Consider the following 71,406-nt stretch of genomic DNA (forward strand, 5'->3'; position numbering starts at 1 on the left):
GTAATGACAATGATCTCCAATTCTAACAGATAGCATAGGATCACTAGCTTTCCTAGACTTATTAGGATGTGAAACAATATTAGAAGCATCTTCACAGAAAATAATATGACCATCTTCCACATTTTCAGTCACAAGATCTTTAACTATTGCAGCAATGAGGTTCAACCTTTATTTGTTCTTCAGGTTCTATAGGTTTCTTTTCACTTTTATGAACCGCACTATTTATAACAGAGTACTCCTTCATTTTAGCAGGGAAATGAGTTTTTTCAATATAAGCTTCAGGAATAACATGATCAACAGTTTCAACTACAACACATTTATTTATAGATGAATCAATTTTATCTTTATACGGTTCATGATACTTATCAAAGTTCTTCTTAGGCAATTCATAATGAGAGGCAAAAGCTTTATAAAGATTTGCAGCAACTTGAGAATCAAGACCATAAGTAGCACTCATATTACGAAATTTATCAGTATCCATAAAAGCTTCAATGCATTTATAATCATAATTTATACCTGATTCTCTATCCTTGTCGTTCTCCCATCCTTCAGTATTTTCCTGGATCCGATTAAGAAGGTCCCTTTTAAACTCTTCTTTGTTGCGTGTGAATGATCTAGAACAAGAAGTATCCAACAAGGTCTTGTCTTGAAAAGAAAGTCTTGCATAGAAATTATCAATAATAATATTACCAGGAAGCTCATGAATGGGGCATTTGAGCATTAAAGACTTCAATCTCCCCCACGCTTGGGCAATACTCTCTCCATCATGAGGCCAAAAGTTATATATGCGGTTCCGATCTTTGTGAATTTCACTTGGAGGATAGAACTTAGAATAAAACCGGGGCACAATATCATTCCATTCAAGAGAACCCCCATTATCCAGTAATTTATACCAATGCGCCGCTTTACCAGACAGCGATATAGAGAATAGTTTCTTCCTCACCTCATCCATAGCAATACCTGCACACTTGAATAAACCGCATAATTCATGTAAGAATAGTAAATGATCTCCAGGATGGACAGTTCCATCCCCTGTATAACGGTTATCCACAACACGTTCAATAATTTTCATAGGTATTTTGTATGGTATTTCTTCCTCACCTAGCGCCTCATCCACTACCTTTGCAGTAGTAGTAGATTTTGCAAATAAAAATTCAAGAGAAGATCTCTCCATAATGAATTATAGCAGCAGGTAGAAATAAAATCAGCACAAACAGTAAAAGTTTCCCTTACCAATTCCACTTACCAATAGCGCTTCACTCCCCGGCAACGGCGCCAGAAAATATTCTTGATGACCCACAAGTATAGGGGGTGTATCATAGTATTTTTGATAAGTAAGAATGTCGATCCCAACGAGGAGCAGAAGGTGTTGACAAGTAGTTTCGATGAAGGATTCACTGTAAATGCTCACAGACAAGTATTCAGGGGGTTTTGATGTAGCAGATGAATAAAGTGCGAGTAAGTAAAGTGCGAGAGTAATAATTGCAGTGAGTGGCCCAATCCTTTTTAGCACAAAGGACAAGCCGGTTTGTTTACTTATAATGACCAAATGTTCTCGAGGACACACGGGATTTTAGTCTAGTGCTTTCGCTACATATGGCTAATTAATCTTCATTGTTTTGATAAGTGTTGTGTGGGTGAACCTATGCTAATGTACCGCCCTTCCTAGGACTAATACATACTTGTGATTATACCCCTTGCAAGCATCCGCAACTACAAGAAAGTAATTAAGATAAATCTAACCACAACCTTAAACTCTGAGATCCTGCTATCCCTCCTGCATCGATATACCAGCGGGGGTTCAGGTTTCTGTCACTCCGACAACCCCGCAATTGGCAAACGAGTACAAGATGCATTCCCCTAGGCCCATAAAGGTGAAGTGTCATGTAGTCGACGTTCACATGACACCACTAGAAGAATAACACCACAACTTAAATATCATAACATTGAATATTACTCAACCATAATTCACTACTAACATTTAGACTTCACCCATGTCCTCAAGAACTAAACGAACTACTCACGAGACATCATATGGAACATGATCAGAGGTGATATGATGATGAATAACAATCTGAACATAAACCTTGGTTCAATGGTTTCACTCAATAGCATCAATAACAAGTAGAAATCAACACCGGGAGAGTTTCCCCTATCAAACAATCAAGATCCAACCCGAATTGTTACAGCGGTGACGATGTGCAGCGGTGGAGACGGCGGTGATGATGATGTAGATGATGACGATGGTGATGGAGATGATGTCCAGCTCGATGACGGTGACGATGGCGTCGATTTCCCCTCCGGGAGGGAATTTCCCCGGTGGATCTCAGCCTGCCGGAGAGCTCTTTTCTCTCTGGTGTTCTCCGCCCCGCAGAGGCAGCTGTGACTCTTCGCGACTATTCCCCTGGAGCTTAGGTTTTCGGGACGAAGAAATACGCGAAGGAGAGGAGGCCAGAGGGGGCTGTGGGCCCCCTCCTCACAGGGCGGCGCGGCCAGGGCAGGGCCCGCGCCGGCCTATCAGGGGGGCCCATGGTGGCCGTCCTCGGCTCCTCCTTCTGGCTCTCGTCATCCTCTGGAAAAATAGGATTTTTCATATAAATTCCGTCAATTGTTGATCTTCCGAAATATTGCATTCTGACGGCGCTTTTTCCAGCAGAATCCTGACTCCGGTGCGCGATCCTCCAATAATCATGAAACATGCAAAATAGATGAAATAACATAAGTATCATCTCCAAATACGAAATATATCAATGAATAACAGCAAATTATGATATAAAATAGTGATGCAAAATGGACGTATCAATGGGTACTTCGTCGGTTGTTGTGAGCGTGGTCAGTCGGGGAACCGTATTCTTCACCTCATCTTCAGCAACATCATCTCTGAAAACACGGGTTGCATCGGTTGAACCCGCGTAATTCCACATCTTATATGCTCTAACTTGCAGAGGCTAGATGCGCATTCGCATCAAGAAAACCATGAGTTGGAGGCCTGAGAGCTCCTTACCCACCGTGGTCTGAAGGTCTTGGATCTTCTGCATCATCGGCTATGTTTCCTCTAGCTCAACAGCAGTCAAAGGAATGTCCCAGGACTTCAGCTTCTTCACTTCAGCAGCGGCAGCCAGAGGAGCAAGCCCGTACCTCTATCCATCGATGGGCTCATCCTTGACATAGAACCACTTCTTGCGCCAATCATGGACAGAGTCTCGCTGGCGAAGGTCGAAGTATCCGGCTGGGCCTTTCGTCGAGATAATGGTGCCCCCGACGTCATGGACGGCGGTCCAGGAGACACTGTGCTGGATGCAAATGATGTGGCGCCAAAGCCCCCAGTGGGGGTCAATGCCAAGAAAGCATTCACAGAGAATGACAAAACACGCAATGTGAAGAATGGAATTTGGTGTGAGTTGGTGAAGCTGCACACCGTAAACAAAAAGAAGTCCACGAATAAATTCATGGACAGGAAGAGAGAGGCCGCGGATGAGACATTGGGAGAACATTACTTGGTAGCCATGTTGAGGGTGGGGCACTATCTCCTCAACGGGCATCATCACCTCTGTGGCGGCAGCGAGTGTTGGAGATATGCCCAAGAGGCAATAATAAAAAGGTTATTAAAATACATCTTTGTGTTTATGATAATGTTTACATACCATGCTATAATTGTATTAACCGAAACATTGATACATGTGTGTTATGTAAACAACAAAGAGTCCCTAGTATGCCTCTTAACTAGCTTGTTGATTAATAGATGATCATGGTTTTGTGATCATGAACATTGAATGTTATTAATAACAAGGTTATGTCATTGTATGAATGATGTAATGGACACACCCTATTAAGCGTAGCATACGATCACGTCATTAAGTTATTTGCTATAAGCTTTCGACACATAGTTACCTAGTCCTTATGACCATGAGATCATATAAATCACTTATACCGGAAAGGTACTTTGATTACATCAAACGCCACTGCGTAAATGGGTGGTTATAAAGATGGGATTAAGTATCCGGAAAGTATGAGTTGAGGCATATGGATCAACAGTGGGATTTGTCCATCCCGATGACAGATAGATATACTCTGGGCCCTCTCGGTGGAATGTCGTCTAATGTCTTGCAAGCATATGAATAAGTTCATAAGAGACCACATACCACGGTACGAGTAAAGAGTACTTGTCAGGAGACGAGGTTGAACAAGGTATAGAGTGATACCGATGATCAAACCTCGGACAAGTAAAATATCGCGTGACAAAGGGAATTGGTATCGTATGTGAATGGTTCATTTGATCACTGAAGTCATCGTTGAATATGTGGGAGCCATTATGGATCTCCAGATCCCGCTATTGGTTATTGGTCGGAGAGAGTACTCAACCATGTCCGCATAGTTCGCGAACCGTAGGGTGACACACTTAAGGTTTGATGTTGAAATGGTAGAACTTGAATATGGAATGGAGTTCGAAGTTTTGTTCGAAGTCCCGGATGAGATCCCGGACATCACGAGGAGTTCCGGAATGGTCCGGAGAATAAGATTCATATATAGGAAGTCATATTCCAAGTTTGGAAATGATCCGATGCATTTATGGCAGGTTCTAGAAGGTTCTAGAAAAGTCCGGAAGAAAGGCACTATGGAAGGTGGAGTCCCGGAGGGACTCCACAAGCTTGGCCGGCCAAACCCTAAGGGAAGAGTCACAGGTGGGCTCCACCTGAGGTGGCCGGCCACCCCACCTAAGGAAAAGGTGGGAGTCCCACCTTGGGTAGGACTCCCTCCTTGAGTAGGTTTCCCACCTTTGGGAAGTTTTGGTGTTGGGGTCTTATTCGAAGACTTGGACTACAACTCTTGGGGCTTCCACCTATATAATGAGGGGCATAGGGGAGGGGGCCGGCCACCACAGAGCTATAGCTTGGCCGCACCCCTTGAGGCCGGCCACCCCCTCTCCCAAACCCTAGCCGCCGCCTCTCTCCTCCACCTCTCCCGCACGCTTAGCGAAGCTCCGCCGGAGTTCTCCATCGCCACCGCCACCACGCCGTCGTGCTGCCGGATTCAAGGAGGAGCTACTACTTCCGCTGCCCGCTGGAACGGGGAGAAGGACGTCGTCTTCGTCAACACCGAACGTGTGACCGAGTACGGAGGTGCTGCCCGATCGTGGCACCGTGATCAAGATCTTCTACGCGCTTTTGCAAGCGGCAAGTGATCGTCTACCGCAGCAATAAGAGCCTACTCTTATAGGCTTTGGAAATCTTCAAGGGTTAGTCTTGATCATCCCCTCGTTGCTCCCGTCTTCTAGATTGCATCTTGGCTTGGATTGCGTTCTCGCGGTAGGAAAATTTTTGTTTTCTATGCAACGAATCCCTACAGTGGTATCAGAGCCGTGTCTATGCATAGATGGTTGCACGAGTAGAACACAATGGTTTTGTGGGCGTTGATGCTCTTGTTATCTTTAGTTTGAGTACTTTGCATCTTTGTGGCATAGTGGGATGAAGCGGCTCGGACTAACTTTACATGACCGCGTTCATGAGACTTGTTCCTCGTTCAACATGCAACTTGTATTGCATAAGAGGCTTTGCGGGTGTCTGTCTCTCCTACTATAGTGAAGATTCAATTTACTCTTCTATTGACAACATTAGTATCACCGTTGTGGTTCATGTTCGTAGGTAGATTAGATCTCTCTCGAAAACCCTAAACCACGTAAAATATGCAAACCAAATTAGAGACGTCTAACTTGTTTTTGCAGGGTTTGGTGATGTGATATGGCCATAATGTGATGATGAATATGTATGAGATGATCATTATTGTATTGTGGCAACCGGCAGGAGCTTTATGGTTGTCTTTAAATTTCATGTTGAGTAGTATTTCAAAGTAGTTGTAATAGTTGCTACATGAGGTGAACAACCATGAAGACGGCGCCATGGACCTTGACGCTACGCCGACGATGATGGAGATCATGCCCGTTGATGATGGAGATCATGTCCGTGCTTTGGAGATGAAGATCGAAGGCGCAAAGACTAAAGGGCCATATCATATCACATATGAATTGCATGTGATGTTAATCCTTTATGCATCTTATTTTGCTTAGAACGCGACGGTAGCATTATAAGATGATCCCTCACATTAATATCAAGATAATAAAGTGTTCTCCCCTCGTATGCACCGTTGCCAAAGTTCGTCGTTTCAAAGCATCTCGTGATGATCGGATGTGATAGATTCAACGTTCATATACAACAGGTGTAAGCCATGTTGCACACGTGGAATACTTGGGTTTGCTTGACGAGCCTAGCATGTACAGACATGGCCTCGGGACAACGGAAACCGAAAGGTTGAACACGAGTCATATGGATGATATGATCAACATGTTGACGTTCACCATTGAAGCTACATCATCTCACGTGATGATCGGTTTTGGTGTAGTGGATTTGGATCGTGTACCACTTAACAACTATGAGGGATGTTGTATTAAGTGGGAGTTCATTAGTAATTAGATTAAAACATGAACTAATTATCATAAACATAGTCTGAGTAGTATTTTGAATTAATTTTGTAGTATTGGCATCCGTTTTCTACCATGCGCTAGTCTTGTTATTGAGATAGAAATACTGTTAAAATCTGACAAGAAACTTTACGGATTGGTACCGTATTGTTAAAGAATCAAGAATTGATTAAGTCATATTGCAAACTTTTAGTAAACCTCACATTGTTGATTCAAAGAGCTATGGTTTCAATTAGTACCTAAAGTTATCTTGTCTCCGTGAAACTTGAAGTTCAAATCTGTTTGAAAAGTAAGGAGCTGAAAATTTAGTTTTCAGAAATAATCAAGGTATGAGATATATGTGATATCTAAGACCTTATTGCAAGATGATAGAATATAAATTTGGTGAGACTACATAAAATCATAAGTTTTATGGGAATGTATGAAGGTTGAAGACGCCAGGCGTCACAATCCTCCAACTATTGGGGCACTAATAATATTCGCGTATCCATGAAGTTATCATCCTTAGTATGCACCGTTGCTAAGACTCGTCATTTCGAAGCATCACGTGATGATCGGGTGTGATAGATTCTACGTGTGCATACAACGGGTGCAAGCCAGATTTGCACATGCGAATACCAAGATTAAAACTTTACGAGCCTAGCATGTACAGACATGGTCTCGGAAAGTCATCATGATACAATGGATAAAATTATGAGTGAAATTGTTCATCATATTACAAAGTTACTAACAGTGAAATCTGAAACACTTGTCATATGATGATCAACTTAAAGTAAGAACCTCAAGGTTATTGGTATTTGACCAACAAACCTAGAAGTTAATAATGTTAAAGTGTTTTTCTGAATAATGAGGAAAGCTAAAAGAGAAACTGCAAAAGATATTTTGGCAAAAAGAAGAGAAAAGACTAGAAAGTCTAGCTCAGGTGTATATAAATGATATACATGTTATGGTTGTATTCCTAGTTAAGTCACACTATGAAATTCGTGGGTATTAGTACTATATTGGTTGGTATGAAGTGTCATACAAAACAACGCAATACAAGAATACAATGGCCTAAGTGACTGACAAGGAATATGATAAGAATGCACGTCTGGAACAAAATAAAGTGTTATTATGTTCGTCATTAGCATTCTATCTAGCCCTTAGAATTTATAATAAAGAACTTAATAATTGTTATTTTGCTCTGGTCAAATGAAAACAATGAGTTGTTCAAATTATGACATTACTCCATGTACGATGGATAAGTTATTATAAATCTTAATGGTGAAACACACATACATAACACTGACGCTAAAATGCCATAAGGCAAATGATTTGAATTCCACTTATTTGTGGAACCGCCATTTAGGTCATGTTAGAAAGGAACGCATGAAGGAACTCCATGCAAATGGATTTTTGGAGTCATTTGATTTTTTGAATCATTTGGCGCTTGCAAATCTTTTCTAAAGAGAATGATTAAAATACCGTTCATAGGCCAAGAGTTGAACGGGCAACAAACTTAGTGGAAAAATACATGATGATGTATGTGGTTCACTGGGCATAGTTGTGTGCGGGAGATTCTTCTACTTCATGAAAACTTTCAACAATGAATTGAGTATATATGTGGATATATTCAATAAGGAAGAAGTTTGAAACATTTAAATGGATTCAAATAAATTTCAGCATGAAGTGGAAATCATCGTAATAGAAAAGTCAAATATCTATGATTGGATCATGGTGAAAATATTTGAATTACGAATTTTAGCGAACATCTAAAAGAGTCATGAAATTGTTCTACAACTCACATTTCTTGGAGCATCATAATGATGATATAGTATCCGAGAGATGTATCCAAACCTTGTTGGATTAATGATGAGATAAAATATTATGACGCCATTATATTTTTGTGGATTATGCTTTAGTGACTACCGCTTTTACACTGAATAGAGCATCATCATGATCCGTTGAAATGACACCATACAAGTTATGGTATGGGTATAAACCCTAATAGTCCTTTCTTTAAATTTTGGTCTAAGAGTTTACAACCAAAATCGGATGAATGTCTTTGTTGGTTATCCCAGAGATTTAATTGGGAATTCTTCCCACGAGACAAAGACAAAAGTGTTTGTCAATGTTTCTTATTTCCGAGAAATTGTTTCTAGTGAAGTATTTGAGTGGGAGGACAATATAATTTGATAAGGTTTATGAACCTGAGCATAATGATCAGAGTAGCGCAGCATCGGAATTGGTTTCGGAAGCGGCCACGACGATCATGGCTCCCATGACTACAAAGTGTTTTAGCCATGGAGATCGAAGTACATATTGAACCTTGTAGGTATGGTTTACTTTGTGATCAAATAAATGATTTGTGGACAAAGGATTGATTTTGAACAATGATAAACCAACTACAAACAAAGAAGTTATGATGGGCCCTGACTCCGTTAAAATAGCTATACGCCATGAAATCCAAGATAGATGGATACTTTTTGAAAGTAAATGGATCTATAAAATTGATGGACTTGGATGAAATATCCTTGAAGAAGCTTGACTTGTCGAAAAGTTGTTTACGACAAAGTTCAAAGAGTTGACTACGACAAGATTAGATCTTCCGTAGCAGTGCTTATAGTTTATATGGATTATTCTAGTAATCACTACATATTTCTTTTATGAGATATGTTAGTAGGATGGCAAAATACATTACTTATCAGAAGTGTGTATTAAAGGTGTATACAAGATACAACCAAGAGTTTTGCTGGTCCGTGGAATACTAGATAGGTATACGAACTTCAATTGGATGAAGTAAGTATCGCGGAGTTGGAATCTTCACCACATGAAATAGTCAAAGAGTTTTTGATTTCATCAGAGACGATGAAGAGGCTTGCATTTGCAAGAAATTAAGTGGGAGCGCTAAGACATATTTATAATACTTTATGTAGGTGACATATAGTTGATTATAAATGATGTAATTATATACTTGATTAAAAGGTTTCATTGAGAAATTAATTTCAATGAAAGGATATGGACTGAAACATATCTAGTGTCAAGATCTATGAAGATAGATTGAAACACAAAATAAGTTTAAGTCAAAGTACATAGAATGGATATTGAAATAGTTCAATATAGAAATATTAAGAAAATATTCTTGTCATGTGAAGTTTTAATAAGACTTGAGTGTATCTGATACTCAATGAGTAAAAACACATCAGTGATTATGGATCACGATTAATATGTACACAATCAGATGTCCTATGCTCTAAAATGTTATGAGCATATACCAGAATGATTCATGAGATGATCATTGGACGACAGTAAGAGTATCCTTGAGTACTTTAGAAGAACCAAGGATATATATATAGTTTTGTATGGAGAAATGACAAACAAATCGCTGTAAGGTGATTACACCGATATTTGTTTTGTCACATATAAAAATAGAATTTCAATCTCAAATTAGACTAAGTGTTGTTTTTAAAGGTAGCACAATGAGCTAGAAGTTGTCTATGTTAGATTTAGAAGAGTTCTAAATATTGTGACGGATTCTACAAACGAAGGCAGAGTATGTCATTGTTTTGACAAATGACTAAGGATGTTGAGTCAAGAAGTTCTTTGAGAACTTGGTGTAGTTCCGATAGTGTCAGAATTTTGAAGCTATATTGTATGTGACAATATTAGTGACTTATTTCAGACCACGGAATTAAGGTTCCACCAGAAGATCAAACATATTTAATGCCAACTCATTTGGAAATGAGTGATGCGTTGAGACGCAAATGAATTACAAAATACATACGTTTCTGAGCGTGTCAGATCCGTTGACTAAAACCTCTCCCGTGAGCAAAACATGATAAAGCACCGGAAGGCCAAGGTGTTATATCTTTACAAATGTAAACTAGATTATTGACTCTAGTGCAAGTGGGAGACTGTTGGAGATATGCCCAAGAGGCAATAATAAAAAGGTTATTAAAATACATCTTTGTGTTTATGATAATGTTTACATACCATGCTATAATTGTATTAACCGAAACATTGATACATGTGTGTTATGTAAACAACAAAGAGATCCTAGTATGCCTCTTAACTAGCTTGTTGATTAATAGATGATCATGGTTTCGTGATCATGAACATTGAATGTTATTAATAACAAGGTTATGTCATTGTATGAATGATGTAATGGACACACCCAATTAAGCGTAGCATCAGATCACGTCATTAAGTTATTTGCTATAAGCTTTCGACACATAGTTACCTAGTCCTTATGACCATGAGATCATATAAATCACTTATACCGGAAAGGTACTTTGATTACATCAAACGCCACTGCGTAAATGGGTGGTTATAAAGATGGGATTAAGTATCCGGAAAGTATGAGTTGAGGCATATGGATCAACAGTGGGATTTGTCCATCCCGATGACGGATAGATATACTCTGGGCCCTCTCGGTGGAATGTCGTCTAATGTCTTGCAAGCATATGAATAAGTTCATAAGAGACCACATACCACGGTACGAGTAAAGAGTACTTGTCAGGAGACGAGGTTGAACAAGGTATAGAGTGATACCGATGATCAAACCTCGGACAAGTAAAATATCGCGTGACAAAGGGAATTGGTATCGTATGTGAATGGTTCATTCGATCACTGAAGTCATCGTTGAATATGTGGGAGCCATTATGGATCTCCAGATCCCGCTATTGGTTATTGGTCGGAGAGAGTACTCAACCATGTCCGCATAGTTCGCGAACCGTAGGGTGACACACTTAAGGTTTGATGTTGAAATGGTAGAACTTGAATATGGAATGGAGTTCGAAGTTTTGTTCGAAGTCCCGGATGAGATCCCGGACATCACGAGGAGTTCCGGAATGGTCCGGAGAATAAGATTCATATATAGGAAGTCATATTCCAAGTTTGGAAATGATCCGATGCATTTATGGCAGGTTCTAGAAGGTTCTAGAAAAGTCCGGAAGAAAGGCACTATGGAAGGTGGAGTCCCGGAGGGACTCCACAAGCTTGGCCGGCCAAACCCTAAGGGAAGAGTCACAGGTGGGCTCCACCTGAGGTGGCCGGCCACCCCACCTAAGGAAAAGGTGGGAGTCCCACCTTGGGTAGGACTCCCTCCTTGAGTAGGTTTCCCACCTTTGGGAAGTTTTGGTGTTGGGGTCTTATTCGAAGACTTGGACTACAACTCTTGGGGCTTCCACCTATATAATGAGGGGCATAGGGGAGGGGGCCGGCCACCACAGAGCCATAGCTTGGCCGCACCCCTTGAGGCCGGCCACCCCCTCTCCCAAACCCTAGCCGCCCCCTCTCTCCTCCACCTCTCCCGCACGCTTAGCGAAGCTCCGCCGGAGTTCTCCATCGCCACCGCCACCACGCCGTCGTGCTGCCGGATTCAAGGAGGAGCTACTACTTCCGCTGCCCGCTGGAACGGGGAGAAGGACGTCGTCTTCATCAACACCGAACGTGTGACCGAGTACGGAGGTGCTGCCCGATCGTGGCACCGTGATCAAGATCTTCTACGCGCTTTTGCAAGCGGCAAGTGATCGTCTACCGCAGCAATAAGAGCCTACTCTTATAGGCTTTGGAAATCTTCAAGGGTTAGTCTTGATCATCCCCTCGTTGCTCCCGTCTTCTAGATTGCATCTTGGCTTGGATTGCGTTCTCGCGGTAGGAAATTTTTTGTTTTCTATGCAACGAATCCCTACAGCGAGGAGCCCGGCGGCGCGAAGCTTGTTCAGGTCGGTCTTGGAGAAGGTGGATGCCACCCACCCGGTGGCCTTCTCCTTCTTTGACACTGCTGCACCGCTGCTACCCGCGTGCCTTCCCTTTGGCTTGCCAATGGAGGCGGCAGCGGTGCAATGAAGGACATTGAAGATGAACTGCGCAAAGGAAACAAGAGCAGTGGCGCGAGGAGAATGAAGATGAAAAGAGATTTGTGTTGTGCAGCCCTTTATATGTCAAAGGATGCGAAGCGGCCACCGTTCGATCTCAGGAAACGGTTTGCATGAAGAAAATCTAGGGCACCACGTCTCCTTCAATTAACGGAAGTTACCGCAGTAACTCCACACGCCACGGGAAACGAGGAAGTTACTGCATCGTGTGCCAGTCGTTTCGTTTCTCGTGCGATCGTGGGCATCAAATCAAGCGACATGGCGCACGCCACCGTTTGTCATCATGAGGCGGGCCCACGAATGACCAGTCATATCAAGCATCTTGTGAGGACGCAGTCGAGCACACCATCTTCATCAGCAATGACGTCATGGTTTGTTCCAATTTCAATGAAAGCAAGGAAAATCATCGAGTGAACATCCTAAAAGATTACTCCCATCGGCAACACTGAACGCGCACTTGGCGGAAAGAATTTTTTCGAAGAAGCTTCTTTGAACCTATGATCGAGTACGCATACTCGACCATAGCCTCGGGGGCTACTCCCATCGGGAGCGCTGAACATGCATCCGATAGAATTAACATCATCGAAGAGTACAAGTAAATTTTTCATATATTATAATTGTTCTTGTGTGTGCAGGATTTTTGAACCTATGCTCGAGTACGCATACTCGACCGTAGCCTCGGGGGCTACTCCCATCAGGAGTGCTGAAAGCGCACCCGATAGAAAATGAGGAAGTGACAAGCACAAGTATCAAGCAAAGGAGTTGGTGTAAAGCTTGGAATAGATGTTCAAGTGGTAAACACTTAACGAACATTACTTCGTCCTTTACTCTCATCGGGAGTGCATCATTCAAAAGATGTTCAACCTGATAATTTTGGATAATCCAACAGCCAAACACGACATCCAATAAATAAATAAATAAATGCCTAATCTGCGTCGTCGTGAGCCTCCAGATGACATGGTAGAGCATGAAGGTACCTTCAACTCTCATTTGTTGGAATTCAGAACTCGATGAGTCCTCTGCGGCTCGAGCTAAATTACGCCAGTTTTCCATATTCGTGTCTAGGGACACGAGTTTGAAGTAAGGTTTACTTGTATTTACTCACGCAATTAACTGATTCCCGATCTTTCGGATGCATCAGGCTTGTTCCCAAATATCCCTATGATTAAAATATACAAAGAAAACAATGAAATGTCACATTATTCGTGTTCGAAGGGAAGAAGAAGTCAAATGTTTTGAGACTTAACCCGAGTCTGCAACTTGAGTAGAGTCTCGGGGGGCTACTGACATGGTTATTCCATATCGGGTCCTCAACATTGGCGTCCCTGGTATAAAGCCCATGAAGGAATAAGGGGAAAGCTCATGAAAAAATCCAGATGAAGCCGAAGATCTTATGTTATGTAAATTAGGAAAGCTAGACACATATCAGGTAAACCGGCCTATGATGTAACTCGACCTCGAGATGGAGTCCGAGACCTAGCCTGCTATATAAGGGTTAGGAGGAGCCACCGAGCGAAGACAGATTCAACCAAACGATACACCATGTAACCCTAGATTCACATAATACAATCTCGGCAGAGCCTTTGATCATACTTTTCGTTGGCTGCCTAATTTGGTTGACCGGTTTGTTGATTCGCCAGTGTGCTCCTTCCTAGAAATCCCAAGTCAATCATCATGGTCATTGACAAGGTTAACCCTTTGTCACTGGCGCCGGTGTGTCCCCGCCGCCATCGCCGACCTGCCCACTCGCGGCCGGCACGCTGCCGCGACACCTCGCCGCCCCACCCCGTCAAAGCTCCTCCTCCACCGGTGCACCGCCGCCCCGGCCATCCCTCTAAGCCCTACCCCCTTCTTCCCGGCGCCGACACCCTGCACCCCAAACCCTAAGCTCCATCCTCACCATCGCCGTCTCCGTCGCGGCCAGCCGCGCCGTCACCTGCTCCGCCTCGCGGACGTTCCCCCACCCCCTCCTCCCTCCTCCCTCCTCCCGCTAGGTGTGTGCAAGGTAGAAGAACGACCGCACGAATCTTGGCACGATTCAACGGTTGCAGTTTACTGAGGATTCGCAGAACCAATAAATTATTGACGGAGGTATTTTGTAGAATTGAGGGTTAGGCATGGGAATGAGGTCATGGAATTATCAATTGAATTGGCAGGCAAGATCTTCCTCCGGCTCAGGAGGTAATCTGCTTCAATTAGATCATAAAACAAATACTATGTCTAACAGCCAAGTATCTTAGTGCATCACAAACTTTCCGTGTGCGTTGGGGTCTGCAGTCGAACGCATAAATTAGGCGCCCGTGCGGATATACCTTGTTGTCGAAAACTGAAACAATAAATCGTGGAGCAACATGGACATGCACGCGTGAATCATTTCGTGCAGCTGAAACAAGCCAGCAATGCTATGCCGAAGACTAATTTAATCGATCCCCCGTCGAAGTAAGCACCTCCTCCTCCTCCAGCTAGCCGTTCTTAAGCTAAACAAACATGCATCTCACTTCACGCATGCTCGTGCAGATGATGTTGCATGTGGTAATGGAGACATGGCACTGGCAGACAGCCTCTTCTCCATCGAGCTCGCGTTTTGCCATCACATGAAAGAAGCAGAGACTTGCCGTGGAGAGATTCTTGCTGTCTGCAGGTCCAGCTGTGCAGCGGCATCTTCTTCATCATCTTGAGGTAGCAGAAAATTGGAAGGCGCATGGAACGTCTCGAGATGCTGCAGCCTGCAGGTACGCGTTGGAGCCTCCAGATATGAAGTCAACTGCTCGTCGATCTACAACGATAAGCACCCGTGTGGCCGTGCGATGAATCGGCCTCCAATAACCGAGATTCTTGTCGTGCAGATTCTTGCTGTCTGCAGGGCCAGCAATGCTAGCCTGTTGCTTACTCTTCTCATCTTCAACTGATATATAGGGGACAAGAGACACCATTGCACCTCCATCAGCTTCTCTTTGCTCCATTTCGAGAGAACAACAAGCAAAGCAACTCCAGCTTCTATTACTTACAGCCATGGCATCTCACCTCAGGTCCGCAAGTGTGCCTTCCAGCCCTAGCTCCTACGAGACCAATGTCGAAGAAAAGCTTCAGACCCTTAACGCATCTACCTCTTCGACCATCGAGATGGTATGCGGTGGGTTGAGGAAGCTTGGAGACATCTACGACTGCATCGACGAGCTGGCATCGTTGCCCAGCAGCCAAGTTCTCCTTTGCAAGCGGCAGCAGAGGATGGCCGTGGAGCAAGAGCTTGAGCGCTCCCTTGTTTTGCTCGACCTCTGCGATGTTGTACAAGTGAGCTTCAGGCAACTGTCCAGGACATGCGGTTGGTCATCAAGAGAGGAGATGATGCGGCTCTTCAGGCCGACATTATCTCTTGGTTCCGCCTGGCCAAGAAAACCCAAAAGCAGCTCAAGAAGATCTGCAAGAAGTCCTCTTTCCCTGACCAGGAGAGCTGCAGAGTGGTCAAGTTGTTGGTTGAAGCTAGAGAAACCGCGGTCAAAATGATCGAGTCCTCATCGGATCTCTTGTTGAAGCAAATCGCGATGCCGAATTCTAGCAAGTGGTCTCTTGTATCCAAGACATTCCAGAAGACGAGAGTTACATGCAAGGAGGAGCAATTGCAGGTGCTGGAGTTGGACATCGCTGATCTCGAGAGCGGAGTCGAGACTTTGTTCAGGAGATTGATCCAGAGCAGAGTTTCCCTTTTGAATACTCTGAGCTTGTAGATTAGTCCGATAGCAACTCTGGTACCATGTGGTTGGCGTCCGCCTTTTAGAGGATTTGCTGATCATCATAACAACCTTCCATGTATATATGAGAGGAATTGTACATATACACTCAATTGAGAAACAAACACAATTTTGGTCCACTTACTGTTGTGCCTACATGGTTTGTTAAGTTTGGAGCTATTCATTTGAAAGATCCTTTTCCTGGAAAGAAACAATTTATTTACAAGATGCTTATCATTACTGAATATTATAGATGAAGTTGAACAGATTTTTCACGCTGGTTAGAAAATTCCATACTATGGGATAGCCATGTTATTAAGAGTTTCAGAGATGTTATGAGTTACAGCAGAAAAGCAAAAGATCTTTCTTAGTGGATCTGCTACCCGACTAGAATGTAAGCAAAGAAGCATGAATTGTGCATAGTAGAACACCTTCTGGAATTAACAACTGCACAACAGCTAGATAACATGCTTCTGACGCGCAATATTCCACCAAAATCATCTCTAGAGCATGCAATTATGCCAAGACCCACCAGTTGAGTTAACTTGCCTGCTGGTTCTTGTTGGCAATAATAATAAAAGGATACCCTGGTATCATTGGGAGGACTTGCAGGCAGTCACTAAATAATTGAGCTACACACGATTGATGAAACAAATTATCACTGCCAGTACCTGGAGCACGCATGCACCAACGATGCTACTCAGTCAGTAACCTCCATTAAAGTAATAGATCATGCAAGCTACCATATTGATTCTTGCTGCCTGTAACTAGAACATGAAAGTGTGATACAGTAGTACAAAATTGAAAGCAAATTGATCATCTCGAGATAGGGGAAGATGTCAAATTATTGCAAGCGTGGCAGGTAGGAGAAATATACCAGGGACGCCACACGGAGAGCGATCAGAAAACCAGATAAACAGTGTTGTGTTGGAGCCTGGAGAGGTAAAGTCAACTGCTCGTTGATCTACAACGATGAGCACCCGCGTGTCCATGTGATGAGTTTGCCTCCAATGGCCGAGATTCTTGTCGTGAAGATGGGTGGTGCATGAATGCATGATGCAGCAGCACCATTATCGAAGAGATTCTTGCTGTCTGCAGGGCCAGTGATGCTATTCTGTTGCTTATTCTTCTCATCTTCCAATGATATATAGGGACAAGAGACACCATTGCAGCTCCATCAGCTTCTCTTTACTTCCATTTCGAGAGAACAAGCAAAACAACTCCAGCTTCTATTACTTGCAGCCATGGCATCTCACCTTAGATCCGCAAGTGTGCCTTCTAGCCCTCGCTCCTGCGAGACCAATGTCGAAGAAAAGCTTCAGAGTCTTAACACATTTACCTCTTCAACCATCGAGACAGTATGCGATGGGTTGAGGAAGCTTGGAGACATCTACAACCGCATCGAAGAGCTGGCATCTTTGCCCAGCAGCCAAGTTCTCCTTTGCAAGCCGCAGCAGAGGATTGCCGTGGAGCAAGAGCTCGAGCGCTCCCTTGTTTTGCTCGACCTCTGCGACGCGGTGCAAGTGAGCTTCTCTGAGCTCAAAGAAACTGTCCAGGACATGCGGTTGGCCATCAAGAGAGGAGATGATACGACTCTTCAGGCCAACATTATTTCTTGGTTCTGCCTGGCCAAGAAAGCCCAAAAGCAGCTCAAGAAGATCTGCAAGAAGTCCTCTTCCACTGACCAAGAGAGCTGCAGAGTGGTCAAGTTGTTGGCTGAAGCTAGAGAAACCGCGGTCAAAATGATTGAGTCCTCATCGGATCTCATGTCAAAGCAAATTTCGATGCAAAATTATAGCAAGTGGTCTCTTGTATCCAAAGCGTTCCAGAAGACAAGAGTTACATGCAAAGAGGATCAATTACAGGTGCTGGAGTTGGACATCGCTGATCTTGAGAGCGGAGTCGAGACTTTGTTCAGGAGATTGATCCAGAGCAGGGTTTCCCTTCTGAATACTCTGAGCTTGTAGATTAGTCACATACCAACTTTGGTACCCTGTGGTTGGCATCCACCTTTTAGAGGATTTACTGATCATCATAACAACCTTCCATGTATATATAAGAGGAATTGTACATATACACTCAATTGAGAAACAAACACAGTTTTGGACCACTTACTGTTGTGCCTACATGGTTTGTTAAGTTTGGGGCTGTTCATTCGAAAGATCGTTTCCCTGGAAAAAACAATTTACTTACAAAATGCTTATCATTACTGAATATTATAGACGAAGTTGAGCAGATCGGTCACACTGGTTAGAAAATTCCTTTCTAACAGATAGCCATGTTATTTTTAAGAGTTTCAGAGATGCTATGCGTCACAGTAGAAAAGCAAAAACTTTCTTATTGGGTCTTGCTACCCAATTGAGAATGTAAGCAAAGCAGCATGAATTCTCCATAGTAGAACACCTTCTGGAATTAACAACTGCACAACAGCTAGATAACACGCTTCTCACGCGCAATATTCCACCAAAATCATCTCTAGAGCATGGAATTATGTCAAGACCCACCAGTAGAGTTAACTTACCTGCTGGCTTCTGGTTCTTTCGGCAATAATAGGAAAAAGATACCCTGATATTATTGGGAAGACTTACATGCGGTCACTAAATAATTGAGCTATACATGATTGATGAAACAAATTTTCACTGCCCTGGAGCACGCATGCACCAACGATGCTACTCAGTCAGTAATCTCCATTAAAGTACTAGATAATGCAAGCTGCCATGCTAGTTCTTGCTGGAACATGGTAGTGTGATTCGGTAGTACAAAATTGGAAGCAAATCGATCATCTCGAGATTGGGATAGATGCCAAATCCTTGCAAGCGTGGCAGGTAGGAGAAACATGCCAGCGACGCCACACGGGGAGCGATCAGAAAACCAGATGAACAGTGTTGCGTTGGAGCTTGGAGAGGTGAAGTCAGTTGTTCTTCGATTAGCCAAGAGACAGCTCACCAGCCTCACCATATAGGTCTACACGCCCGTGCAAATGAGTTTGTCCCCGATAACTGAGACATGATATCCTCATACCTCACTTAGAGAGATGCCACCTACTGCAGATGGTTGGAGACAGAGAAGAAGCACCACTTAGCCGCCTAGATGGTTGTTATCTGTTGTAGAAGCACAACACTCCATCGTCGGTGAGATTATTTTTGTTCACAATGCCAGAGATGCCATGATATCTGCTTCCTTCAGTATATAGGGACAAGGCATAGACAGGCCCAAACACCATTGTAACACAACTTCTTTCTCTTCTCTTCTTCCATCCCCAAAGAAGAAAAAGGAACTTAAGATTCCAATAAAGCCATGGCATCCCACCTCAGATCTGCAAGTGTGCCTTCAAGCCCCTGCTCGGGCAAAACCAATGTCGAAGGAAAGCTGCAGAGCCTAAACTCCACCATCCCTTCACCCTCTTCGACCCTTGAAATGATGCTTGATGGGTTCAGGAGGCTCGGAGATATTTATGACTGCATTGATGAGCTCACAGGCTTACCCAGGAGCCAAATTCTCCTCTGCAAGCCGCACCAGAGGATTGTTGTGGAACTAGAGCTAGAGCGCTCCCTCGCCTTGCTTGACCTCTGCGACACGATGCAAGTGATCTTCTCTGAACTCAAAGCAAGCGTTCAGGACATGCAGTTGATTATCAAGAGAGGAGATGATGTGGCTCTTCAGGCCAAGATCCAATCTTGGTTCCGCCAGACAAAGAAGGCACAAAAGCAGTTCAAGAAGATCAGCAAGAAATCATCTTCCACTGATCAGGAGAGTTGCAGAGTGGTCAATCTTTTGGTTGAAGCAAGAGAGGCTGCTGTAATGATGATTGAATCGTCATTGGAACTTCTGTCAAAGCAAATTGGGATGCCAAATTCTAGCAATTGGTCTCTTGTGTCTAAGGCATTCCAGAAGAAAAGAGTTACATGCGAGGAGGAGCAATTGCAGGTGCTAGAGTTGGACATTATTGATCTTGAGAGCAGAGTCAAGACTTTGTTCAGGAGATTGATCCAGAGCAGAGTTTCGCTTCTGAATACTCTCAGCTTGTAGACTAGATCATATACCAATTCTGTGGCCCTGTGATTAGCATCCGCCTTTTAGAGGATTTGCTGATCATTATAACATTTTTCCAATGTATATACATGAGAGGAATTGTACATATATATACTCAATTGAGAAACAAAAACATAATGTTTTGCCCAGTTGCTGTTGTGCCTTATGGTGTATGCATGTTCTGGTTCAATAACTATGTTTGGGTGTTCTTTTAAAAGAATCTATGCTAAAAGTAATTGCTTAGAAGATGCTTGCAGACAAGTTAGACAGACTGTTGACACTGATCATTAAAATGTCTTAATATGAGATGGCCATGTTATAGTTCCTTTTCCGTTATTCCCCAGTGTATGAGGGGCTTACCTGCACATTGTCACACATGTACATGTAGTGGCCTATGGCCCTCTGTGAATACTAGTTGCTATTCTAACATGGTATCAGAGCTCTACGTTTAGCTCCTTGCACGCTGCAACTCCGTGCTCGATTCGCGCCGCCGCCGATGATCCTTCCGGCCGCTGCTGCTCCACTCCCCATTTTTCTCTTCTCGTCGGGATTGAGCTATTTTCCAAGAAATTTGGTCATTTTCGTCGATTTTACAGCTCCAAATCGAGCTCAATCTGCGGGATTTCCGGCCATCTCTCGCCGCCGGCCAGCCTTGCTCCGGCCGCGTCTCCCGCCGGCCAGCTCCGCCCCGGCCGCCGGCCGCTCCCGCCGCCGGCCGCTCCCACCCTGGCCACTCCAGCCCCGGCTGGCCCCGCCCCGGCTGGCCCCGCCCGGCTGCTCCCGTGAGCTGGCTGGTCTTGCCCTGCCCGGCCCCGTCCGAATCCGGCCGGCCTCGCCTCGGCCAACTCCGTTGCCGGCTGGCGACGCCCAGGCCGCCACACCCTCTGGCCGGCTTTCCCTGGTCGGCCCTGCCCTTGGCCGGCTCTGCCACGGCGGTTTCTGCTCCGGCTGAGATCTAGATCCAAAAAAAAAATGGCATCGTCTTCCTCTGGATATGTGAGTATTTTTCGGTGCCCAGTGATCTTTGATGGTACCAGCTATGGCGAGTTTGCAGCTTTTATGCGCATTCATATGCATGGTCTTCGGCTGTGGGGTGTTCTTACTGGCGAGGTCTCTTGTCCGCCGCACCCCACTGCTCCTGTGCCTCCTACTCCGCCGTCCGTGCCGCAGGCCCTTCCTGAGGATGCTACTCAAGCTGATCGGGATGTAGCCAAGTCTGCCGAGGCTACTGCTGATGAGGCATATGAGGAGCAGGTACTTCTTATTCAGAGGCCCTTGGCTCTTACCGTGACAGTTTGGCTACCTTTACTCAGTGGTGTGATGAGGATGCCAGGGCTGCTGTCGTTCTTTCTCAGAGTGTTCAGCCACACAGTTTGCTTCTGAGTTTATGGGCCTCGCCACTGTTGCCGAGATGTGGTCTCACCTTCACCAGCGCTATCAGCCTTCTGGGGATTCTCTGTACTTGTCTATGTTGCGTCAGGAGCATGATCTTCAGCAGGGTGACTCTACTGTTGATGAGTTCTACACCCAGAGTGCGGCGATCTGGCGCCAGCTTGACTCCCTTCGCAGTGTTGTCTGTGGTACTTGCCAGTGTTGCCGGACAGTGCGTTCAGATATGGACTTCCAGAGGATCCATGAGTTCCTGTCTAGACTTTGCCCAGAGTTTGAGCCTCGTCGTGCACAGTTGTTTGCTCGAGGCCGTGTTCCTATCTCAGAGGTGCTCACTGAACTTCGTGCTGAGGAGACTCGTCTGCGTGGTGCTGGACTGCTTGGGGCACCTTCTGTTCTTGCTGCTCGATTTCCCCTGCTCCTGCACCGCCGCTTCTACCCACACCAGTGTCTGCTGCTTCTGGAGGAGCCCGCCCTTCTCGCGGTCGGGGTCGCTCTCGCCCTCCTCGGTTCTGCACTCACTGTCGGAGGTCTGGTCACCTTGAGTCTGACTGCTATCAGAAGCAGCGGGGTGTGCCTCCTCGTGCTCCACCTTCAGCGTCCGTCACCACCGGCTTCACTGCGCAGGATATAGCGAGACTTCAGCGTCTCCTTGACTCCTCCGGCTCTGCTTCGACGGGTACTGCTGCCTCCGCGGCTGTTTCCTCTCCACAGTCAAGTACATCTTCGTGGGTTGTGGATTCTGGAGCTTCTTTTCACATGTCTCCTGATTCTTCCTCTCTTTCTTCTCTTCGACCTCTTCCTCTTCCTATTCGTGTTCTTACTGCCGATGGTACTTCTCTCCCTGTTGCTAGTCGTGGCACTCTTTCTACTTCCTCCTTTTCCGTTCCTGATGTTTCTCATGTTCCCCGTCTTACCATGAATTTGTTTTCCGCTGCTCAACTCACTGATTCTGGTTGTTGGGTTATTCTTGATGTTGATTCTTGTTCTGTTCAGGACACTCACACTCGGGCACTGGTTGGGGCTGGCCCTCGATGCCGTGACTCCCAGGGACTTTGGGAGCTTGACTGGCTTCATGTTCCTTCTTCCACCACTTCACCGACCGCACCATGTGTGCTTGTTGCTTCCACTACCGCCTCCTTTCAGCAGTGGCATCATCGTCTTGGTCATCTTTGTGGTTCTCGCTTGTCATCTTTACTTCGTCGAGGTCTTTTGGGGCCTGTCTCAGGAGATGTCTCGCTTCAGGGTTGTCGGGGTTGTAGGCTTGGTAAATAGAATCAGTTACCTTATCCTACTAGTGCGTATGTATCTCAGCGTCCGTTTGATTTGGTACATTCCGATGTATGGGGTCCGGCTCCTTTTGCTTCCAAGGGGGGGCACCGCTACTATGTTCTTTTTATCGATGACTTCTCTCGCCACACTTGGATTTATTTTATGACTTCTCACAGCGAGGTTCTCTCGATATATAAGCGTTTTGCTGCCATGGTCCATACTCAGTTTTTCACGCCCATACGTGTCTTTCGGGCTGATTCTGCCGGTGAGTATATCTCCCAGCTGTTGCGTGGTTTTCTTGCTGAGCAGGGCACCCTTGCCCAGTTTTCCTGCCCTGGCGCTCATGCCCAAAATGGTGGCTGAGCGCAAGCATCGCCACCTGCTTGAGACGGCACATGCGATGATGATCGCTGCCTCTCTTCCTCCTCACTTCTGGGCTGAGGCTGTGTCTATTTCCACCTATCTCATCAACCTTCAGCCCTCCACAGCCTTGCAGGGTGGTATTCCTCTTGAGCGTCTCACTGGTCACACTCCTGATTACTCGACCCTTCGTCTTTTTGGTTGCATTTGCTATGTTCTTCTTGCTCCACGCGAACGCACCAAGCCGAGTGCTCAATCTGTCGAGTGTGTCTTCCTTGGCTACAGCCCTAAGCACAAAGGATATAAGTGTTGGGATCCTAGTGGTCGTCGGATGCGCATCTCTCGGGATGTCACTTTTGATGAGTCCCGTCCTTTCTACCCGCGTCCCTCCTTCTCTTCCTTCTCGGTGGATGATATCTCTTTTCTCATGTTCCCTGACTCACCTCCTCCTGTGCCTCCGGTCCCTGCTCCGCCGAGTCTCTCACCACCTTCTCCTCCACCCGCCAGGCCCCCCTCTCCTCCCTCACCACCGTCCCCACCCTCCACATCTTCCCCTCCCATGTCACCTTCCTCGACTACGGTCGTCCCTCCCTACCCTTTTCACTACTCCCGTCGTCCCCGTGAGGATGATGCTGCTTCTCCTGACATGTCCTCTACCTCTGATGCGATGCCCTCTCCGTCCGAGCCGACTCATCATCTTCGTGCTCTTCCTCGTCCTCCTCCTGATCGCTATTCTCCCTCTCACTACGGTCTTTCTGCTGCCCTTGAGCCGACCTCTTATCGGGATGCCCTTGCTCATCTCGAATGGCAGCTAGCGATGGCTGAGGAGATTGCTGCTCTTGAGCGTACTGGCACTTGGGATGTTGTCACTCCTCCTTCCTCTGTTCGTCCCATCACCTGCAAGTGGGTCTACAAGATCAAGACTCGCTCCGATGGTTCTCTTGAGCGCTACAAGGCTCGACTTGTCGCTCGCGGCTTTCAGCAGGAGCATGGCCGTGACTATGACGAGACCTTTGCTCCAGTGGCTCACATGACCACTGTTCGTACTCTTCTTGCCGTTGCTTCTGTTCGCCACTGGTGTCTCTCAGCTTGATGTGCAGAATGCTTTTCTTAACGGTGAGTTAAGTGAGGAGGTATACATGCAGCCACCTCCTGGCTACTCTGTTCCCGATGGCATGGTCTGTCGTCTTCGGCGCTCTCTCTATGGCCTTAAGCAAGCCCCTCGCGCCTGGTTTCAGCGTTTTGCCTCTGTGGTCATCGATGTTGGTTTCGTCCCTAGCGCACATGACCCTGCGCTTTTTGTCCACACATCCTCTCGTGGTCGGACTCTGCTTCTTCTTTATGTTGATGACATGATCATCATAGGCGACGACCCTAAGTACATTGCCTTTGTCAAGGCCCGTCTTCGCGATCAGTTTCTCATGACTGATCTTGGTCCTCTCCGCTACTTCCTTGGGCTTGAGGTTTCCTCTACCTCCGATGGCTTCTATATCTCCCAGGAGAAGTATATTCAGGACCTTCTCACTCGTGCCGCTCTTGGTGATGAGCGCATTGTCGAGACTCCTATGGAGCTCAATGTCCACCTCCGTTTCACTGATGGTGATCCTCTTCCGGACCTGACTCGCTATTGTCACTTGGTTGGGAGTCTTGTCTACCTTGCTGTCACACGTCCTAACATCTCCTACCCAGTCCACATTCTGAGTCAGTTCATGGCTGCTCCCACTAGTGTCCACTATAGTCATCTTCTTCGTGTCCTTCGCTATCTTCGTGGCACTATCTCCCGTCGGCTTTTCTTTCCTCGCTCTAGCTCCTTACAGCTCCAGACCTACTCAGATGCTACCTGGGCTAGCGATCCTCTTTCTGCCTACTGTGTCTTTCTTGGTGGCTCTCTCATTGCTTGGAAGACCAAGAAGCAGGTTGCAGTCTCTCGTTCGAGTGTTGAGGCTGAGTTGCGAGCGATGGCTCTCTTGAGGGTTGAGGTGACTTGGTTACGCTGGTTACTTGCGGACTTTGGTGTTTCTGCTGACGCTCCGACTCCGCTCTTATCGGATAGTACTGGTGCCATCAGCATTGCGCGTGATCCGGTGAAGCAGGAGCTCACCAAACACATCGGTGTTGATGCCTTCTATGTGCGTCATGCAGCATCAGGTTATGGCTCTTCATTATGTGCCTTCAGAGTTTCAGCTTGCTGACTTCTTCACGAAGGCCCAGACTAGAGCACAGCATGGTTTCTTTCTCTCCAAACTCAGTGTTGTTGATCCACCACGAGTTTGACGGGGGGTGTTAGAGTTGTATAGTTCCTTTTCCGTTATTCCCCAGTGTATGAGGGGCTTACCTGCACATTGTCACACATGTACATGTACTGGCCTATGGCCTCTATGAATACTAGTTGCTATTCTAACAAAAATTACCTACAAAGAGCATGCAATTATGTCAAGATCTACCAGTAGAGTGAAGTGAACTGACCAGATTACTTTTTTGGTAATAGTTGGAACATGATAACTTGATAGCTCACTGGGAGGATGTAACATAAAAATTGGGCTGTGTTGATAAAACGGGTTGCTACTCCAGTAACCGTTGTAACACGCATGGCATCAAAAGCACTACTCAGTTAGAAATATCCATTATAGTCTTAGATCATGCAAGCTTCCATTCGAGTCTTGGTGCCAGTAACTGGAACATGAGGGTGTGATTCAGTGGTAGAAAACTGGAGGGCAGTATGGCTGCCAACACAGGGAAGAAAAAGAGACTTGCCGCGAAGAGATTCTCGCTGTCGGTAGTGGCTTCTTCCACCTCAAAGTAGCAAAAAATTAGAAGGCGCATGGAACATCTCGAGATCGCAGAGGGATGCTAGATGCTGTCAGCGTGGCAGCCCAGCGATGCTGCACGTACACGTTGGAGCCTTCAGACGTGAAGTCAACTGCTCATCGATCTACAATGATGAGCACAGCACACCCGTGCAATGAGTTTGCCCCCGATAACCGAGTTTCTTGTCGTGCAGATGGGTGGTGTTTGCTGTGGCAGCACAGCACGCTATTATCGAAGAGATTCTTGCTGTCTGCAGGGCCAGCAATGCAATCTCATTGCTTATTTTTTCCAGCTTCCACTGGTATATAGGGACAAGAGATCATGGCCAGAGGTCCACACCATTGCAGCTCCATTGTCTTCTCTTCACTTCCATTTCTAAAGAACAAGAAAGAAGCTCAACCTTCCACTACTTACAGCCATGGCATCTCACCTCAGATCTGTAAGCGTCCCTTCCAGCCCTTGCTCTGGTTAGAGCAATGTCGAAGAACAGCTGCAGAGCCTTAACGCAGCCACCTCTTCGACCATTCACACGGTATGCAATGGGTTGAGGAGGCTTGGAGACATCTACGACTGCATCGATGAGCTCACGTCTCTGCCCAGACGCCAAGTTCTCCTCTGCAATCCACAGCAGAGGATCGCCATGGAGCAAGAGCTTGAGAACTCAATCGCTTTGCTCAACCTCTGCGACGCCATACAAGTGAGCTTCGCTGAGCTCAAGGCAAACGTCCAGGACATACAGTTGGTTATCAAGAGAGGAGATGATGCGGCTCTTCACGCCAAGATTACGTCTGGTTTCACCTGGCCAACAAGATGCAAAATCAGCTCAAGAAGATCAGCAAGAAGTCCTCTTCTGCTGATCAGGAGAGCTGCAGATTGATCAAGCTGTTGGCTGAGGCTAGAGAAACCTCTGTCAAAATGATCAAGTCCTCATCAGATCTCCTGTTGAAGCAAATTCCCATGTCGAATTCTAGCAAGTGGTCTCTTGTATCCAAGGCATTCAGAAGACAAGATTTACATGCAAGGAGGAGCAATTGCAGGTGCTGGAGTTGGACATTTCTGATCTTCGGAGCGGGTTCAGGAGATTGATCCAGAGCAGAGTTTCCCTTCTAAATACTCTGAGCTTGTAGATTAGTCACATATCAACTGTGATACCCTGTGGTTGGCGTCCGCCTTTTGGAGGTTTGCTGATCATCAGAACAAATTTTCCATGTGTATAGATGAAAGGAATTGTACATATATACTCAACTGAGAAACAAACAGAACTTTTGGACTATTATTGTGCCTACATGGTTTATGCAATTGATATGTTTGCGGTGGTTCATTCAAAAGATTCTTTACCCAGAAAGAACAATTTACTTACAATGTGCTTATCATTATTGAATATTATAAACACATTGTTCATACTGATCTATAAAATTCCTTATTATGGGATAGCCATGCTATTAAGACTTTCCAAGATGCTATTCACTGCAAGAAAAGGCAATAGACCTTTCTTAGTGGATCTTGCTACCAACCCATGAGGTTGAGCATGTAAGGAAATCTGCATGAATTGTGCATAATAGAACTGCACAGAAGCTAGATAACACACTTGTACTAACAATATTGCACCAAAATCATCTTTAGAGCATGAAATTATGTTAAGACTAACCAGTAGAGTTAGCTTACCTGCTGGTTCTTGTAAGCAATAGTAAGAACATGATACTTAATATCATTTGGAGGACTTACGGGAAGTCACTAAATAATTGAGATGTACGTGAGTGATAAAACAAATTATTACTTTCAGTACCCACCAACGATGCTGCTCAGTCAGTCGTTTTCGTTAAAATATTGGAGGATGCAAGCTGCCATGCTGATTCTTGCTGCCTGTAACTGGAACATTATGGTGTGATTCAGTAGTACAAAATTGGACAGCACATCGATCATCGCGAGATTGCTATAGATGCCAAATGCTTGTCAGTGGCAGGTAGGAGAAACATGCCAGCAATGCACCACAAGGAGTGATCAGAACCACATAAACAGTGTTGCATCGGAGTCTGGGGAGTTGAAGTCAACTGTGTTTCGATTAGCAAAGATACAGCTCACCAGGCTACGGTATAGGTCTGTATGCCCGTGCAGATAAGAGAGACCCTAACAATTGAGACATGATAGCCTGCTAACCCCACTTAGAGAGATGCCAGCTACTGCAGATGGTTGGAGACAGAGAATAAACATGAACTAGTCGCCGAGAATGTTGTTATCTGTTGCAGCAGCACAGCTCTCCACCCTCGGTGAGATTCTTGTTGTCCACAATGTCAGCGATACCATGACACTTCTTTCGGTATATATATAGGGATAAAACATAGCCAGTTCTAAACACCGTTGCAATACAGCTTCTTCTCTTCTCTTCCTCCATCCCTGAAGAAGAAAAAGGAACTTCACCTTCCATTACAGCTATGGCATCCCACCTCAGATCTGCAAGTTTGCCTTCAAGCCCCTGCTCGGGCGAAACCAATGTCGAAAGACAGCTGCAGAGCCTAAATACCACCGTTTCCTCTCCTTCTTCGACCATCGAGACAATGGTTGATGGGTTGAGGAGGCTCCAAGATATTTACAACTGCATCGACGAGCTCACGTGCTTACCGAGCAACCAAGTTCTCCTCTGCAAGCCACAGCAGAGAATGGCTGTGGAGCAAGAGCTCGAGCGCTCCCTCGTCTTGCTTGACCTCTGCGAAGCGGTGCAAGTGAGCTTCTCCGAGCTCAAGGCGAGCGTCCATGACATGCAGTTGGTTATCAAGAGAGGAGATGATGCAGCTCTTCAGACCAAGATCCAGTCTTGGTTCCGCCTGACAAAGAAGGCACAAAAGCAGTTCAAGAAGATCAACAAGAAGTCTTCTCCGGCTGATGTCGAGAGCTGCAGCGTGGTCAGTCTGTTGGATGAAGCTAGGGATGTCGCTGCCACAATGATTGAATCCTCGTTTGAGCTCTTGTCGAAGCAAATTGCAATGCCGAATTCTAGCAAGTGGTCTCTTGTATCCAAGGCATTCCAGAAGAAAAGTGTCACGTGCAAGGAGGAGCAATTGCAGTTGCTTGAGTTGGACATTGTTGATCTTCAGAGCAGAGTCGAGACTTTGTTTAGGAGATTGATCCAGAGCAGAGTTTCGCTTCTGAATACTCTTAGCTTATAGACTAGATCATATACCAACTCTGGTGCCCTGTGATCGGTGTCCACCTTTTAGAGGATTTGCTGATCATCATAACAATTTTCCAATGCATATACATGAGAAGAATTGTACATATATATACTCAATTGAGAAACAAAAACATAATAGTTTTCCCAGTTGTTGCGCGTAATGGTGTATGCATGTTTTCGTACAACAACTAAGTCCAGAGGTTAATTAAAGAGAATCTTTCCCAGAAAAAAAATACTTATGCTTACAAAGCAGTTAGACAGACTGTTCACATTGATCTTTAAAATGCCTTAATTTGAGATGCCATGTGTTGCAGCAGAAAAAGCAAGATATCTTCTGTAGTGGATCTTGCTACCATATCTAAAACACGCCAGCGCAAAACCATGATGTTGGGCACGTAAGCACTGAACTGCGCAAAACACCTACCGGAATTAACAACTGCACGGAAATTAGCTAACACGCTTGTAACGAATAATGCTTGCTCAGCACTCAGCTAAAGTAACATATAAAGAGCATGCAATTATGTCAAGATGCAGCAATAGAGTGAACTGACCAGCTGGCTTTTGTTGGTAATAGTTGGAACATGATAAAGTGATAGCTCATTGGGAGGATACATACTTGCAGTGCACTACAGAAATTGAACTACACATGATTGATAAGAAAGGTTGCTGCTTCCAGTAATTGGAACATGATGGCGCGATTCAGTGGTAGAAAACTAGATGACAATGATCATCTCGAGATAGTAATACACGCCAAATGATTTTAAATGCAGTGTGCAGGTGAAATATACCAGCGATGCTGCATGGGGAGTGATCAGAGATATAAAAGAAATGATGCATTGGCACCTTGTGAGCCGAAGTCAAGTGCTCTTCGACCAGCAAATGCACAGCTCACCGATTTCACGATCTGGGTGTGCACGCCCCTGAAGATGAGATTGCTACCAGAATACATGAAAGCCTTGTAACATCAAGTACAGAGATGCCACCTACTGCAGATGGTTGGGAGACAGAAGAATCATCAACATTTCGTAGAGATAGCTGTTGTTTGTAGCACCAGCACATAACTCCATCAGTGACGATATTCTTGTTGTCTACAGGGGTCAGCACTGGCATGGCTTCTGCTTCTTTGGGTATATATAAGGACAAGACATAGACAGATCCCAACACAATTGAAGCACAGCTCCTCTTCACTTCTCCTCTTCCATCCCCAGAGAAGAGAAAAACATCAGCTTTCACTACAGCTATGGCATCTCACCTCAGATCCTTGAGTGTGCCTTCAAGCCCCTGCTCTGGTGAAACCAATGCTGAAGGACAGCTGCAGAGCATAAGTGCCGCCATCTCCTCACCCTCTTCGACCATCAAGACGATGCTTGATGGGTTGAGGAGGCTTGGAGATATTTACGACTGCATCGACGAGCTTATGTGTTTGCCAAGCAGTCAAGTTCGCCTCTGCAAACCGCAACTGAGGATGGTCGTAGATCAAGAGCTCGAGCGCTCCCTCGTCTTGCTTGACCTCTGCGAGGGGGTGCAAGTGAGCATCTCTGAGCTCAAGGCGAGTGTCCAGGACATGCAGTTGGTTATCAAGAGAGGAGACGGTGTGGCTCTTCAGGCCAAGATCCAGTCTTGGTTCCGTCTAACCAAGAAGGCACAAAATAAGTTCAAGAAGATCAGCAAGAAATCGTCTTCAGATGATCAAGAGAGCTGCAGAGTAGTCAATCTTTTGGCTGAAGCAAGAGAAGCTGCTGTAACGACGATTGAATCCTCATTGAAACTTTTGTCAAAGCAAATTGAGATGCAAAATTCTAGCAAGTGGTCTCTTGTGTCTAAGGCATTACAGAAGAAAAAAGTTACATGCGAGGAGGAGCAATTACAGGAGCTGGAGTTGGACATTGTTGATCTTGAGAGCATACTCGAGACTTTGTTCAGGAAATTGATCCAGAACAGAGTTTCACTTCTGAATACTCTCAGCTTGTAGACTAGATCATATACCAATTATGATGTCCTGTGATTTGCATCCGCCTTTTAGAGGATTTGCTGATCATCATAACAATTTTCCAATGTATATACACGAGAGGAAATGTACAAATATATACTCCACTGAGAAACAAATAAGGTTTGTTGCGCACTTTCTTGTGTCGACTATGTTGTTCATTCATGGTTTGATACAATAACCTAAGCTTGGGCAGTGCATTCAAAGGGAGAAACAACACAATTTATTTAGAACATTCTTATCATTATTTTTTTATTATATAAGTAATTTCATTGATTTGTCAAGTTGATTTCTAAAATCATTCTCTGGGATGACAGTGTTATTCAGATGCCATTTTTCATAGCAAACAAGCAAAAGATCCTAGAGCAGAGGATCTTGCTACCATAGCCAAAACATGCCAGCTCAATGGCAATTGGCAAGGTTGAGCGTGTAAGCTGCATGAGTTGAGCATAAAAAACACCAACTGAATTAACAACTGTACAGGACTAGATAACACCTCATCACTAATAATAGTAGGGTACCAATCCACAATAATATTCTCAAAGCATTAAGCATGTAACTATGTCAAGATCCGACGTCAGAGTGAACTAACCTGCTGGTTTTTGTAGGCAATTGTTCAAACATGATAACATGGTAATTAATCGGGATGATAAATAGTGCACCCAGAAAAAAAAATCGACTTGTGTGCACATAAAGATTGTTGCTTCCAGTACATGGAATATGCATGAAACCAACAATACCACTCGGTTAGAAGTCTCCATGAAAAATGGCTTAGAGCATGCAATATAATAGGTTGTGATGCTGATTCTTGCTGCCAGTAATCACACATAACAGCATTATTCAGCAGTAGAAAATTAGACAGCACATGGATCATCTCAAGATAGCAATACATGCCAAATGCTTGTAAGCGCGGAAGGCATGCAAAACATGCCAACGATGCCGCACAAGAAGCGATTGGAAACCAGATAAACACGATGTTGCATTGGAGCCTGTCAGCCTGGAGCAGTGAAGTCAAGTGTTCTTCGACTACCAAAGGCATAGCTCACCTATCTGGATCAACACACAAGTGCATGTGAGTGTGCCCCCCAATAATTAAGAAGCTTGGTTAGGAGTCATAGGAAAAAGGCATCAGCATGTAGTGGAGATAGGTGGTATTTGTCGCGGCAGAACAACACATGTATCAGAAAGGAGAAAGGTCCAACTTAAAACCACAGAGCCAATAAGCTACACTTTCAATTGGAATTTTGCTAAATCTGAACATGAATAAGTGAGGCAATTGGATTCTTGCTACAATAACTGGACCATGAATAAGTGAGGAACACACTTGAGGCTCCTCAATGCAGAAAAAATAAGTGTGTGCATCTGATACCTTCATTCAAGATTTTACTAGCCCCATTGTTATACGTATCTGGGACTCAGCCTCACACAAACTCTACGAGATCAAACAGCAAGAATAGTGTTTACCATTAGAAACTTGCTTCCTGTTCATAGATAGGCCTTCTCCAAAGGGCGAACATGATCAAACCTGTTTCTTTCATTCTTATGTACTGTAGTTGTTTCTGGTTTATTTGTCACCGCACATATTACAAACATTTACATTGCTGTATATTCTGAGCTAGTGTTTTTTTGTTTGATTAGTCAATAGTCATTCTACAACTCATGGTTTGAGAACAATAGGAGTTTACTATGAACTCATGAAATTTAGGCTGCTTTGCACAATCTTCACGTCAACCAAACTGTCCAGATTCTATAAACATCACCTAATAACATTATGCCTCCTTGCACACACCACAATGAAAATATACAAGAAAGACTGTAGTCACTCATCTGTGTCTTGATGCACAGACCTGCATCAGAAATATGTCCATGGTTTCAAGCTTCGTGGAATCGCTTTTTTTCAAAAGTAAATGTCACTTTGCTTGGACTGTGCCTTGAGACCTTTCAATTTCTTTAATATGTTGGAGAAATAATCTTGCAAATATTTCTCTAAGGTGAGGATATCCTTTGCCTCCACCCCAAGAAGCTCGTATGTCTCATTCATTGGAGCTGAGAAAACAGTGTCACTGGAGAGCACCTGGATTATAAAATGTAAAAATTCTTGTAAGCTTTCACAGGATTTGATATATGTGTTACTGTTACAGTATTACATGCGCACTGCATAAGAGGCCTAGACGAACCTCTGAAAATGCGAGCCTGTCAGCCACATCATTTGTCCACTGGAAGAACCGTGTTAATTGACGAGTAAATCTCAACACTCCAACAGGGACAGTAGTTACATTGGCATCTTGCCCAGCCAGTCTCTCACATAATGTAATAACCTGAATAAGGCAAGACAAATAGAAGTTAAACAAAAATGTACTAGCTCTCATGAGCCATCATGTGGTACATTCTCAAAAGCAAAATAAATGCCTGAATGATTATATTGGTGCACTTCCTACGAAATAGGACAATATACCAACTATTCATTAGTGACAAGCCAATACTCAGAAGACCTTTTCCTTCATTAATGACAGGCCAATACCATTCATTAATGTACTTCATTCGCTAAAAAAGCATCAGTGTTAATTACCTCCTGAGTTGTCCAAGAACGTGGTCCAGCAAATGTTAGGAGTTTTTTGCTGGCCTTCTCATTGCGCAGAGCAACAAATGTCAGGCGAGCAACATCCTGTAGTTGCACAGAGGATATGCGTCAACAGAAAGCTACTTTGAAGAGAGACTGGTACAGAGATATCCACAGTTCAGTTTTCCTATGTAGGAGGGGGAAAAAGATAACCTGGGTATCCATGTACGCAATCCGAGTCGGAGCATCAGTTCCCCAAACTGACTTCTCTTCTAGTATAGGCACCGCATACTGCCCAATTAGGCCCTGCAACCAAACAAAGCGTCAGAAATTCATTCCTAGGAACAACCAGCAAACATAACTAGACAAAGATGTACGATATGAACTTCCAACTATATGGCATATCATTGCTTTCAACTTTTACTTGTTCAGTACTATCATGAATTATGAACAATGCACAGTTAGTTTAGCAAGAAACTGCAGTGCCTTCTACAGTCTAACATATCAGCATCGCTAGGAAAAGGAATTTCCTGGCGAAAACAGAACCTCGGGAAAAAGGAGCAAATCTATGTACCTGCATGAAACCACACAGCCGGATGATGGTGTAATCGAGACCGGTATCCTGAATAAACTTCTCCGTGCAGTACTTGATCTCCATGAGGGGGACCTCGGGGTGCTTGTCGCAGTTGTGGATGGAGTAGAACACGTACTTCTGGATCCCCATCGCCTTGGCGCACTGGATTAGAGCAACCTTTCCTTCCCAGTCTACCTAAACAGAGCAACCATCAGCACCCCCGAGCCTCAGGTCGTTTAATGGCTCGAGGAACGCAGGTGACAGTAGTAGCATTCTTCTCTGTATTTTTTTTTAGAGATTACTATCTGCGGATGGCATACCGTTCGAATGGGTTCTTCCGGCCGCCCCGTCGCGCAGTCAATCACCGTGTGGACCCCGACAAGCGTCGCGGGTATCGTCTCCGGCTTGCTGAGGTCGGCCTGATTAAACCAGTTACACGCACCGGCGATATCATGTATGAGACGGATATTCAGTGAAATCACGGAAGAGCTGGACGGGCAAAGTTGTGTGCGGAGTGCAAACCTACATTGACCACGGTGGCGCCCCAGTCCCGGAGGAAGTCGGCGGGGGCCGGGCGGGGCCTGACGAGGCACCTGACGTCGTAGCCCTCGTCCAGCGCCCGCCGGACCACCTGCCGCCCCAGGGTGCCCGTGGCGCCGACCACCAGCACGCTCGTCGGCCTGACGGGCGTGCCCTGCCCAATGCTGATCGCCTGCGCGTTGCAGGTCACCACCAGCCTGCAGCGGGACGAGACGGCGGCGCGGGCCGGGTGGGGGAGCGGCCGCGCGCGGGCGATGGCCCAGGAGAGCGGGGCGCGGCGGCCCGGGGAGGCGAGCCGCGAGGGCAGCGCGGCGGCGGTAAGGCTGGTGGACGTCGCCATTTCTGCGCGCGCGGTGGTTTTGCCGTGGCAGTGGCGGAGGCGTGGTTTTGGGGTTTGGTTGGGAAGGAGGAGTGGTGGAGAGGGGATGCGGAGCAGCCGATGCCCGTCGCGCCACGTCACCTCCGCCATCCCCGTGATCCGTACCGCCCGTCTCACTTCCCGTTTCCCACTTGTCAAAATTTTCATCCTTTGCTCTCTTGCAAATTCTACAGGATTTTTCAATTTTTTTCTAAATAGAGGTTAAGATCCGGACTTTGCATCGAAAAGATGCACATGATTTTTATTTATTTAATTTTATTAGCAAAGGCCTTTCAACAAAATACATAACAATCTGAAGTCATCCTGCGCATGTTCCTCTGGGCTCAGGCCACTGTCCAGAGTATGCCGGCCGTTGTGGCTGGGGGGCTGGGATCCCCAACTTGGCACGCACCGCGGTTAGATTGAGGGTGCGCTGGATTTGGAGGATGCGTACAGATCCCATGCGACCGTGGCGCGGGCTCGATATGCAGTTCCCGGAGGTGGACCTTGATGTCTTCACGGCCTCCACCTCGATGGAGGTTGGCAATGGGGAATCCGTCCTCTTCTGGAAGGACAAATGGCTGAATGGCAGGTCCATTAAGGAGATGGTGTCGGAGGTTTACGCGCTGGTAACTAAACGCCGCAGGCAGGTGCGTACAGTCCGGGAAGCGTTGGTTGATCGTGCTTGGATCCCTGACATTGTTGGCGCGCCAAGTGCCCTCGCACTTTGGCGGTACGTGCAGCTATGGGGTAGACTCTGGGACATGCAGCTGTCGATGGAGCATGATAGGATGCTTTGGCGTTGGACGACGGATGGCCGATACACTCCCCGTTCCTGTTATGACACCCTCTTCCAGGGGGCCATCACCTCAGGGTCGTGGAGGCTAAATTGGAAATCTTGGGTGTGCCGAGAGTGAAGTTCTTTATCTGGCTGACCTGCTTGGATAGGTGTTGGACGGGCGAGAGACTGGCGTGGTGGGGCCTGTCGCATGCGCTTAGATGTCCGCTGTGTGACAAGGCGGTGGAGACCATGATGCACCTGCTCACTGGGTGCTCTTTCTCCAGGACGGTGTGGTATGAGGTCCTCTCGTGTATCCGATCCACCTCAGGTCCTTCCACGGTTGAGGGTGACTTCGCGGAGTGGTGGTCGCTGGTGGTGCGGACAGCCCCTCGTCAGCTGCGCAAAGGCACTTCGTTGATAATCATGCTTACGGCGTGGTGGATCTAGAAACACCGGAATGATGCGGTCTTCGACAACGCGTATCCTTTGGTGGCGTCCCTATTCAACGACATTACGACCGAGGCGCGGCAGTGGCCGGACGCGGGGGCTGATGTATACGCACGCTTCTATTCCTGTAGACAGTGTTGGGCCTCCAAGAGCAGAGGTTTGTAGAACAGCAGCAAGTTTCCCTTAAGTGAATCACCCAAGGTTTATCGAACTCAGAGAGGTAGAGGTCAGAGATATCCCTCTCAAGCAACCCTGCAATTAAGATACAAGAAGTCTCTTGTGTCCCCAACACACCTAATACACTTGTCAGATGTATAGGTGCACTAGTTCGGCGAAGAGATATTGAAACGCAGGTGGTATAGATGGTGGTAAACGGTAATTGCGATCTGAAGTAAATATGGAAGCAAGCAAACATGTAGCAGAACTTGATGGAAACGGTGTTTCAATGCTTAGAAACAAGGCCTAGGGATCCTACTTTCACTAGTGGACATTCTCAACATTGCAATCATAATTGAATATAAATAAGCACTACTATGCTATTCTGAATTACTCTCTGGCCGGATAACGAACACTAATTCACCGTGTAGGGCTGCAAAAGCAAACCTTAAAGATGTATTCCCAAGTACTAATAAACACCCCACGATGTCACTGTGAGCATTCATAGGAGGTACTAACACACCATAATTTCATAGAGACGTCCAACTCAAATCATAACCCAGTGAACAAGTATTCTGTGAAATATAGCCTAAGAGACCCACACGGTGCACACACTGTCACCTTTACACACGTGGGACAAGGAGTCTCCAGAGATCACATAAGTAAAATCCACTTGAATAGCATAACTACATCTAGATTACAAAGCCTATGATCACATAGATGAATAAATAAGTACTACTCTCAAACACTCTCTTGTTGGATAACAAACACCATTCATTGTGTAGGGCTACAAGAGCTCCCTCAAGCCGGAGTAAACAAGCTCCACAACATCCGGAGTTCATATTTAAAGTAACCTCTAGAGTGCATAATAGACAAGAGTAACATCTACATATTCATATAGATCACACCATGGGAGAGAGAGATGAACCACGTAGCTACCGGTAGAGCCCTTAGCCTCGGGGGAGAACTACTCCCTCCTCATCATGGGAGACAGCAGCGGCGATGAAGATGGCGGTGGTGTCGATGGAGATGGCTTCCGGGGGCAATTCCCCGTCCCGGCGGCGTGCCGGAACAGAGACTTCTGTCCCCCGAACTTGGCTTCGCGATGGCGGCGGCTGCGTAACTTTTCTCGTATCGTGGCTTATCTCCTTAGGGTTTTCGCGACGGAGAGACTTTATAGGCGGAAGGGCAGCCTCGGAGGGGTCCTGAGGGTCCCACACCATAGGGGGGCGCCCCCCCCTTGGCCGCGCCGCCATGTGGGGTGGGGCCCCCTTGGCTCCCCTCTGGCCCCTCTTCAGTGCTCTGGAACCTTCGGGAAATATAAGATCGTGGGCTTTTGTTTCGTCCAATTCCGAGAATATTTCCTGTGTAAGATTTCTGAAACCAAAAACAGCAGAAAACAGGAACTGGCGCTTCGGCATCTTGTTAATAGGTTAGTACCGGAAAATGCATCAAAACGATATAAAGTATGAATAAAATATGTAGGTATTGTCATAAAACTAGCATGGAACATAAGAAATTATAGATACGTTGGAGACGTATCAAGCATCCGCAAGCTTAGTTCCTACTCGCCCTCGAGTAGGTAAACGATAACAAGGATAATTTCTTAAGTGACATGCTACCAACATGATCTTGATCAATACTATTGTAAAGCATATGAGATGAATGAAGTGATTCAAAGCAATGGTAAAGATAATGATTAAACAACTGAATCATATAGCAAAGACTTTTCATGAATAGTACTTTACAGACAAGCATCAATAAGTCTTGCATAAGAGTTAACTCATAAAGCAATAGATTCTTAATAGAAGGTTTTGAAGCAACACAAAGGATGATTAAGTTTCAGCAATTGCTTTCAACTTGTAACATGTATATCTCATGGATAGTTGTCAACATAAAGCAATATAACAAGTGCAATAAGTAAACATGTAAGAATCAATGTACACAGTTGAAACAAGTGTTTGCTTCTAAGATAGAAAGAAGTAGGTAAACTGACTCAACATAAAGTAAAAGAAAGGCCCTTCGCAGAGAGAAGCATGGATTACTATTTTTGTGCTAGAGCTTTTATTTTGAAAACATAGAAACAATTTTGTCAACGGTAGTAATAATTCATATGTGTTATGCATAAGACATCCTATAAGTTGCAAGCCTCATGCATAGAATACCAATAGTGCTCGCACCTTGTCCTAATTAGCTTGGATTTCCATGGATTATCATTGCATAACATATGTTTCAACCAAGTGTCACAAAGGGGTACCTCTATGCCGCATGTACAAAGGACCAAGGAGATAGATCGCATTTGATTTCTCGTTTTTGATATATCTCAACTAAGGACATCCATACCGGGACAACATAGAAAACGGATAACGGACTCCTCTTTAATGCATAAGCATTCAACAACAGATAATATTCTCATAAGAGATTGAGGATTAATGTCCAAACTGAAACTTTCACCATGATACATGGCTTCGGTTAGCGGCCCAATGTTCTTCTCTAACAATATGCATACTCAAACCATTTGATCATGATAAATCACCCTTACTTCAGACAAGACGAACATGCATAGCAACTCACATGATATTCAACAAAGGTGTAAAAAGTTGATGGCGTCCCCAAAAACATGGTTACCGCTCAACAAGCAACTTATAAGAAATAAGATACATAGCAACATATTCAATACCACAATAGTTTTTAAGGCTATTTTCCCATGAGCTATGTATTGCAAAGACAAGGAATGAAATTTTAAAGGTAGCACTCAAGTAATTTACTTTGGAATGGCAGAGAAATACCACATAGTAGGTAGGTATGGTGGACACAAATGGCATAGGTTTTGGCTCAAGGATTTGGATGCACGAAAAGTATTCCCTCTCAGTACAAGGCTTTGGCTAGCAAGGTTGTTTGAAGCAAACACAAGTATGAACCGGTACAGCAAAACTTACATAAGAACATATTGCAAGCATTATAAGACTCTACACTGTCTTCCTTGTTGTTCAAACACTTCACCAGAAAATATCTAGACTTTAGAGAGACCAACCATGCAAACCAAATTTTAACAAGCTCTATGGTAGTTCTTCATTAATAGGTGCAAAGTACATGATGCAAGAGCTTAAACATGATCTATGAGAGCTCAAAACAATTGCCAAGTATCAAATTATTTAAAACCATATACCATTTACCACACGAAGCATTTTCTGTTTCCAACCAAATAGCAATTAACGAAGCGGTTTCAACTCTGCCATGAACATTAAAAGTAAAAGCGAAGAACACTAGTGTTCATATGAAAAAAGCGGAGCGTGTCTCTCTCCCACACAAGGTATGATCCAATTTATTCAGAGAACTAAGATGACAAAATGAAAATAAAAGCACACAGACGCTCCAAGTAAAGTACATAAGATGTGACGGAATAAAAATATAGTTTCACTAGAGATGACCTGATAAGTTGTTGATGAAGAAGGGGATGCCTTGGGCATCCCCAAGCTTAGATGCTTTAGTCTTCTTGAAATATGCAGGGATGAACAACGGGGGCATCCCCAAGCTTAGACTTTTCACTCTTCTTGATCATATCATATCATCCTCCTCTCTTGATCCTTGAAAACTTCCTCCACACCAAACTCAAAACAAACTCATTAGAGGGTTAGTGCATAATCAAAAATTCACATGTTCAGAGGGAACACAATCATTCTTATCACTTCTGGACATTACCCAAAGCTACTGAAAGTTAATGGAACAAAGAAATCCACTCAACACAGTAAAAGAGGCAATGCGAAATAAAAGGCAGAATCTGTCAAAACAAAACAGTCCGTAAAGACGAATTTTTTAGAGGCACTTAACAGGCTCAGATGAAAAAACTCAAAACTAATGAAAGTTGCGTACATATTTGAGGATCACGCATGTAAATTTGCAGCATTTTACGAGTTTCCTACAGAGAGATCTACTCAAATTCGTGACAGGTAGAAATCTGTTTCTGCGCAGCAATCCAAATCTAGTATCAACTTTACTATTAGAGACTTTACTTGGCACAACAATATGATAAGGAGAGGTTGCTACAGTAGTAACAACTTCCAAGACACAACAAAACAGTAATAAAAACATACATGGGTTATCTCCCAAGAAGTGCTTTCTTTATAGCCATTAAGATGGGCTCAGTAATCTTAATGATGCTCGCGCAAGAAATAAGAGTTGAAGTAAAAGGGAGCATCAAGAAGAAAATTCAAAACACATTTAAGCCTAACCCACTTCCTATGATAAGGAAGATAAAACACAAGTAACTTCAATATTCTCAACATGAAGAGGGGAAACTTAATATTATTAAGATGCATATAACCATGTTTCCCTCTCTCATAATAACTTTCAGTAGCACCATGAACAAACTCAACAATATAACTATCACATGAAACATTCTTATCATGATCTACATGCATAAAATTATTACTCTCCACATAAGCATAATCAATTTTATTAGTAATAGTGGGAGTAAAACTATCACAACCATCATTGTAATTATCATAAATTGCAGGCATGGTATAATCATAATAAACTTTATCCTCCATAGTAGGTGGCACCAAAATACCACTATCATTATAATTATCATAAATAGGAGGTAAAGTATCATCAAAGAAAATTTTCTCCTCAAAACTTGGGGGACTAAAAATATCATGCTCATCAAAACCAGTGATACGTCCCAAACGTATCTATAATTTCTTATGTTCCATGCTACTTTTATGATGATACTCACATGTTTTATATACATTATATGTCGTTATTACGCATTTTCCGGCACTAACCTATTGACGAGATGCCGAAGAGCCAGTTGTTGTTTTCTGTTGTTTTTGGTTTCAGAAATCCTAGTAAGGAAATATTCTCGGAATTGGACGAAATCAACGCCCAGGGGCCTATTTTTCCACGAAGCTTCCAGAAGTCCGAAGAGGAAACGAAGTGGGGCCACGAGGTGGCCACACAACAGGGTGGCGCAGCCCAGGTGTTGGTCGCGCGGCCCTAGCGTGTGGGCCCCTCGTGACGCCCCCTGACCTGCCCTTCCGCCTACTTAAAGTCTTCGTCGCGAAACCCCCAGTACCGAGAGCCACGATACGGAAAACCTTCCAGAGACACCGCCGCCGCCAATCCCATCTCAGGGGATTCAGGAGATCGCCTCCGGCACCCTGCCGGAGAGGGGAATCATCTCCCGGAGGACTCTTCATCGCCATGATCGCCTCCGAATTGATGTGTGAGTAGTTCACCCCTGGACCATGGGTCCATAGCAGTAGCTAGATGGTCGTCTTCTCCTAATTGTGCTATCATGCTCGATCTTCTGAGCTGCCTATCATGATCAAGATCGTTTCTTTGTAATCCTACATGTTGTGTTTGTTGGGATCCGATGGATATTGAATACTATGTCAAGTTGATTATCAATCTATCATATATGAGTTGTTTATGTTCTTGCATGCTCTCCGTTGCTAGTAGAGGCTCTGGCCAAGTTGATACTTGTGACTCCAAGAGGGAGTATTTATGCTCGATAGTGGGTTCATGCCTCCATTAAATCTGGGACAGTGACAGAAAGTTCTAAGGTTGTGGATGTGCTGTTGCCACTAGGGATAAAACATCGATGCTTTGTCTAAGGATATTTGTGTTGATTACATTACGCACCATACTTAATGCAATTGTCTGTTGCTTGCAACTTAATAACGGAAGGGGTTCGGATGATAACCTGAAAGTGGACTTTTTAGGCATAGATGCATGCTGGATGGCGGTCTATGTACTTTGTCGTAATGCCCTGATTAAATCTCATAGTACTCATCATGATATATGTATGTGCATTGTTATGCCTTCTTTATTTGTCAATTGCCCAACTGTAATTCGTTCACCCAACATGCTATTTATCTTATGGGAGAGACACCGCTAGTGAACTGTGGACCCCGGTCTATTCTTTACATCTGAAATACAATCTCATCGCAATACTTGTTCTTTACTTGTTCTTCGCAAACAATCATCTTCCACACAATACGGTTAATCCTTTGTTTGCCAGCAAAAGCCGGTGAGATTGACAACCTCGCTGTTACGTTGGGGCAAAGTTCTTTGGTTGTGTTGTGCAGGTTCCACGTTGGCGCCGGAATCCCTGGTGTTGCGCCGCACTACATTCCGCCACCATCAACCTTCACGTGCTTCTTGACTCCTACTGGTTCGATTAAACCTTGGTTTCTTACTGAGGGAAACTTGCTACTGTGCGCATCACACCTTCCTCTTGGGGTTCCCAACGGACGTGTCAACTACACGCATCAAGCAAATTTCTGGCGCCGTTGCCGGGGACTTGAAGAAAAGTTACACCACAAAGATTTCTATCTCCCACGTCAATTGCATGCCAGCAGCAAATTTCTGGCGCCGTTGCCGGGGAGATCAAGACACGCTGCAAGGGGAGTCTCCACTTCCAATCTCTTTACTTTGTTTTTGTCTTGCTTTTTTTTATTTACTACTTTGTTTGCTGCACTTAAACAAAACACAAAAAAATTAGTTGCTAGTTTTACTTTATTTACTGTCTTGCTCTCTATATCAAAAACACAAAAAAAAAATAGTTACTAGCATTTAGTTTACTTTTGTTATCATGTCTAGCTTTGTACCTGTTACTTCTTCACCTGAGGAATTAGTTTTTACTTTTAAACAAGGGAATGAGGAGAGTTTTAAAGATGTTTGGTCTAGAATTTTTGATTCTTATCGTAAAGTTGAACCTCAAATGACACTAAGTCTGCTCCTTAGTAATTTTTATTTTGGGCTTATGATTCGCTATAGATATGCCTTGGATGCTGTAGTAGGAGGAGATTTCCTTCATTGCAATGGTGATCAAGCTTTTAATGCCATAAAAAAATTGGTTGCATCACATAGTTCAGCTAATAACTTTGATTCAGCTCTTATTAGCATTTATAATAGATTAAACACTCTTGAGATAAGTGCATCTCGCTTGAAAGAAAATTATAGTTATGTTCGTAACCGTCTTGATCAAGTTTTAGTGAACTCTGAACCTTCAATGTGGGACCCTACTATTAAAGTTATTATTGGTGGTGAAACTTTTCATGCCTATTGTGATATTATGTCTGAATTTTGCCTTATGCCTGAGAGTATTTATGAATCTTTGACACTTTGGGGACTCGTTGAAGGAGGAGAAGGAATAACTCTTGTTGATAACTCTGTTATAATTCCTAAGGGAATAGCCGAGGGTGTGCATACAACCATTCTTGGAAGAACGGTATCCATTGATTATCTTGTTATTGAATGTGTAGGAACAGGACAAATCACACTTGGAAGATCCCTGCTGAAACTATTGGGAGCAGTCATAAATGTGGGAGAAGGCACCCTAAAATTCACTTCTACACCGGGAGGTAGACATGTATTCCCTAAACCAAAGAGTAAGAAAAATAATAAGAAATGTATGCATAAAGCCCGAGGTAATGTTGATGCTTCATCTCTTGATAACACTTGATTCACACTTTCTGCGCCTAGCTGAAAGGCGTTAAAGAAAAGCGCTTATGGGAGACAACCCATGTTTTTACTACAGTACTTTGTTTTATATTTGAGTCTTGGAAGTTGTTTACTACTGTAGCAACCTCTCCTTATCTTTATTTTATTGCATTGTTGTGCCAAGTAAAGTCTTTGATAGTAAAGCCAATACTAGATTTGGATTACTGCGCAGAAACAGATTTCTTGCTGTCACGAATCTGGGCAGAATTCTCTGTAGGTAACTCATAAAAATCTGCCAATTTACGTGCGTGATACTCAGATATGTACGCAACTTTCATTCAATTTGGGAATTTTCATCTGAGCAATTCTGGTGCCATTTTAAAATTCGTCTTTACGGACTGTTCTGTTTTGACAGCTTCTGCCTTTTATTTCGCATTGCCTGTTTTGCTATGTTTGATGGATTTCTTTGTTCCATTAACTTTCAGTAGCTTTGAGCAATGTCCAGAAGTATTAAGAATGATTATTTTACCTCTGAATATATGAATTATGCACTGACCCTCTAATGAGTTTGTTTCGAGTTTGGTGTGGAGGAAGTTTTCAAGGGTCAAGAGAGGAGGATGATACAATATGATCAAGAAGAGTGAAAAGTCAAAGCTTGGGGATGCCCCCGTGGTTCATCCCTGCATATTTTAAGAAGACTCAAGCATCTAAGCTTGGGGATGCCCAAGGCATCCCCTTCTTCATCGACAACATTATCAGGTTCCTCTAATGAAACTATATTTTTATTCAGTCACATCTTATGTGCTTTGCTTGGAGCGTCTGTTTGTTTTTGTTTTTGTTTTGTTTGAATAAAGTTGGATCCCACAATCCTTTATATTGGAGATATTACGCTCCGCTGTTTCGTATGAACACATGTGTTCTTAGCTTTATTCTTAATGTTTATTGCGAAAGTTGAACTACCTCATTCATTGATATATTGTTGGAAACGGAAAATGCCGCATGTGGTAAATGGTATAATGTCTTGAATTATGTGATACTTGGCAATTGTTGTGCTCATATAGATCTTGTTTAAGCTCTTGCATCATGTACCTTGTACCCATTAATGAACAACTACATAGAGCATGTTAAAATTTGGTTTGCATGATTGTTCTCTCTAAGTCTAGATATTTTCTGGTTGAGGTGTTTGAACAACAAGGAGACGATGTAAAGTCTTATAATAGCTACAATATGTTCATATGTGAGCTTTGTTGCACCTTTTATACTTGAGTTTGCTTCAAACAACCTTGCTAGCCTAGCCTTGTATTGAGAGGGATTCTTCTCGTGCATCCAAATCCTTGAGCCAAAAACTATGCCATTTGTGTCCACCATACCTACCTACCACATGGTATTTCCCCGCCATTCCAAAGTACATTACTTGAGTGCTACCTTTAAAACTTCCATTCTTTGCCTTTACAATACATAGCTCATGGGACAAATAGCCTTAAAAACTATTGTGGTGAAGAATATGTACTTATGTGTCTTATTTCTTAATAAGTTGCTTGTTGAGCGGTAACCATGTTTCTGGGGACGCCATCAACTCTTTTACCTTTGTTGAATATCATGTGAGTTGCTATGCATGTTCGTCTTGTCTGAAGTAAGGGCGGTTTTCACAATCAAATGGTTTGAGTATGCATATTGTTAGAGAAGAACATTGGGCCGCTAACTAAAGCCATGAATCATGGTGGAAGTTTCAGTGTGGACATAAAACCTCAATCTCTTATGAGAAATATTAACTGTTGTTGAATGCTTAAGCATTAAAAGAGGAGTCCATTATCTGTTGTCTATGTTGTCCCGGTATGGGTGTCTAAGTTGAGAATGATCAAAAGCGAGAAATTCAATGCGAACCTTCTCCTTAGACCCTTGTACAGGCGGCATAGAGGTACCCCTTTGTGACACTTGGTTGAAACATATGTTATGCAATGATAATCCGTGTTAATCCAAGCTAATTAGGACAAGGTGCGGGCACTATTGGTATACTATGCATGAGGTTTGCAACTTATAAGATATCTTATACATAACTCATATGATTCATTACTACCGTTGACAAAATTGTTTCTTGTTTTCAAAATGAAAAGCTCTAGCACAAAAATAGTAATCCATGCTTCCCTCTGCGAAGGGCCTTTCTTCTACTTTGTTGTTGAGTCAGTTTACCTATTCTTTCTATCTTAATTAGAAGCAAACACTTGTGTAAACTGTGTGCATTGATTCTTACATGTTTACCTATTGCACTTGTTATATTACTTTGTGTTGACAATTATCCATGAGATATACATGTTAAAGTTGAAAGCAACCGCTGAAACTTATATCTACTTTTGTGTTGTTTCAAAGCTTTCTACTAAGAACTTATTGCTTATGAGTTAACTCTTATGCAAGACTTATTGATGCTTGTCTTGAAAGTATTATTCATGAAAAGTCTTTGCTATATGATTCATTTGTTTACTCATTATCTTCATCATTGCTTCGAATCGCTGCATTCATCTCATGTGCTTTACAATAGTATGATCAAGATTATGATAGCATGTCACTTCAGAAATTATCTTTGTTATCGTTTACCTACTCGAGGGCGAGTAGGAACTAAGCTTGGGGATGCTTGATACGTCCCAAACGTATCTATAATTTCTTATGTTCCATGCTACTTTTATGATGATACTCACATGTTTTATATACATTATATGTCATTATTACGCATTTTCTGGCACTAACCTATTGACGAGATGCCGAAGAGCCAGTTGCTGTTTTCTGCTGTTTTTGGTTTCAGAAATCCTAGTAAGGAAATATTCTCGGAATTGGACGAAATCAACGCCCAGGGGCCTATTTTTCCACGAAGCTTCCAGAAGTCCGAAGAGGAAACGAAGTGGGGCCACGAGGTGGCCACACAACAGGGCGGCGCGGCCCAGGTGCTGGCCGCGCGGCCCTAGCGTGTGGGCCCCTCGTGACGCCCCCTGACCTGCCCTTCCGCCTACTTAAAGTCTTCGTCGCGAAACCCCCAGTACCGAGAGCCACGATACGGAAAACCTTCCAGAGACGCCGCCGCCGCCAATCCCATCTCGGGGGATTCATGAGATCGCCTCCGGCACCCTGCCGGAGAGGGGAATCATCTCCCGGAGGACTCTTCATCGCCATGATCGCCTCCGGATTGATGTGTGAGTAGTTCACCCCTGGACCATGGGTCCATAGCAGTAGCTAGATGGTCGTCTTCTCCTAATTGTGTTATCATGCTCGATCTTGTGAGCTGCCTATCATGATCAAGATCGTTTCTTTGTAATCCTACATGTTGTGTTTGTTGGGATCTGATGGATATTGAATACTATGTCAAGTTGATTATCAATCTATCATATATGAGTTGTTTATGTTCTTGCATGCTCTCCGTTGCTAGTAGAGGCTCTGGCCAAGTTGATACTTGTGACTCCAAGAGGGAGTATTTATGCTCGATAGTGGGTTCATGCCTCCATTAAATCTGGGACGATGATGAAAGTTCTAAGGTTGTGGATGTGCTGTTGCCACTAGGGATAAAACATCGATGCTTTGTCTAAGGATATTTGTGTTGATTACATTACGCACCATACTTAATGCAATTGTCTGTTGCTTGCAACTTAATACCGGAAGGGGTTCGGATGATAACCTGAAAGTGGACTTTTTAGGCATAGATGCATGCTGGATGGCGGTCTATGTACTTTGTCGTAATGCCCTGATTAAATCTCATAGTACTCATCATGATATATGTATGTGCATTGTTATGCCTTCTTTATTTGTCAATTGCCCAACTGTAATTCGTTCACCCAACATGCAATTTATCTTATGGGAGAGACACCGCTAGTGAACTGTGGACCCCGGTCTATTCTTTACATCTGAAATACAATCTACTGCAATACTTGTTCTTTACTGTTCTTCGCAAACAATCATCTTCCACACAATACGGTTAATCCTTTGTTTACAACAAGCCGGTGAGATTGACAACCTCGCTGTTACGTTGGGGCAAAGTTCTTTGGTTGTGTTGTGCAGGTTCCACGTTGGCGCCGGAATCCCTGGTGTTGCACCGCACTACATTCTGCCACCATCAACCTTCAACGTGCTTCTTGACTCCTACTGGTTCGATTAAACCTTGGTTTCTTACTGAGGGAAACTTGCTACTGTGCGCATCACACCTTCCTCTTGGGGTTCCCAACGGACGTGTCAACTACACGCACCAAGCAAATTTCTGGCGCCGTTGCCGGGGACTTGAAGAAAAGTTACACCACAAAGATTTCTATCTCCCACGTCAACTGCACGCCAGCAACCAGCTTCACCAAGCTTAGAATTTTCCATAGCATTAGCAACAATGGTGTTCAAAGCATTCATACTAATAACATTCCCATTAGCATGCATATAAAGTTCCATGGGTTTTTTAATTCTCTCTTCAAACACACCATGTCCTAATTCAAGATAAAGTTCATTAAGATCTCTCATTTTGTTGTTGTTTTCCATTAAGCCTAACTAGTGAAAACAAGAAACAAAAAGATATAATTGCAGGATCTAAAGGAAATAGCTTCGAGCACTCACACACCGGTAACAGTGCTAGGAAATAGCTTAGTAGTCGGAGGATGTGAATACCTTTTACCTTACCTCCCCGGCAACGGCGCCAGAAAATAGCTTGATGTCTACGCACGCTTCTATTCCTGTAGACAGTGTTGGGCCTCCAAGAGCAGAGGTTTGTAGAACAGCAGCAAGTTTCCCTTAAGTGAATCACCCAAGGTTTATCGAACTCAGGGAGGTAGAGGTCAAAGATATCCCTCTCAAGCAACCCTGCAATTACGATACAAGAAGTCTCTTGTGTCCCCAACACACCTAATACACTTGTCAGATGTATAGGTGCACTAGTTCGGCGAAGAGATAGTGAAATACAAGTATAATGGATGATTGTAAGTAGTAATTGTAATCTGAAATAAAGATGGCAGCAAGCAAACATGTAACAGAACTTGATGGAAACGGTGTTTCAATGCTTAGAAACAAGGCCTAGGGATCATACTTTCACTAGTGGACACTCTCAACAATGATCACATAAATAAATAACTTCTTTTCTCTTATGCTACTTTCAAAGACTCTATTGTTGGATAACAAACACCATTCATTGTGTAGGGCTACGAGAGCACCCTCAAGCCGGAGTAAACAAGCTCCACAACGTCATAAAGGAATCACACACGATGCAAACACTATCACTGTCACACCATGGAGAGTAATTCCGGAGTTCATATTAAAGTAACTCTAGAGTGCATAGTAATAGTTAACTTCATAATCTACAAGAGATCACAATCATAACCTACGCCAAGTAGTACATGATGCACACACTGTCCACATCACATCATGAAGGAGGAATAGACTACTTTAATAACATCACTAGAGTAGCACATAGATTAATAGTGATACAAAGCTCATGATCACATAAAGATCACATGGGACAGAGAGATGAACCACATAGCTACCGGTACAGCCCTTAGCCTCGAGGGAGAACTACTCCCTCCTCATCATAGGACACAGCAATGGCGATGAAGATGGCGGTGGTGTCGATGGAGATGCCTTCCGGGGGCAATTCCCCATCCCGGCGGCGTGCCGGAACAGAGACTTCTGTCCCCCGAACTTGGCTTCGCGATGGCGGCGGCTGCGTAACTTTTCTCGTCCCGTGGCTTCCCTTTTTAGGGTTTTCGAGGCGGAGAGAATATATAGGCGGAAGGGCAGCCTCGGAGGGGCCAGGGGGCGGCCTCCCCACCAGCTGGCGCGGCCAGGGGGCCACCCGCGCCACCTTATGGTGTGGGCCCCCTGCTGCCCGTCTCAGACTCTTCTTCGATGTTCTGGAAGCTCCGTGGAAAAATAAGATCGTGGGCTTTTGTTTCGTCCAATTCCGAGAATATTTCCTGTGTAAGATCTCTGAAACCAAAAACAGCAGAAAACAGGAACTGGCACTTCGGCATGTTGTTAATAGGTTAGTTCCGGAAAATGCATCAAAACGATATAAAGTATGAATAAAACATGTAGGTATTGTCATAAAACTAGCATGGAACATAAGAAATTATAGATACGTTGGAGACGTATCAAGGGGGCGCCGCCTAATGCTAGCGTTAGAGAGAGTTATTACAGACCAGCCAATAAACAGCAGATTTTTGACAACACAGGCATGAAAACAGGACCCTCAGGTCAGCTAGACAAAAGCATCAGCGATCACGATCTATCTTCACAGTTACCAAAAGCCAAGATCAGTCGTCAAACACCAAGAGCAGGTGGGGGAAGAGCTTCAAGTCTCTGTGACATCAGTCTCCATGTCCTCCCCTTCAAGATCAGCCGTCACCGCATCAGTAATTGTCAAGGTTCTTCTACCAGCCCTTCCTCCATTGGTTGAAGAAGTAGCAGCAGCTGCAGACGCCAGCCGGAGCAAGTTATCAGCACCTGCTTTGAGATTTCCTTCATCAGTTGGATTATGGAGACCTGCCCAGTAATTCATAAAGACAGTAGACAAACGGATTAGTTCACTAGGGGATTTTATCAGTTTCATCTCAAAACAAGCTCTATTTCGAAGTTTCGATATTGCCCAACAAATTGCTGCCAAGCCAGCAATCTGGACATTCCTGCTAGCAGGAACAAAGTGAGGGAACCACCAGAAGAATTGTGTAAAGCTTCCAGGTCTGTCAGTTGCCCCAATAGCCATGGCAATAGTGCTCCACACATATTTTGCTGCTACACATTCAAAAAAGAGGTGTTATATGCTTTCATTTCGGTGACAAAACTGACAGGAGGCACTTCCATTCCAATTCCTTTTCAACAGATTATCTTTTGTTGCAATTGCATTATGCCAAATTAGCCAAAGCCATATCTTTATCTTCATAGGAATCTTACTTTTCCGCAAGTGTTTGAATGATCTGTCTGTCCCATTTCTGCACAGGTGATTGTACATAGATTTCACAGAATAAATCCCATTTTTTGTCCACTTCCAGAAAGGTTTATATTTTGCCTGATATAGGACTGTCTGTCTCACAATACCCAGCAGGCCATGAATTTGAACAATTAAGTCTAGAGACAAATATCTCCTAAAGGAGAAGTTCCAGCCAAGGGCTACAGCATCAACAACTGTGACATTCTGTTCATTGCAGATGTGAAAAGTTTTAGGGTAGGAATCTCTCAAAGGAATACTCCCACACTAGGCATCCTGCCAAAAACTTATCATTCTCCCATCCCCCACTTGCATTCTTCTGCCAGCTAGAAAAATATCTTTTATTTTTTGCATATCTGTCCACAGGGGAGAGTCACCTGGCCTTTTTTTAGTAGAAGACACCATAACCTCTGAGATATTTTCTGCACATAAAATCATGCCAAGGGCTGGTAGTAGACTCTATTTTCCACCACCATTTGCACATAAGACTGATATTAAAGTTTGTAAGATCTTTCAAGCCCAGGTCACCTTTTTTCTTTGGTTTACAAATCCATCTCCATTTAACAAAGTGGTATTTTCTCTTATCTGCACTTCCAGCCCAGAAAAAGGATCTGATAGGTTTATCCATTTCCTCAATGGTTGTTTTATGCAACAATCTCATAGACACCTGATAAACACCTGTACTAGACAAGCAGGCACCAATTTTTATCATCCTCCCACCAATAGACATATTATTTCCTACCCATGCACTCATTTTTTCTTTGTCTTGTCCCCTAGGAAGCCCATTTCAGCAACAGTGGGTCTCCTTGCACAGATAGGAGTGCCCAGGTATTTTATTGGCCAAGTGCCACTTTGACAGTTGAAAAGGTCTGAGTATGTCTGAATCTTGTTATCATCATGAAGAACAGCATAACTTCACTCTTTTCAAAGTTTATTTTCAGCCCAGACATAGCTTCAAAGAGATATAACAACAGCTTGAGATTTCTGGCATGTTCTAAATCATCTTGGATCAATAAGATTGTATCATCAGCATATTGTAGCATAGCAACTCCTTTAGTAATAATATTATCAGCCAAACCCACAATAAGATCATTCTATTGTGCCACAGATACCATCTTAGCAAGGTTGTTAGCTGCCATATTGAAAAGAAAAGGAGCAAAAGGGTCACCTTGTCTGACTCCTTTGTGACTGCCAAAATATGGCCCCTCTGCAATTGCATTCTTTGTCCGAATCAACCAATTTTCACTGAAACCTTTCTGTCTACAACAATTAAACAAAAACTCCCAATTTACCTTGTTATAAGCTTTTTCAAAGTAAATCTTTAACACAATCCCTGTTGTTTTCTGAAGTTTGCTTCCCTCAGCACTTCTTGCAACAACGCAACCCCATCAGTAATATATCTTCCTTTTATAAAGGCAGTCTGGCAGGGGTGTATGACTTTATTCATGATGGGAATTGCTCTAATAGTTAAAGCTTTTGTGAAAATCTTGAATAGGCCGGACTTGTAGGAGACAAATTGGCATGTATTTCTGTATTTTGTCTGCATCTGATCATTTTGGCACCAGGGTAATAATGCCATAGTTGATTCTTTTTAGATCAATTGTATGTCTGTGGAAGTCATTGAAGGCAATCATCATGTCTGTTTTAATAATATCCCAACATTCTTTATAAAACTCTGCAGGAATTCCATCAAGTCCAGCTGCCTTGTTATTTTCCATCTGATCAATAGCATTTTTATTTCCTCTTCACTAAAAGCCCTATCTATTATATCTTTCTCTTCTGCACTTATTCTTTCATCATCATACCATATCTGGCTATTCAGCCTGATGCCAGAATCAGTGGCTCGACCAAAGAGATTTTTGTAGAAGGCAGTGTCATGATTCAATAAATCAGCGGTTCCTTGGATAATATTATCACCATCTTTCATAGAGAAAATAGTTCTCTTTCTTTTTCAACCATTGGAAATTCTATGGAAGAAAGAAGTATTGATGTCTCCCTGGAGAAGCCATCTCTCTCTGGATCTCTGTTGCCAGTAGCTCTCCTCTTTATCAATAATAGCTAGCAACTCATGTTGTATCTGGTCCCTTCTTCTTATCTGTGTGGCAGACAGGGACTGATTTTCTTCCAATTTTTCTACCTCTTCCAGCTCCCTATTGATTTCCTTTTTTCTTTTGATATATCTCCCTCTCAGATTTGTTCCCCATCCCTTCATATCTTTCTTGATATTTTTCAACTTTAGTTGTACTTTCCCCAAGCTGTCAGAGGCTCTCACATGAATTTGCTAGGCCCTGGATACCCTGCCTAGGAAATCTTCTTCCTGTAGCCAAGCTTTTTCTAATTTGAAATCTCTGACAACTCTATCTCTTTGTTCCATAGTGTCTAGAATTAAAGGATTGTGATCAGACATCTCTCTGACAAGCTTATGAACAGTTGTGAGGGGAAACAAAGTTTCGCAAGAATCATTCATCAAGAATCTGTCAAGTTTTTCCAGAGTAGGATCTTGATGGTTGTTTGACCAAGTGTATTGACCACCGGATAAGTAAATCTCTCTCATACCATGACTGTTGATAATGGAATTGAACATATCAGTCCACCTGTTTCTCCTCATGGTTTTGTTTTTCTCTAAGGGGAATCTAATGATATTGAAGTCTCCTCCAATGAGTAGAGGCAGCTCTTGGTCACTTGATGACCCACAAGTATAGGGGATCGCAACAGTCTTCGAGGGAAGTAAAACCCAATTTATTGATTCGACACAAGGGGAGACAAAGAACACTTGGAAGCCTTAACAGCGGAGTTGTCAATTCAGCTGCACCTGGAAACAGACTTGCTCGCAAGAGTTTATCAGTAGTAACAGTTTTATAGCAGTAGCAGTAGTGAAATAACAGCAGCAGAGTAACAGAGACAGCAGTAGTGATTTTAGTAAACAGCAGGATTAAAATACTGTAGGCACGGGGACGGATGACGGACGTTGCATGGATGAGAGAAACTCATATAACAATCATAGCAGAGCATTTGCAGATAATAATAAAACGGTGTCCAAGTACAAAGCAATCAATAGGCATGTGTTCCATATATAGTCGTGCGTGCTCGCAATGAGAAACTTGCACAACATCTTTTGTCCTACCAGCCGGTGGCAGCCGGGCCTCAAGGGAAACTACTGGATATTAAGGTACTCCTTTTAATAGAGTACCGGAGCAAAGCATTAACACTCCGTGAACAAATGTGACCCTCACATCGCTACCATTCCCTCCGGTTGTCCCGATTTCTGTCACTTCGGGGCCATCGGTTCCGGACAGCGACATGTGTATACAACTTATAGGTAAGACCATAAACAATGAATATCTTGATGAAGCAATAACATGTTCAGATCTGAGATCATGGCACTCGGGCCCTAGTGACAAGCATTAAGCATAACAAGTTGCAACAATATCATCAAAGTACCAATTACGGACACTAGGCACTATGCCCTAACAATCTTATGCTATTACATGACCAATCTCATCCAATCCCTACCATCCCCTTCGGCCTACAGCGGCGGAATTACTCACACATGGATGGGGGAAACATGGCTGGTTGATGTAGAGGCGTTGGCGGTGATGGCGGTGATGATCTCCTCCAATTCCCTGTCCCGGCGGAGTGCCAGAGCGGAGACTTCTGGCTCCTGCGACGGAGTTTCGCGATATGGCGACGTTCTGGAGGGTTTCTGGCGACTTCGACTTCTCTCCGTGCGTTTTTAGGTCGAGGCCGATAAATAGTCCGAAGGAGGGCATCGGAGGCCGGCCGAGGGGGCCACACCACATGGCCGCGCGGGCCCCCCCTGGGCCGCGCCGCCCTATGGTGTGGGGCCCTCGGGCCTCCACCTGGTTTGTCCTTCTGGCTCCGTCAGTTCTCTGGGAAAATAGGGCCTTCTGCATAAATTCCGAGGATTTTCCCGAAAGTTGGATTTCTGCACAAAAACGAGACACCAGAGCAGTTCTGCTGAAAATAGCGTTAGTCCGTGTTAGTTGCATCCAAAATACACAAATTAGAGGCAAAACAATAGCAAAAGTGTTCGGGAAAGTAGATACGTTTTGGACGTATCAACTCCCCCCAAGCTTAGCTTATTGCTTGTCCTCAAGCAATTCAGTTAACAACTGAGCGATAAAAGAACTTTCACGAACACATTTGCTCATATGATGTATATATTCTCATGCTATGGCTAATACTTAAGCAATTCATAATGAGATACATGCAAATAAGATCATCTAACAGCTATGTCAATCATGGAGAGGTACCAACAATTAATAATAAGCATCATGAATCATGTATATAAGCAGGATTGCAATGTTCATAAGAGAGTATGATAAAGTGGTATCTCGCGTGCATTTATTTGATTGGCAAAACATAAATGCCCGGGCACCTCTGGAGTTCATAGAAAGACTAGAAGTAGTGATTGTCAAAGATAAAAGCATCAAAGTTATACCACAATTAATCATATTTTGAGACAAGCATATTATACTAAGAATGACAGTTGTGCTCTCAAGATAGTGCTCAAAGAAATAATGGAGACACAACATAAAAGTAAAAGATTGACCCTTCGCAGAGGGAAGCAGGGATTAACATGCGCCAGAGCTTTTCATTTTTGAAATCAGGAGTAAAATTGTTTTGAGAGGTGTTTGTTGTTGTCAACGAATGGTAATGGGTACACTAACTACCTCGCCAACCGGACTTTCAAGAGCGGCTCCCATGAATTATTGCATATTTATGTGGCACTCCTTCGAACCTTTCTTACACAAACCATGGCTAACCGAATCCTTCGGGTGCCTGCCAACAATCACATACCATGAAGGAGTGCCCTTTTTTTATTTTAATTTTATTATGATGATGACACTCCCCCCAACCTTTGCTTACACAAGCCATGGCTAACCGAATCCTTCGGGTGCCGTCCAACAATCACAAACCATGGAGGAGTGTCTATTAAATTAATTAATTCGGGACTGGGAATCCCATTGCCAGCTCTTTTTGCAAAATTATTGGATAAGCGGATGTGCCACTAGTCCATATGAGAGTCCGTCAAAAGTAAATGACAAGGTTGAAAGCTAAACACCACATACTTCCTCATGAGCTATGAAACATAAACACAAATTGAGAAGCATTTTGAAGGTTTTAAAGGTAGCGCATGAGAATTTACTTGGAATGGTTTGAAATGCCATGCATAGGTATTTATGGTGGACACTTTGGAACAACTTGGTTTTCATGTGTTTGGAAGCACGAGCAGCGTTCCCGCTCAGTACAAGTGAAGGCTAGCAATAGACTAGGGAGCGACAAATCAAGAGAGCAGTAACTGTCATAATCATGCTTGCGGCAAAATAAATTAACGGAGGCATAAAAGTGATACAAGAACTCTGAAGCAATATAGATCATCGAGGCTTAATTGACTTTTTGTTCAGTCATATGCATGCGTGAGCATGTGCCAAGTCGATATAAATGAATTATTCAGAGGAGGATACCACAATGCCATACTTACTTATGAATAAAACAATGCAAGCAAACATCCATGACATGCTACTCATATTAATAAATTGGAGCTAAACATGAGAGATCATAAACTACTAGACTTTCTCAAATAACATATACCTCACATGAACCAACTAAGCATGCTCACATGGATGAGTATATGTACAAAAATGAAAACAAATAGAGTTCATACCAGCCTCTCACCACAATCCAATTGTCGTAGATCGTCATTATTGCCTTTTCACTTGTGCAGCTTGGATAATATGAAATGAAAACCACGCTCCAGCCACCGAAGACCATTGAACTCATAAAGAACTTTACAAACCAAAGAAGAACAGCAAATATTTTTGGTGTTTTCGAATTTGAGAACAAGAACAAGAGGAAACAAACAAACAAAGCAAAATCTTTTTGGGTTTTCTTATAACAAACTAGCAATAGCAAATAAAGCGAAACAAATGCAAGAAACCAAAGCAAACAAATGGTGAAGAGAAACAACAGAAATATTTTTGGTCTTTTTGTGTTTTGGGAAGGAAACAAAGCAAAAACAAGAAATAGCAAACTAGAAGAAACACAGAAAAGTGAGGTGGCAGAAATCTGCCAAAACCTGACAGCAGTACAGAAATCGATTTTTACAAAAATCTTACGTTGCTCAGCTCGAAAAGTGTTCAACTAATGAAAGTTAGATAACAACCTGGGGAACCTGCACAAAAATTGGCAGCTCAAAATAACGCTCTGGCTGTGCGCACGAATTTTTCTAGTAACAGTCCAGAATCTGTTTTCAGGCAGCACTTCCCCAAATATCATCTTCCTCTCATTAGAAAACCACTCAAACAAACTAAACAATTATGTACAAGTATCCAGCAACCATAATATGCAAAGAATGAGTGATGCCGGTATACCTCCCCCCAAGCTTAGGCTTTTGGCCTAAGTGGAGTTCAATCCCATCGATCCCATGAGGTAATATCTCCGTAGTATGACGAAGATGGATCGTATTCCGGGTATGTGCTAGAAGAAGCACCCGGATACGTGACGGTGTAGTCGTGGGAGGCCTCGGCGTCCTCGGAGTCATGCTACCGGTGGAAGTCTTGTATCTTCATATGTTCATCCACCTCCTCCTTAGTGCACGACCATGATTGCCTGTCAATACTGAACAAACCTGGTTGGGGAAGAGGGATTTCCTTCTCATCCCCGTCAGAAAACAACATTCTATAGACCATATTATCTACAGTAGAATCAGCGGTAACAAAATGATGACTCTTCATAGCAGCAATATCAAGTTTCCTGGGGGCCATTGGCACATCATTAGGATCAAGAGGAAGCCTTAGATAAGTTAAAACACGCAGTGCAATAGTTCCTCCAAAAATAGGCCCTCTATTAGATAGGCGGCGAGCAATAAGAGAACCAAGGTGATAAGATGTCCGACCAGTAAGTGCAATATTCAAGAAAGCAAGATGGTAACTAGAAATATTGCTAGTGTTCTCCCTACCAAGAATGCTAGTAGCAATGTAATATGCAAAATACTTAATGGCGGGGAGTTGAATGTTCCTTATCTTGCCACGCTGAATGGTGCGACAATCATCATCGGTAATCCCTCGATAGAGTTCCAACAAGTCCCGGAGGTTGTCATCAATCCTACTTGCTGTACCTACAGGGGCAATATCCAATGCACGACAAAAATCTTCCAATCCCATAGTAACAGGATTACCATAGATCTTGAATGCAACTGTCGGCTCATATTGCTTGTTGTGGAACTTGAAGCTCTCGACGAAGATTTTGGTGAGCATGTAGTATTGCTCCCTTTCATCTCCCACATAGGTGGCTAAGCCCGCCCTGTTGACAAGGGTGAAGAAATCCTCCAATATCCCTGCATTCCTCAGAAAATCATAGCATGGAAAAGACGAAGCATTAGGAGCCCCGTTGTCCTCTTCGGGCGCGAAGCTAGGCGCGATGATATCCTCGTTGTACGATCGCCTAAGCCGGGTGGCGGCCCTAGAAGGCCTCCCGGTGCTGGTTGTTCCTTTCTTGAACAACTCTCCAAAGTTGAACTTCTTCATCTCTTCTCTGAAATTTTCAACAAACAATATAAAAATTTGATTTGGTGACATATAATTGAGGGAAACTACCATAGGAACTTGCTAGAGTACTAATCATGCATCAAAACTAGTTTCTACCACTTAGAACAAGCATGCAAGCTCACTAAACATGTTACCTACAGCAGCAAAATATTCAAGATATACTCAACCAAACAAAATTCTACTTGGATAGGTGGAGGAGTCACATACCGGAGAGCAAATGTGCCAAATTTCAGACAGAAATCTGGGCTGAGCAAAGAGATCGAAAAATCCTGAGCTCTTGAGCAAAAACGCGAGTGAGAGGAACCTGGTGCGAGTTTTTTTCGGGAGAGAGAAGATGCTGGGAGAAAGAGATGAAGTAGTGGGGCAAGGAGGGGCCCACACCACAGGGTGGCGCGCCCCCCTCCTTGGCCGCGCCGGCCTGTGGTGTGGCACCCTGGGGTGCCCCACAGGTTATCCTCTGGTGCTCCCAGGTGCCTCGTCGAAAAATAGGACCAACGGTATAATTTTTGTGAATTTTTGAAAACTTTGAAAAATGCACATTTCTGGGTATTAAGTTTATTATTACTGGCCAGGAAATTTTTTGAAATCTTTAAATAACTAAGGAACTTTGCAAATTAAAAGTGCTACAGCAACTAGAGCAAATGGAGGGAGAAAGAGATGTTGTTTACCTCCTCTATGCATATAAAAAGTATTTGTTAACAAGGTTGATCAAGTCTTGCCACCAAATAAATTTTACATAGCATAAGAAGAAATAAACCTCAAATCAATCATGTTACCTTGAATTGTATTGATATGGATCCAATCACGAGAGTTTGATATTCTTCTTTAGGCTCATATATAGGACAATCAATAGTTCCAACTTTAATAGTTCTCACATTAGTAATAGTGTTAACTCCACATATTTTATCAATCTTCTTGGGGAAATAGACGGTATGCTCCTTATCATCAACATTGAAGGTAACCTTTCCTTTATTGCAATCAATAACAGCCCCTGCGGTGTTAAGAAAAGGTCTCCCAAGAATAATAGACATATTATCATCTTCAGGCATTTCCAACACAACAAAATCAGTTAATATCAAGCAGTTAGTACTAACATCAACAGGAACATCCTCACATATACCAACAGGAATAGCAGAGATTTATCAGCCATTTGCAAAGATATATCAGTAGGTATCAACTTATCTAAGTAAAGTCTCTTATAAAGAGAAAAAGGCATAACACTAACACCGGCTCCCAAGTCACATAGAGCAGTTTTAACATAATTATTCTTAATAGAACAAGGAATAGTAGGTATACCTGGGTCGCCCAACTTCTTTGGAACTTTGCCATTGAAAGAGTAATTAGCAAGCATAGTGGAAATTTCCTCATTGGGGATTTTCCTCTTGTTAGTAACAATATCTTTCATATACTTCGAATAAGGTGGCAATTTAATAGCATCAGTCAAAGGGATTTGCAAGAATAAAGGTTTCATCCAATCACAAAATTTATTATAGTGTTCTTCTTCCTTTGATTTTAGTTTCTTAGCAGGAAAAGGCATTTGCTTTTGCACCCAAGGTTCTCTTTCATTACCATGTTTCTCAGCAATAAAATCTTCTTTAGTGTACTTTTTATTTTTAGCATGCTTTTCAGGTTCTTCTTCAACCTCTTCTTTATCAGAGTATCATTCTTATCATTATCTTTATCATGTTCATTACCACTTTCGGTTTCAAAGCATCGAAATAGAAATACTATTAGGATCATTAACGAGGTTCAGAGGATTCTACAACATTTTTATGCTTCTTCTTCTTTTTCTTCTTAGAATGAGCACTAGGTTCAATGCGTTGAGAATCTTGTTCAATTCTTTTGGGATGCCCTTCAGGATATAGAGGATCCTGGGTAGAGACACCACCTCTAGTTGTTACTTCATAAGCATGTTTCTCTTTAGAATTATTCCCTAACAAGTCATTTTGCACTTTAGTGAGTTGATCAATTTGAGTTTGAATCATATAAAAATGTTTAACAAGCATCTTAACATCATTGGAGGTTCTCTCTACAATATCATGCAATTCACTAATAGCTCGAGAATTTTCCATTAAATGATTCTCTACTCTCATATTAAAATTTTCTTGCTTAACAATATAATTATCAAACTCATCTAAGCATTGTGCAGGAGGTTTCGAATACGGAATATCCTCCCTAGTAAAGCGTTGAAGGGAGTTTACCTCAATCATGGATGAAGGGGGAATTATCTCACATATATCTTCTATGGGAGGAAGATTCTTCACATCTTCAGATTTAATACCTTTCTCCTTGAGAGACTTCTTGGCTTCCCTCATATCTTCATCATTTAATTTAATCATACCCCTCTTCTTTAATATTGGCGTTGGAGTTGGTTCAGGCGTAGTCCAATCATCATGATTCCGGCCTATTTTAGCCAATAATTCTTCAGTCGTTGCCCTGGGGTTCTTTTCCTGAAAACACAACCAGCACAACTATCCAGGTATGCCCTAGACTCAATGGTTAGTCCACTATAAAATATATCAAGTAAATCATGCTTTTCCAAATCATGATCAGGCCGAGCTCTAATAAGAGAGCAAAATCTCGCCCAAGCCTCAGGCAATTTCTCTCCATCTTCCTGGTTGAAATTATAAATTCTCTGCAAAGCTATATGTTGAGCACTAGCAGGAAAGTATTTACGGAAGAAAACATCAAGCAATTCTTTTGGACTTTTAATAGAATTAGGTGGCAAACTATTATACCAAGTTTTAGCGTCATCCTTTAATGAGAATGGAAAGATTTTCGCAACAAAGTAAGTACGCATCTTGACATCATCAGAAAACAAGCTACTTAGAGTAGATAACTCAGTCATATGTTCAACAAAGACTTTCTTTTTCAGTACCACAAAAGGGTGTTTTCTCAACAATAGCTATATGAGATAAATCAAGAGAAAAATCATAATCTTTATCCTTAATGTTTATAGGAGATGTGGCAAATTTAGGATCAGGAGACAGTTTATATCTAACAGCATGTTCTGCAAGCAACTTTTTATTTTTTCTTGCATCAGTAGTAGCATTGCATTTTTCAATAAAATCATCATTAAGCTCCACATAATCTTCATCAGGATCATCACTAAAATAATCAAGTTCAGGTGAATTAACAGGTGTACTAACATTAGGAGTTTCAGTATTTTCAATTTGTCTAGACCTAGCAATCGTAGCATCTAGAAAAGATCCCAATGAACCACTATCATCAAGCACAGCAGAAATATTATCAATATTATGAGAGTTTTCAGATTCAGCAGAAGTACCCGCATGTGAAGCATGTGGCGGTGAAACAAGTTTATCAATCACAGATGGTGAATCAAGTGCAGCAGAGGTACTCAGAGTTGTACCTTTTCTTGTAGTGGATGGTAATATGGCGACCTTAGTATCGCGAGGTTTACCCATGATGGAGAATTTGCAGCGAACAATATCAATCCAAGTGAACTTCCAAATAAAGCTATGCTCCCCGGCAACGGCGCCAGAAAATAGTCTTGATGACCCACAAGTATAGGGGATCGCAACAGTCTTCGAGGGAAGTAAAACCCAATTTATTGATTCGACACAAGGGGAGACAAAGAACACTTGGAAGCCTTAACAGCGGAGTTGTCAATTCAGCTGCACCTGGAAACAGACTTGCTCGCAAGAGTTTATCGAGTAACAGTTTTATAGCAGTAGCAGTAGTGAAATAACAGCAGCAGAGTAACAGAGACAGCAGTAGTGATTTTAGTAAACAGCAGGATTAAAATACTGTAGGCACGGGGACGGATGACGGGCGTTGCATGGATGAGAGAAACTCATATAACAATCATAGCAGAGCATTTGCAGATAATAATAAAACGGTGTCCAAGTACAAAGCAATCAATAGGCATGTGTTCCATATATAGTCGTGCGTGCTCGCAATGAGAAACTTGCACAACATCTTTTGTCCTACCAGCCGGTGGCAGCCGGGCCTCAAGGGAAACTACTGGATATTAAGGTACTCCTTTTAATAGAGTACCGGAGCAAAGCATTAACACTCCGTGAACACATGTGATCCTCACATCGCTACCATTCCCTCCGGTTGTCCCGATTTCTGTCACTTCGGGGCCATCGGTTCCGGACAGCGACATGTGTATACAACTTATAGGTAAGACCATAAACAATGAATATCTTGATGAAGCAATAACATGTTCAGATCTGAGATCATGGCACTCGGGCCCTAGTGACAAGCATTAAGCATAACAAGTTGCAACAATATCATCAAAGTACCAATTACGGACACTAGGCACTATGCCCTAACAATCTTATGCTATTACATGACCAATCTCATCCAATCCCTACCATCCCCTTCGGCCTACAGCGGGGGAATTACTCACACATGGATGGGGGAAACATGGCTGGTTGATGTAGAGGCGTTGGCGGTGATGGCGGCGATGATCTCCTCCAATTCCCCGTCCCGGCGGAGTGCCAGAACGGAGACTTCTGGCTCCTGCGACGGAGTTTCGCGATATGGCGGCGTTCTGGAGGGTTTCTGGCGACTTCGACTTCTCTCCGTGCGTTTTTAGGTCGAGGCCGATAAATAGTCCGAAGGAGGGCGTCGGAGGCCGGCCGAGGGGGCCACACCACATGGCCGCGTGGGCCCCCCCTGGGCCGCGCCGCCCTATGGTGTGGGGCCCTCGGGCCTCCACCTGGTTTGTCCTTCTGGCTCCGTCAGTTCTCTGGGAAAATAGGGCCTTCTGCATAAATTCCGAGGATTTTCCCGAAAGTTGTATTTCTGCACAAAAACGAGACACCAGAGCAGTTCTGCTGAAAACAGCGTTAGTCCGTGTTAGTTGCATCCAAAATACACAAATTAGAGGCAAAACAATAGCAAAAGTGTTCGGGAAAGTAGATACGTTTTGGACGTATCATCACTACAGACATTTCCCAATTCAATCAGAAAATCTTCCTTATCTTCTAATTGAGCATCTCCATATACAATGATCAAGTTCCATTTCACCTGTAACTTTTTATCAAACAGAGTAACTTTGATATGGAATCTACCAACACTGGTCTTACAAATGTCAAACCTGGATAACCTAAAGCCACCCAAAATCCCACCACTCCTTGATACGTCCAAAACGTATCTACTTTCCCGAACACTTTTGCTATTGTTTTGCCTCTAATTTGTGTATTTTGGATGCAACTAACACGGACTAACGTTGTTTTCAGCAGAACTGTTCTGGTGTCTCGTTTTTGTGCAGAAATCCAACTTTCAGGAAAATCCTCGGAATTTATGCGAAAGGTCCTATTTTCCCAGAATACTGACGGAGCCAGAAGGGCAAGCCCGGTGGGGGCCCGAGGGCCCCACACACTAGGCCGGCGCGGCCCAGGAGGGGCCCGCGCGGCCCTAGTGTGTGGCGGCCTCGGCTGGCCCCCGACGCCCTCTTTCGGACTACTTATTGCCTTCGACCTAAAAACGCACGGGGGGAAGTCGAAATCGCGAGAAGACATCCAGTACGCCGCCACCGTCGCGAAACTCCGTCTCGGGACCAGAAACTCCGTTCTGGCACCTCGCCGGGACGGGGAATTGGAGGATATCATCGCCATCATCATCACCGACGCCTCTCCATAAACCAGCCATGTTTCCCCATCCATGCGTGAGTAATTCCCCCGCTGTAGGCTGAAGGGGATGGTAGGGATTGGATGAGATTGGTCATGTAATAGTATAAGATTGTTAGGGCATAGTGCCTAGTGTCCATAATTGGTACTTTGATGATATTGTTGCAACTTGTTATGCTTAATGCTTGTCACTAGGGCCCGAGTGCCATGATCTCAGATCTGAACATGTTATTATTTCATCATGATATTCATTGTTTATGGTCTTACCTGCAAGTTGTATACACATGTCGCTGTCCGGAACCAATGGCCCCGAAGTGACAGAAATCGGGACAACCGGAGGGGATGGTAGTGATGTGAGGATCACATGTGTTTATGGAGTGTTAATGCTTTGCTCCGGTACTCTATTAAAAGGAGTACCTTAATATCCAGTAGATTCCCTTGAGGCCCGGCTGCCACCGGCTGGTAGGACAAAAGATGTTGTGCAAGTTTCTCATTGCGAGCACGTACGACTATAATTGGAACACATGCCTATTGATTGCTTTGTACTTAGACACCGTTTTATTATTATCTGCAAATGCCCTGCTTGATTGTTACATGAGTTTCTCTCATCCATGCAACGCCCGTTATCCGTCCCCGTGCCTACAGTATTTTAATCCTGTTGTTTACTATAATCACTACTGCTGTCTCTGTTACTCTCGTCGTTATTTCACTACTCGTTGCTATAAAACTGTTACTACTGATAAACTCTTGCGAGCAAGACTGTTTCCAGGTGCAGCTGAATTGATAACTCCGTTGTTAAGGCTTTCAAGTATTCTTTGTCTCCCCTTGTGTCGAATCAATAAATTGGGTTTTACTACCCACGAAGACTGTTGCGATCCCCTATACTTGTGGGTTATCACTCCTGCCAACAGAAGGAATCCATCTCCACTCAAAATCATTCATATGATCAAATTTCCTGAAGAAAGTAGGAGAATAATCTTTCTTTATTGTCTCTTGCAAACCAATGAAATCAACCTCTTGGGCTCTAAGCAAATCTGATAGGAAAATATGCATACCCTTCTTACCAACACCCCTGCAGTTTAAAGTAGCACCTATCATAGATACTTTTGATTTTGTTTTCTACTTCTGGTTCCAGTCACAATGCCACACAAAGGGTGGTCATTGAAGACTTTCACCGAGGCAGCACTGGATTTTGCTAGTGCCCCTCCAGGGGCAACACCTGATTTTGCTGGTGTCCCTCTCCTCCTTTTTTCTACTGATTTCCTTTGTTTTTTTTCCTCCTGGACACCACAGGAGTGTAATCTTCCATATCATCTTCCATGTTGTCACTGAATCCCAACAGCAAGATCTTACTTGGTTCATTATTTGTAACTGCTTCCTCGTTTTCCTGCATTTCCTTGATAGCATGTCTAGCAATCTCTAAATCTTTGAGATAGCTTACTTTTTCAAGGGGTAAGGAGTCATGAGTTATACCCATTTCTAGAGCTCTAGCAATAATATCATCATCATCTAAAATTGCAAAGGAATTGGATGTGTTAAGGGAAGTACCTGATAAATCTTTTTTCTCAGCAGCTGCCTTGGCCTTATCATCCACTCTGGTAGATGTGCTCCCTTGGCTAGTCATCCTAGAGCTCCTCCTAGCAGGTGCATCAATTTGCATGGCTTGTTGCTCTCCTTCATCTTCTGTGGGGTTGTCCACCTGGGAAGCAGGCTCCTCTTGGGTACATTCAACTTCAGGCTGGGATCCATCAACAGGAATGACCACAGCAGTGCGTTCATGCCTGAGAGATGGGGCAGCAAGAGCAAGAATCCCCTGACCTGGATCAATGAAAGGCATGTCAGATGCTTGACTGGACTCACCACTCTCAGTGCCACTTCCATAATCCACCTGTTCATCATTCATGTCCTCATTCTCTGCTACATTTTCCACTATAGGAGGAAGGAAGTGTCCAAACTGCTTCTTCGGGTGGAAGGATTTATCACTATTGGAGGATGCAAGCTCACTAATAAACTTTCTAAAGGAAGGGTCATTCTGTTGAGTAAGAAGGATATCTTCACTGTTAGACTGTGCAGATGCTAGTGCAGCCACCACATCATTCTGTAATTCATTCGGAACTGTCTAACTGTTGGCCTGCATACTACATGTCTGCATAGAGGAGTTGTCATCAGTTACCTTGTTTTTCCCCTTCTCAGCTTCTGTGAATTGTCTGGTCTGAGGTGTGTTGTTAAGTTGCCTTTGAGTACCATTAGAGGAACATGTCCCAACAACTGGAGGAGCAGATTGGGAGCCTGCCTCTGAATCATTTCCACCTGTCCTTTGTCTTTTTGGGGTCCCTTGGTCACCACCATCGCCAGCAGTGGTTTCAGCAACACCAGCTCTATTACCAGATGGAGGAGTTGGTTCAAAAAGCTCTCTAGTGTACTGGAATTCATAAAAACCCTTCTTTATCTCACCAATACTGGTATTAGGTACCAAGGAGAGGTCCTGGAAGCCAATCTTCACTCTGACATAGGCAAAGTTTCTCAAGCAATTTTTGTCCAGAGCCAGGGGCTTTCCAACAAAGCTTGCAGCATAGTGTGCAGTTGATTTTCTTCTGAATTTCATGGGGATCCCCTTGATCCTGAACCAGGCTTCCTGCATCACACTAATAGGCTCAATGTCTCCAGACCATTTCTCTATATTGATAATAGCTTCAGGGACAGTCATCATAAACAATTTCCCAAAGTGGGATAGCTCTTCAATTGCTTTTGTAGATGGAAATCTTGTTCTGAATTCAGTGGGAGACACCACTTTTGTAAAGAATCTCCGGTTAATCTTCATGGAGTCAGCCCAAACATCAAACTCATGCTCAATATCCCTACATGTCACCTCACCTTTTTCAACAGTAATATGAGCATAATTCATCTGATCTAAAGGAGGGGACTCAAGTTCTGCAGCAGGGATGGAATAAAAACCAGAGCCAAACTCCTCACTACCATAATATGGAGCAACATATTCCCAAGGTTCACGTTCCTGACAGACCTCTAGCAAATGATTCAAACCACATCTACTATAGACAATATGATCAGAAGCATGACGTTGCTGTCGAGCAGTTGTTATAATGGGAGCCGTCACCAGTGGTGGTGCAAAGGACCCCACTGGAAGAAATAGAAATGGATCTAGCTGTCACACGAGTATGTTGTTGTTGTTGATTATCTTGAACAAGTTGATTTGGGAACGCACTCACTAAAACTACAGCATCATTCTGAGGGATATTAGAGGTGTTACGACTTACATCGGAAGATCTGCTGCAGGAGGAGGGGTTGATGGAGGATCCAGGCTGCATCTCAGGTCTATGCGCCCAACGATCCCTAGCACGAGCTTCTTCCTCCAGGCGATGCTTCTCTGCAAGCGCCCGCTCACGAGCTAAACTGTAACGCCCTTGATTTTGCAAAGCTTTGCGAGGTGTTGCAACACCGAAGAAGAGTGCTATGCACGAGAAGAAGAAGAGTGTCAGTTCCTTCAGGGTTTCATTTGCGACATGAGATGCATATTCTGGAATTTGCACAAGAGACGGTTGTTAATACTACGTACACATTAACAAGGCGTCACAGGCAGACCAAGTTTCAGAGCTTCATTTGTTGTAGGACAAGGTTTACAGTTATATAACATGGCCAATTCTCGTGAGTAGATGTACATTAGCAAGTTAACACATAGGCAGCCCAAGTTACTTCCAGAGCTTCAGTAAGTCTTGGTATTATCATCAAACACATGGGATGAGAGCTATAAAAAAACAAAAGTAGGTTAACTTTTTTCAATGTTCGATTCAGAGGATGTGGTGTTGCATTAGCATTCCTGCCTTAAATGCAAGGGATCAACTTTATTACTAGTTGGGTTCACTTATTTGCGAGTTACCGCAGTCCATTTTGTTGACCAGACACATTTCAGCGACGACTTCCTTCGAACAAGTCACATTTATCTGACACGGCCACTGATGGGTGGCGGTGTGGGGCGCTAAGAGGAGTATGTTAACATTTATCTGACTCAGCCACAAGCTGAGCCGGGAGCACAAGTCACAAACCAGAATGACCATGCTAAAGGCATTTTTTGGGCTTTCCATGTTGCAAGGCACATGCACTGTGCTAGTAGAATAAGATGGAGTATTTCTCAGTCTACTGGAGCACAAGTAGAAGTAGGAGCAGAGGAATGGGCGTTTCTCAGCCAGATAATTTGTTGTTAACATTGCAGTTAACGACTGTACACCCTGTTTCTCATTCCCTTTGCATTTTATCTTCTTCACCCGCTCCACCAGTGCATGAACAAGACACAGGCAAACCTTTTGTCCCCAGCAAAAAATAACATTTGCTGACATGGGCAAATCAGGTGAGAGATGGATAACATTTCAGTATGACACAAATGTGCACGCGGTAGAGTTCAAGAGCAAAAAACATATCAGGATGGCGAACCAGCCAGAATACATCTGCCCGATGCAAGTTTGCCCTTCATGTAAAAAACTGTGATATATCTACAGCAGAGGGAACACCAAAATGATATAGAAATGACAAACTGATCAAATTAGTGCTTCCATAACTATCCCTTACACATTCATCACAGGCATGGAACAAGCAGCGAGCTCGGCAGATTTCAAGGCTACCTTCAGAGAAGGTAGGTTTTATCATGAAAGGATCATGACAAGTGCAGCTACTAGAACAAGGAAAAACCCAGGCTACACGATTCAGGTTCTACCAGCAAAAACCCAGCTAGTTGGTTAGATCAGATAGGCAGCACACCACAGCCATCGATGATAGGGTGGATGTTCAGTTCAAGTCATCCAGAAGTAAATGCCAGAACGGCCAGCTTCACTTTTTGTGCAGCCTGCAGTCTGGAGAGTTTTGCTGCAAGGGTGACAACGGATGCCTTAGTGCGTCTGCACTGTTGAAATCGATAGCCAGGCTCACTGGGCTCGTGTCCTTCAGACTTGATGATTTGCGCTTCTGCTGCAAGCGAAGCAAAAAATTGTTGCACTGCATCAACCTTCTAATCTAGATATTTAGATAATAGGGTAATCAAAGTTCTACCAACAAAAACTCTACTCTGTGTGTATGAGAATCAGTAAACACTTAGCTTCAAGATGGGTATTTTACCTTGGTGGAATTACAGGAAGAATGCTTTCGTTCAGATCGTTGTTTCTGCTCTTTGTCCAGTAAGCTCAACAGCCTCTTGTTTGCTTCGTCAAGAGCTCTGTTTTCCTCGAATAGCAACTTAACCTTGAAGGAAACACGCAACAAAATTTAACTATCAGAGCTACATTTGTGTTTCACAAGTTGATATACACTGAAAAAGTTGCATGTACAAAACATAGGGACAAGAGTGCTTCAATATCTAATACCTCCTCCTCTGCTTTGTTGAGATTGGTCTTCAGTATCTCTCTGTCCCTCTGCAGAGCTTGCACTTCATTATTTAGTGCAGTAAGCTGGACATGGAGAATGGCAAGGGTAAGGTGAATGTTGAAGTTTCAGATTAAACAACATGACATAAATAGGTGGACAACCACTGCATTAGTATTTTTGTTCAAACGCTCAACACACAAGCATATATCTTGGATGCCAGACAAACTAATGCAGCTAGCGTACACCGTATAGTAACAGACCTAGGAAATGCACAACTCTATTTGTTCCCCTGCTGTAACTTGCTACTAGGAATGCTAGCAAAACAGTTGTCTCATTTGGTCCCTAAGAGAGAAGACATATTAATGGCCATGCTAGATATGAAGTTTTAATATCAAGATAGCCTCAGTAAATTTGTGATTCTTAGACAATTTTGTATGGAAAACCAGGTCCATTATCTCTATTAGTTAGATATATAGGTCTAATAACAAACTCAAATCATCTGATGGAGCTGTACAGATCCCAGACCATAACTAAACCATGCAAAATAACCAATCAAACTGAATATGCAGACTTGAAAACTGTGAGTAATAGGATTCATCGTCGACCATGAAATCAACTAACATGTGATCTTAGACAATTTTGTATGGAACACCAGGTCCATTTTCTCTGTTAGTTAGATATATAGGTCTAATAATAAACTCAAATCATCTGATTGAGCTGTACAGATCCCAGACCAAAACTAAACCATGCAACATAGCCAATCAAACTGAATATGCAGACTTGAAAACTGTGGGTAATCAACTAATATGTGATCTTAGACAATTTTGTATGGAAAGCCAGGTGCATTATCTCTGTTAGTTAGATATATAGGTCTAATTACAAACTCAAATCATCTGATGGAGCGGTATAGATCCCAGACCAAAACTAAACCATGCAGCATAGCCAATCAAACTGAATATGCAGACTTGAAAACTGTGGGTAATAATAGGATTTATCGTCTACCATGAAATCAACAAATATGTGCAGCTAACAATCCCATTTGGACGCTAGATTGCAGGTTGGGTGTGTGTGGTTTCAAAGGTTTTACTGCAGTATCAAATCAGGATCGGGATCGAAAGGTGAACTACAGCGAGTAAACTGAAAACGAGGGAGGGGACGGTACAGACGTCGGGGGTGTCCTTGAGGCGCGCCCGCAGGTCGTCGTTCTCCCTGGCGAGGTCGTCGCAGGACTCCATGGCGCGCTCGAGGTCGCGCTCGTAGAGGGTGACCTCCTTCTCGAGCCTGGCGGCGTCGGCGGCGAGCCTGCCGCGGTCCGCCGCCACGGCCTCCTTCTCCTCCACGCAGCGGCGGATCCCCTCGGCGTTCATGGCGGACTCCTTCTGCGCATTCGAAACGGGATGGTACGTTAGGCCGGCCGTAGCGGCGAGATGGGACGGAGTAACCGCCGTGGCGGGATGGGCCGGGGAGAGGGGGGGCGGACCTTGAGGAGGTCGATGCGGCGGGCGGCGGCGTGGAGGTCCTCCTCGAGGGCGAAGACGTGGTCCTGGAGGCGGCGGCGGAGGTCCTCGGAGGCGAGGAGCTTGAGGCGGAGGGAGCGGTCGGGTACGGGGAGGCCGAGGGAGAAGCTGATGGAGTCGCGCAGGTACTCATCGGCGCGGCCCGGGAGCGCGGGGTGAGGAGGAGGAGGAGGAGGAGTGGCGTCCTTGTCGTCGTCCGGCGCCATGGATCGGACGCCGCCGCCGCCGCCGACGATGAGGAGGTGGAGGAGGAGGAGGAGGGGGTTTGATTTGGATTTTGAAATCGCTGCCGCTATCCGTTGTCTGTCTCGTCGCTGCCTGTGTTTTTTTTAGGAGTCTGCTCCGCGTGTGTGAATGGGAAGGGAAGAAGGGAAGGCCGCCTGCTGCCTGTTGCTAGGTGCGTGAGCATCTCCACCCGCGTGCCCAGGCATGCCTCAAAGATCCGCGTGCCCAGGCATGCCTCAAAGATTT

At 43.8% G+C, this 71,406-nt stretch overlaps 6 protein-coding genes and 2 pseudogenes across 7 annotated transcripts; 6 read left to right on the top strand and 2 right to left on the bottom strand.

Annotated features, from left to right (window-relative positions):
* Positions 1-15,188: 15,188 nt before the first annotated feature.
* LOC127316376 (uncharacterized) lies at positions 15,189-16,296 on the top strand (annotated as a pseudogene).
* A 1,009-nt stretch (positions 16,297-17,305) lies between these two features.
* On the top strand, positions 17,306-18,163 carry LOC127316375 (uncharacterized). The gene has a single exon (XM_051346775.1). It carries the CDS (start codon positions 17,306-17,308, stop codon positions 18,026-18,028), a length of 723 nt encoding a protein of 240 aa, XP_051202735.1. The 3' UTR covers positions 18,029-18,163.
* A 1,195-nt stretch (positions 18,164-19,358) lies between these two features.
* Positions 19,359-20,183, top strand: LOC127312673 (uncharacterized). Its single transcript, XM_051343212.1, has one exon. The coding sequence runs from the start codon at positions 19,359-19,361 to the stop codon at positions 20,088-20,090; it is 732 nt and encodes a 243-aa protein (XP_051199172.1). The 3' UTR covers positions 20,091-20,183.
* Positions 20,184-26,272: 6,089 nt separating this feature from the next.
* On the top strand, positions 26,273-27,195 carry LOC127316374 (uncharacterized; annotated as a pseudogene).
* Positions 27,196-28,354: 1,159 nt separating this feature from the next.
* LOC127316372 (uncharacterized) lies at positions 28,355-29,177 on the top strand. Its single transcript, XM_051346773.1, has one exon. It carries the CDS (start codon positions 28,355-28,357, stop codon positions 29,084-29,086), a length of 732 nt encoding a protein of 243 aa, XP_051202733.1. The 3' UTR covers positions 29,087-29,177.
* A 1,023-nt stretch (positions 29,178-30,200) lies between these two features.
* On the top strand, positions 30,201-31,063 carry LOC127316373 (uncharacterized). The gene has a single exon (XM_051346774.2). It carries the CDS (start codon positions 30,332-30,334, stop codon positions 31,061-31,063), a length of 732 nt encoding a protein of 243 aa, XP_051202734.1. The 5' UTR covers positions 30,201-30,331.
* A 1,742-nt stretch (positions 31,064-32,805) lies between these two features.
* LOC127316371 (protein HIGH CHLOROPHYLL FLUORESCENCE PHENOTYPE 244, chloroplastic) lies at positions 32,806-35,231 on the bottom strand. Its single transcript, XM_051346772.2, has 7 exons — positions 34,739-35,231; positions 34,533-34,631; positions 34,213-34,407; positions 33,852-33,944; positions 33,648-33,743; positions 33,256-33,396; positions 32,806-33,152 (listed from the first exon to the last, which is right to left on the bottom strand). The coding sequence occupies exons 1-7, from the start codon at positions 35,219-35,221 to the stop codon at positions 32,976-32,978; spliced, it is 1,284 nt and encodes a 427-aa protein (XP_051202732.1). The 5' UTR covers positions 35,222-35,231; the 3' UTR covers positions 32,806-32,975.
* A 33,345-nt stretch (positions 35,232-68,576) lies between these two features.
* LOC127316370 (uncharacterized) lies at positions 68,577-71,286 on the bottom strand. 2 transcript variants are annotated; one of them, XM_051346769.2, is made up of 5 exons: positions 70,899-71,286; positions 70,585-70,797; positions 69,418-69,501; positions 69,173-69,295; positions 68,577-69,022 (listed from the first exon to the last, which is right to left on the bottom strand). In XM_051346769.2, the coding sequence occupies exons 1-5, from the start codon at positions 71,139-71,141 to the stop codon at positions 68,888-68,890; spliced, it is 798 nt and encodes a 265-aa protein (XP_051202729.1). In that variant the 5' UTR covers positions 71,142-71,286; the 3' UTR covers positions 68,577-68,887. The 2 variants fall into 2 exon arrangements, with proteins under 2 accessions (XP_051202729.1, XP_051202728.1); XM_051346768.2 differs by having other exon boundaries at positions 68,577-69,025.
* Between the last annotated feature and the right edge of the window lie 120 nt (positions 71,287-71,406).

The sequence above is a fragment of the Lolium perenne genome, chromosome 7, assembly GCF_019359855.2.
Source record: "Lolium perenne isolate Kyuss_39 chromosome 7, Kyuss_2.0, whole genome shotgun sequence".
NCBI lineage: Eukaryota > Viridiplantae > Streptophyta > Magnoliopsida > Poales > Poaceae > Lolium > Lolium perenne.

Coding starts and splice junctions, on each gene's coding strand:
- LOC127316375 (XM_051346775.1), top strand. CDS start 17,306: ATGGCATCTCACCTTAGATCCGCAAGTGTGCCTTCTAGCCCTCGCTCC.
- LOC127312673 (XM_051343212.1), top strand. CDS start 19,359: ATGGCATCCCACCTCAGATCTGCAAGTGTGCCTTCAAGCCCCTGCTCG.
- LOC127316372 (XM_051346773.1), top strand. CDS start 28,355: ATGGCATCCCACCTCAGATCTGCAAGTTTGCCTTCAAGCCCCTGCTCG.
- LOC127316373 (XM_051346774.2), top strand. CDS start 30,332: ATGGCATCTCACCTCAGATCCTTGAGTGTGCCTTCAAGCCCCTGCTCT.
- LOC127316371 (XM_051346772.2), bottom strand. CDS start 35,221: ATGGCGGAGGTGACGTGGCGCGACGGGCATCGGCTGCTCCGCATCCCC. Junction 34,632..34,738: donor GGGGCGCCACCGTGGTCAAT/GTAGGTTTGCAC, acceptor TGGTTTAATCAG/GCCGACCTCAGCAAGCCGGA. Junction 33,744..33,851: donor TTGCGTACATGGATACCCAG/GTTATCTTTTTC, acceptor GTGCAACTACAG/GATGTTGCTCGCCTGACATT.
- LOC127316370 (XM_051346768.2), bottom strand. CDS start 71,141: ATGGCGCCGGACGACGACAAGGACGCCACTCCTCCTCCTCCTCCTCCT. Junction 69,502..70,584: donor GCCTCAAGGACACCCCCGAC/GTCTGTACCGTC, acceptor CTCCATGTCCAG/CTTACTGCACTAAATAATGA. Junction 69,026..69,172: donor CTTCCTGTAATTCCACCAAG/GTAAAATACCCA, acceptor CTTCGCTTGCAG/CAGAAGCGCAAATCATCAAG.